The sequence below is a fragment of the Marmota monax genome, unplaced genomic scaffold (genome assembly GCF_021218885.2).
Source record: "Marmota monax isolate L192 unplaced genomic scaffold, Marmota_monax_Labrador192_F-V1.1 WCK01_AAM20220418_F8-fsc00244, whole genome shotgun sequence".
NCBI classification, from domain to species: domain Eukaryota; kingdom Metazoa; phylum Chordata; class Mammalia; order Rodentia; family Sciuridae; genus Marmota; species Marmota monax.
The window spans coordinates 896,822-968,910 of record NW_026692962.1 but is presented as its reverse complement, the minus strand read 5'-3'; the positions used below and the strand labels follow the sequence as shown (position 1 = coordinate 968,910).

The window sequence follows — 72,089 nt, the reverse complement described above, 5'->3', positions numbered from 1 at the left end:
TATACAAAGATAAAAAATGCATCTGGGTGTGGTAGTACATGCTTGTAATTCCAGCAACCCAGTAGGCTGTGTCAGGAGCATCAAAAGTTTGAGAACAGCCTCAGCAACTTAGTGATGCCCTAAGGAACTTAGCGAGTGCCTGTCTTAAAATAAAAATAAAAGGGGCTTGGGAATATGATTGAGTGGTTAAATGTTCCTGGGTTCAATCTCTGATACAAAAAAAAGCAATTTCTGAAATGAAGAATATATCAGAGAGAATACCAAGCATTCTAACTTATGAATAATTAGAATTCAAGGACAGATGTAAACATTTATAAAGGACATAAACATTTTTGAAGAAGTAATAGCTAAAACTGGCACTAATTTGATAAACCTTAGAATTATAGATTCAAGAATCAAAATCATTTGAAGCAGAAGAAAATCGTGATCAAATTGCTGAAAACCAGTGACAAAGAAAAAAATCTTAAATGCTCAGAGGAAAACAGATATTGTATTTAGAGGGATAAAGAGAAGGCTGACAGCCAATTTCTTATCAGAAGCCATGAAAGCAGTACATCTCTTCAAAGTACTAAAACTAGAAAACAAAATAAAACTGTCAACCTACAATTATAACCCAACCAAAATTTTCTTTCAAAAATGCAGGCAAAACACAGACTTTTTCAGATGAGCAAAAGCTGAGAGAATTCACCACAGCAGAACCACATAAAAAGAAATGTAAAAGAAAGTTCTTCTGTCGAGGAAAATGGTATCAGACAAAATGGTATCAGAGGGAAGCAAAGAGAGAGATTCCAGTCTCCAGATACAAATATATATATATACCAAAGCCACACCCTAATTCTCCCCTCCTCCAGCCATACTCTACCACTTCAGTTACCACTCAGTTAACTCTTAACAGGGGATTAATTCACTGACTGGGTTAAGACTCTCACATCTAATCATTTTTCCTCTGAATTGTCAGATTTTAGGGGACACCTCACATCCAAACCATAACAATGCCTAAAGCTAAAATGAATATATTCATTCTTTTAAGTACCAATGGAAGATTGACCAACAAAAAGCATACTCTGGGCCAGGAAACAAGTCTCAATGAATTTTTAAAAAATTAAAACAAATAGACCATTTTTCTGACCTAAATAGCCACTAAACTAAAAATTGATAACAGAAATACCTGGAAAAAAATTTCTACATATTTGGAAATTAAACAAAATGCTCCAAAATAATGAGTTACAGAAAAAAATAATAAATAATTTAAAAATATTTTGAACCAAATAAAAATGAAAGCATTAAAACTTTATTGGCTATAGCTAAAGCTTATAGGGAAATTTATAGTATTTGATGGTAATATTTAAAAAAGAAGGTCTGAGGACATGGCTCAGTGGTAGAGTATTTACCCTAGCATGCATAAGACCCTGGGTTCCATCCCCAGCATTAACAAAAACAACAACAACAACAACAAAATATATATATATATATATATATATATATATATATACACACACACACACACATATATATATACACACACACACATATGTGCACATATATATATATATTTATATGTATATATATGTATATGTACACATATATATACACACAAATAAAATAAAGTATAAATCAATAACTAGGAGATAAACAAGACAAAAATCAATAGAGAAAATTTTCTGAAAAGATCCATCACAGGGCTGGTGTTATGGCTCAGCAGTAGAGTGCTTGCCTAGCACATGCAAGGCTCTGGGTTCGATCCTCAGCACCACATAAAAATAAATAAATAAGATATTAAAAAAAGATTGAGCACATTAATAAATTTTAAATGGACTGATCTGGGGAAAAAACAACTCAACAAGTATCAGTAGAGAAGAAGAAGAAGAAGACGTAATTATAGATCCTACAGACATTTCAGAATTTCTCTATTTCATTATTCCAGTCACTGTTGTTCCAAGACATGTCATTGTTTTGATTTTTCTATTCTCACAGAAATCAGTCAATTATCAGGTCCGATATTTGCAATGTTTTTCTTATTTGTTCAGTGATTTTCCATTATCAAAAATATTTTACCACTTGAATTTTCAAATTTATATAACAATTTAGTAATGTTCTAAGTTCTAAGAGAATTACATTTGTTAGTTATTACTTAAGTCAAGAGCAGTTTTTTGAAAAACAATGCTAATGAAATCTACACATTACCACCTACTAACAAGTCACAAGTACACAGATCTTCATTTATATGTGTGCATATCCAGTCCAAGAAATACCAGTGCAAGGATTCCCATGGTTCCTGTGAAAACAGCTGACAGCCTGAGCAGCTTCTTTCCTGTTAGAAAATGTGAGTGGCTTCCTTTTAGAACAAATGCCTGAAATACTTCCTGCCTATAGAATAAGTCATACAGCATTTTTTCCCTTTCTCTGCTTAATTTTCATTGGAACTTGAAAATGACAGAAATTTTGTTTCCACCTGGTTGCTTTAAAAAGGATAAAATGGTTTGTGGTCTCAACACAGACCTTTGCAGAAATTGGGAGCACAGATGACTGTGTTGATTCCAGGAAGATTATCTGGGTTCAAATCCCAGTGCTGTCACTTTCCAAGTGGGTGTTCTTAGATGATGTAACCTCAGAGTGTCTATTTCTAGATTGTTACATGAAAAATTAAGTACGTTTAATATAAAAGCATGGCATATAGAATCTAGTATATAATTCTTTTTCTTCTTGACTCTGTGTAACCCACCAAATTGTTTTGAACGATCCTTTTTTTTTTGGTACTGGGGATTGAACCCATGCTTACTTAACCACTGAGCCACATCCCCAGTCCTTGTTTGTGTTTTATTTAGAGACAGGGTCTCACTGAGTCGCTTAGGGCCTCACTATGTTGACAAGGCTGGCTTTGAACTAATGATCCTCCTGCCTCAGCCTCCCAAACCGCTGGGATTAAAGGTGTGTACCACTGCGCCCTGCTGAACAATTATTTCTTAATCTGAAAAAAGGGCAAAAATTGATGACCTCTGATGATCTCTGAGGTCTCTTACAACTCTAACTGCCAGTTTTTATGAGCATATAAAATATAAGCCTTACATTATCACAAGAAATCACTTTTGTTCTATTATATTTTTATTTGTTATTTAACAAAGCTCAACAATGTAAAAACAGTTCATTCTCTGAGACAGTATTATTTATTGCATTCTAGTCTTTTTTTTAAAGTTGAGAAAACCTGTAAGATAAATAGCTAGAAAGGAAGGATTCATGTAAAAGTGTATAATCTGAATATATTTAGTCTCCATGAATGCATATTTTATCCATTGATCAAGAGCCACAGAAACAAAGCCATTTCATTATCAGGAAACTTGACTTATTTAAGCTCTGCTCCATCATGAATATTCCACAAAAGATAATCTCAAACTGAATCCATCCACCTAAAAAAGAATATGAAGTTAATGTTAACATTGACAAAGCTTTAAAATAAATATATCATCATAGACATACACGTTTTTCTATGGGCTAGAATCCAAGCACATAAGTATTTTTTTTAAAGAACTTTTTTTTAGAATGCTTAACTATTTTTTCCCCAATTTTTAAAACTGTTTTTATTAGTGTATTATAGTTATACATGATAATAGTGGGGTTCATTTTGACATAATCATCCATATATGGAATAAAATTTGCTTCATTTTCAGTCTCCAAGCTTACTTTTAAAAAGTGTGATATTAGTACTGGGCATGTAGCTCAGTGTTAGATCTTTCTCCTATCATGCAAGAGGCCCTGGGTTCAATCCAGGGCCATAACAATAACAACAACAAAAGTGCAAAATTAAAGATTCCAACTATTCTGATGAAGTTTTCTAGAATGATCTAAAATGATATTTTCTGTAGAAAAATTATACTGATTTTGAATTCCATCATGTTGGAGTCCATTTTAATTGTGACAAATTATTTTAGAATTTGTTTTGAGAGGGAGGAAAAAAAAGAACCTGTTTGAGAAATACATAACTGACATCTACAGTGTAAAAACCAGACCAAACACTAAGGCAGATGCTCTTTTAGAGAATGTGTGATTTATAACAGTCATTTCTTTCTTGAACGGTTATTGAAACTGCAAAATGCAGTCTGTCCTCTTATCTCAGAGGAACAGTTGTCCTATCTCCTTTCCAACTAACCTCCACCCACCATTGTACTTGATAACCTTCCTTCACTCACCGATTTTTGCCTAAAAATATGCTTAAATTTATAACTATATCAATATCTGTGTCTATCTCTATTTCTGAGTTTATCTCTATCCCTAGATAACTTATTACCATTTTTATCTTTCTCAAAGTGGTTTTTGCCTCAAATTATGATCCTATTTTTCTTTCTCTTTTACTAAAAAAATATCCAGGAAAAAAAAGCAATTTCTGCCTTAATATGTCACTCATTCCTTGGTGCCCTGAAGTATAGTTTCCTCCTGCATTACAACTCTGAAGTAACTTTGTAAGGGATGGAAAAGTGCCCCCTTCAAAATTCATGTCTTTCTGGAATCTGCGAAGGTGACCTTATTTGGAATTATATATGGAATTATTAAAGATGCAGTCAAATTAGGATGAAGTCATACTGTATTCCAGCGGGCCCTGCATCCAATGACTGGTATCCAAATAAGAAGAAAAATTTGGACATAGAGAGACACAGACACACAGAAGGAGAGTGGGTATGTGAAGAAGGGGCAGAAATTGGAGTGACATGGTTGTAAGCCACAGAATGACAAGCAAAAGAGACTGCCTGAAACCGCCAGAAACTAGGAGGGGCAAGAAAGGATTCTTCCCAGAGGCTTTAGAGGGAGTGATTCCCCCTAAGCCTTTGACTTCAGGCTTCTGCCCTCCACAACTGCAAGAGAATTAGTTTCTGTTGTTTTTAAGGCACCCCATTTAAGGTAATTTGGTACTAGAAAACTAGTACATTCTTCTCATCACGATATCTAGTCCATTCATGTTCTTATTTTCCTTGTCTTAAGCAAGGCTAAACCTTACTTTTTATAATAAAATTGTTGCTTTGGATTTTCAGACACTATTAACTTCTTCATAAGCTTTTTTTCTTGCATTTTTTCTTTTTTTCAAGCATTCTTTCTCTTGTAGTAACCACTTCTATTTCTGTGATTTCAATCACTGCTTCTATACAGATTGCTCTAAACCCAAATCTTCAAATGTGACCTATCTTTTGAGGTTTGAATCCTCCATTTTCAATCACAGTCATTTTCAAGTTTTGTATTTTATATTTTTTGTAGGCACTTTTCTAATAAGAGCTACATTATTGTGCATTAACTTATTTTGTATTCTCAACAAACCTATAAGGCCATTGCTCTTACTATTCCCCAATTTAAAGATGAGAAAGCTGAATGAGGCATTGAGTTGTTAATCTGCCCAAGTTCTTATGGTTAGGAAATTGTTAATTGGGATACAAACCCACTTTGGTGGATCTTAAGTATCTCTTTGAGAATTTGGTGAAAATTATCATCATTCTTCATAGAAAAATATACAAGAAGTTTCCAATAAAGTTTTAGAGAGTTCATAGATCTGTTAGGAGTCTATTTATTGATGCCAGGTTAAGAACACCTATACTGGAAAGAACTGAATTGCTACAGAAACACTAAAGGAAAATATAGCTGAATTTAATTGTCTAATTTTATAGATCAATTTTATTATCTAGGAAAGTATAATTTCTACTTTCAGCAAATAAGTACATCTTTCTCCTAAAGAAAATGGTGAACTTCATGCTCATGCATCATACAAATGTAATGAATGATTTCAAATGTAGAAGGGAAGACAAATTATTTGTAAGGAATAATTACACAGCAATGCAATAATTATTGCAAGAACAATAATCTTTATGGATTTGGGGAGGATGATATAAAATGCTGGGAGGGAACAAGGAAATGAGGTTAAAAATATTTAAATCAGGTAAAACAAATTCATGCAAGGGATGACTGAGGAGATTCTAACCTAAGATGGTAGAAGTATCAGAAAGGAATTGATTCAAAGGTTACTAACGAGGAAAAAACTGTCCAAGTTTAGAGCTGATTAGATCAAGATGAAAGAGGAAGAATCAAGAATGGCTTGGAGATTCTATATAGGATGATTAGGTGAAGAGATGCAATTGAGATGGGAAATAAGAAGAAAAAGGAGTTGAGGTAGGGCACATTGGATTTAAAATGGTGTGGAGGTATCATTATAGTTAGAAATGTGATTAGGACTTCAGATAAAAGACTGGTAAATATTCTGGAGTCAAAAAAAATATATTCTGGACATAGCTGATAAAATGAAGTGAATTATAAAGAGACAACATGATGAATAAAATGATAAAGGGATTTGTAATCAGAGTTCTCTGGAGGAATCAAACCAATGGGATGTATATTAGTATGTACACATGCATATATAAATGTATATTTTTACAGAGATTTATTTCAGGGAATTGACTTACATGAATGTATGGGCTGGCATCCTGAAACCAGGCCAGTCAGCAGACAGGAACCTCAGAGACTCAGAAGTTGATGCTGCAATCTTGAGAGATGTTTTCTTTTTCTTTAGGAAACTTCTGTTTTGCTCTTACTGCCTTCCAACTGATTACATGAGGTCCATCACATTATTTATTTAGAGCCAAATGACTTCAGATATTTACCATATCTACAAATGTTTTCAAGTAACACTTAGATTAGTGTCTGATTTGTGTCTGATTTTGATACTATGGCCTAGTCAAGTTTCTACCTAAAACTAACCATCAAAGGAGTGAAAACAGAATCCATAATTCAATGGGAAAACAAAGTATGCAAGTATTCAGAGAGGGAGAGAACTTGAAAAATGGTTCACAGAAGCCACAGATGAGTAACAGTGTCACTGTTACGGTGTCACATTACAAAAGAGCCTAAATCTGTTCATGGATTTTGACATCTAAGAATTCTGGTGACCTAGCAAGATCTGTTTCAGTGGAGTTTAGAAAAGAGGTGAAATTGCAGTGGGTTGAAAAATGAAAGGGGATTGAGGAAGTAAAGGCAGGATTGCAATATATTTATAGCAACAATAATTGAAATATTCCAAAAAGTATTTTTCCCTTCCTTCAGCTGGAGCTTCTCCAGTACCAAATTTTTTGGATCTTCTCCAAGGCCAAAACCACTCCCCAAGGGGCTGGCCTGGCAGCAGGTGTAGTCACGGCTGTTTAGATGCCAAGCATTATGGAAATTAGTTTCATGTCACAGATGACAAAATGGGCATTACGATAGTAATATTGGTAATACTTTTAAGGCCTAGGAAAATTTTTAGAAAAGTCTTCAAATTTTTTACAGAAAAAAATGCTAATATATTCATTATTAAATATTACCTAAAATATCAGAATCTTTTCTGATATACAATTATAATATAATATAATATAATCAATACTTTTTGGTGTCAGAAAAGAGGCAAACTGTCCATTACATGCCTAGTTTAACAAACTATATTACAGAAAGATCCATGAGTGGTCATATTTTTAGTTTAGCTGACTAAAGGCAAGCACGCTTAATAGAGTGCATGTAGGACAAATGGGTGTATAGGATTATTTAAACCATGATAACTAAATAGAACTTAAACTGGTTGATTACTGAGGTAGACATTATTTCGTCTTTAGTGAAGTGAAAAAGAAATATCATTGGGAATAAAAATAGCATCTATAGTATATGAATTTCACAATTGGTAGAAATTAATACTTTTCAATGAGATCATAATCTTTATGCACATTTTTTTCTCTTAGCTTTATTGAGGTAAAATTGAAGTGCAATAAAATGCACATATTTGGAGTGTGCAATTTGGTCTGTTTTGACATGTATGTAACCAATACAATCAGTATAAAAAGCATTACCATTGCTTTTTTATAAATTTGAAATAATGTAGACTGTGTTTCCTGTATGATTTACTACATTAGAAATCAATCACCTTAAGATAAATATAGTCCCACCCCCAAATGTCAACTATTTAAAAAGTAAATGGCACATTTATAAATATCTCAGAGATCAAGGAAGAAAGCACAATAAAAGTAAATAAAAAGTGTTTTGAACTAAGTGATAATAAAAGCTTAAAATATCAGGATCTCTGGGATGAAACAGTACTCAGATGAACATTTATAACTTAAAGCACTTCGATCAGAGAGAAGATAAAATAACAAATTATTTTCAAATTATGTAGTAGAAATCAAACAAAAAATAAGAGTAGGAGCAGAAACGTGACATAGAAAAGAAATAATATAGCTAAAATTTTATTTAAAAAAGAAGTCTAATCAAGAAAAAAGAACACAAAAAATAATATCAATGAAAATGGAGCTGTCAAAATAACCCTAGAGATGCTAAAAGTATATTAAGGTAATAAAACATTGTTTGCCAGCATATCTGATAGCTTTTATAACATGGTCTATATGGAAAGATCCATGTGCTGCTGAGAAGAAAGTGTATTCAGTCATTGATGGATAAAATATTCCATATATGTCAGTTAAGTCTAAATTATCAATTGTATTTTTTACTTCAATACCTTCTTTATTTAGTTTTTGTTTGGAAGATCTATTCTAGTGGTAACAGAGGCATGTTAAAGTTACCCAGTATTATTGTGTTGTGGTCTATTTGATTCTTGAAATTCAGAAAGGTTGTTTGATATACATAGATACTCCATTGTTTGGGGCATAAATATTTAACAACTGTTATGTCTTGTTGATGTGTAATTCCCTTAAGCAGCATGAAATGGCCTCCTTTGTCCCTTCTGATTAAGTTTGGCTTCAAGTCCACTTCATCTGATAGGAGGATAGAAACCCCTGCTTGTTTAGGCAGTCCATGTGAGTGATAAGTTTTTTCCCATCCTTTCACCTTCAGTCTGTGGATGTCTTTGCCTATGAGGTGATTCTCTTGAAGGCAGCATATTGTTGGGTCTTTTTCTTAAATCCAATCTGCCAGTGTCCCAGTCTCTGTCTCTTGATTGATGAGTTTAGGCCATTAATGTTCAAGGTTATTAATGAGGTATGACTTGTATTCCCAGTCATTTTGGCTTATTTCTAGTTTTTAATTTTAATTAATTTCTCCTTTGATTGACTACTCCTTTAGTGTAGTTCCTCCCTTTGTTGGTTATCACTTTTTTTTCATTTAATCTTCATGATTAAATGAATATTTTGTTGAGAACATTCTGTAGTGCAGGCTTTCTAGTTGCAAATACTTTTAACTTTTGTTTATCATGGAAGGTTTTTATTTCATTTTCAAATCTAAAGATAAATTTTTCTGGATATAGGATTCTTGTTTGGCATCTATTTTCTTTCAGAGTTTGGTATATGTTATTCCAGGACCTCCAACTTTGAGGGTGTGGGTTGAGAAATCAGCTGAAATCCAAACTGGTTTCTCGCTAATACGAACCTGATATTTTTCTCTCACAGTATTTAAAATTCTGTCCCTATTCTGTATTTCTGTATATTAGGCATTTTCATTATATTGTGACTTAGTGTGGGTCTATTATAATTTTGTATATTTGTGGTCCTGTAAGTCTCTTGTGTTCGATTTTCCATTTCATTCTTCAGGTTTGGGAAATTTTCTGATATTATTTCATTGAAAACAATTTTGCATTATTTTGGTTTGTATCTCCACATCTTTGTCTATTACAATATGTCTTAAGTTTGGTGTTTTCATGTTATCCCATAGTTCTTGGAAGGTCTGTTCATGGTTTCTTAACATCTTCTCTCCATAGTCAACTCTATTTTCAAGAATATATATTTTGTCTTCATTACCCAAGGTTCTGTCTTCCAAATGGTCTAGTCTGTTGGTGATGCTTTCTATTGAATTTTTAATTTGGCTTATTGTGATGCTTTCTATTGAATTTTTAATTTGGCTTATTGTTTCCTTCTAGGAATCCTGCTTGTTCCCCGCCCCCCAATCTCTGTGTCCTTTTTGAAGTGATCTTTCACTTCCTGTATTTTCTTTTTTTTTATTGGTTATTCAAAACATTACAAAGCTCTTGACATATCATATTTCATACATTAGATTCAAGTGGGTTATGAACTCCCATTTTACCCCAAATACAGATTGCAGAATCACATTGGTTACACATCCACATTTTTACATAATGCCATATTAGTGACTGTTGTATTCTTCTACCTTTCCTATCCTCAACTATCCCCCCTCCCCTCCCCTCCCATCTTCTCTCTCTACCCCATCTACTGTAATTCATTCCTCTCCTTGTTTATTTTCCCATTCCCCTCACAACCTCGTATATGTAATTTTGTATAACAATGAGGGTCTCCTTCCATTTCCATGCAATATCCCTTTTCTCTCCCTTTCCCTCCCACCTCATGTCTCTGTTTAATGTTAATCTTTTCTTCCTGCTCTTTCTCCCTGCTCTGTTCTTAGTTGCTCTCATTATATCAAAGAAGACATTTGGCATTTGTTTTTTAGGGATTGGCTAGCTTCACTTAGCATAATCTGCTCTAATGCCATCCATTTCCCTGCAAATTCCATGATTTTGTCATTTTTTAGTGCTGCATAATACTCCATGGTGTATAAATGCCACATTTTTTTTTTATCCATTCATCTATTGAAGGGCATCTGGGTTGGTTCCACAGTCTAGCTATTGTGAATTGTGCTGCTATGAACATCGATGTGGCAGTATCCCTGTAGTATGCTCTTTTAAGGTCTTCGGGGAATAGTCCGAGAAGGGCAATAGCTGGGTCAAATGGTGGTTCCATTCCCAGCTTTCCCAGGAATCTCCATACTGCTTTCCAAATTGGCCGCACCAATTTGCAGTCCCACCAGCAATGTACAAGAGTACCCTTTTCCCCACATCCTCGAAAGCACTTGTTGTTGTTTGACTTCATAATGGCTGCCAATCTTACTGGAGTGAGATTCTGATTTCATTTCTTATGCCGTCTTTTATTTCACAGATCAGTTTAACTGTATACATTCTAAACTCTTTCTCTGACATTTCTTCTATTGTAGTGTTGTTGGATTCTGTTTTGGGAGTATATTGGTTTGTTTTGGGCAATTTGTTTCCTTGCTTTTTCATGTTGTTTGTATATCTACTAATCTAAGAGTATGGATCTGAGGCAGTAGAGTTTCTACCCTGTGGACTTACAGTGTCCCTGAAGTTTTCCAGTACCTCACTTTTAGGAGAAGACAAATAATAACAACAACCAATGCAAACAATATACAGTATTGAAAAAAATCATTCCTACTATGATGTCTACAATGTTAATTATCACAATAAACAGAAGTGTTATGATCAGTTATTGTCTGAAATAAAAATAGCAAGTTTGCAAAAGGGTTTATAATTTCAGGTGGTGGACAGGGAAAGAACAGAAGTGATATAGGATGTGATGATTATGAGGGAGGAGGCAAGAAGAACTAAAAAAAATTAAAGGAAGAGTGAAAGAGTAAGCAATAGAGATTGGCTGTTAGCAGAAGAAAAAAGAGAATCAAGGGTAACAGGTAGGAGGAAAATATATATAAAGTAAAAATATTAAAAATAAAAATAAAAGAACATAAGACAAAAGTAAAATATACTAATGAAACATCCTAGTTCACAAAAAAACTAATCCATGAAAAATAACTGACTTCAAAAGTGCTAGATATGAGGGGAAAAAACATGAAAATGTATAAATGTCCATGTACCATTAAGGTCAGAATTAAACAGAGAAATAGAATTAAAAAAAAAAAAACATCTCCAATGCCCAGTACTTGCTGGGCCACACAGGAAGACTGCAGGGATCTCCCCTGGGTTCCACTCATATAGTGGGGGACACAATTCTTAGTCCCCTACGTTGCCTCCGGACCCCACAATTACTGGTCTCAGGGTCAGTCTAAATAATCTTTCCTGCCTCTGCACTTCTGAGTTCCTGGCCAGATGCATCTCTCCCATCCAGTCCTATAAGGAGTCAGATTAGAGGGGGGAAGGGTAGAGCTGGGTGGGTTTCCCTGACCAGTTGTCCCCTGTGTAAACCTCTCTCCATGTTTGATTTTCCCCTTAAGTGTAAGCACACTCCATGTCATGCAATGTGTTTACTGAGCCTATATTTTAGGCTAAATTCAGGTTTGCCAGGAATCAGCCCCTCTCAGCTGCCAGCCCCAGTGCAGGGGCTGCAAAATGTTTTTTTTTCTTAGTCCTCTGCAAGCTGCCAGGAGAGATGGTCGCTTCTTTCCCTGAACACAGATATTGGGCAGTGTGTCTTTCAGGTTTGCTGGGCTGTGTCCTTGATCTCTAAATGCTCCATACCCAGACACACCTCAGGCCTCCCAAAATGTGGGTTCTTTTAATTCCCTTATCCCTCCACTATGATCATGGAAGGATCGCTCTGGCTGGTGCTTCTGGCCCAGCTGTGGCAGTGGCTGTACTACTGGGAATTTTTTCCTTGGTTTATTACATCCAACCTCCTTAGTCTCTGATCTGCTTTGAATGTCCAGTTTTAAACTCCAGTAAAGTCCCCCCACTTTTTTATATTCACCCACTTGCTGAGAAGCTGCCTATCTGCTTTCTTGGTTTTACTCCATGGAGCAGCCAGGAAAGTGATCTCCTCTATTCTGCCATCTTGAAAACCTCCACTTGTTTTTCCTTAACTAAAAATAAATCTACAAATTATTTGGGCCTTCTATAGTTAAAACTACTCTCCAAAAGACTTTTTCCAGCCTTCAGGAGAAAGACCATTGGATCTCGGAATTAAAAACAAATTTTTTTTAAAAAAATTCCTTTTTTAACACTAGTATTGGGGTAGAGTACCTTCATTTAGTTCACAAATCATAATACATAGGGGTTTATTTTTGATGAGTACTATTATTCAATAAATATTTTTGTGGAATCAACATTCAAATGCAATGGTGAATGAATAAGTGCCCTATTATTATTTCTTATTAAAAATGAAAGACTAAATAATACAAAATTATTTGAAAAAAGGAAGAGAAATATTTTTTGAAGACAATAGTAAAAATCACTATCAGAAGTACAATCAAGGTCATTGTAATGTCATGTGTAACTAATTAAAACAAGTTTTTTAAAAAAGAAAATATAATAAAAAAAAGAAGTACAGTCAAGGGTAAAGCAAGTACCTCTGTAATAAATAGCAAGAGAACACCTTAACAAGTGGAAAGATAGAGAGAATGTAGAAAGAGCTTCCTTTTTTTCCCCACAGTTTTTATTAAGGCATTATAGTTGTACATGATGAAATGTTATTATATATTCATATATGCACACAATATAACAAGGGGCTTCTAAATTATAACTGAAATTGTTTAAAGATTTCACCACCAGAGAGGACAAGACTTGGCCTCCAAAGGAGTATATGCAATTTGTTTGTGCATTGGCAGGCAGAATCAACTATTCTTCCCCTATTCCCACCGTCAGCAGCAGCAGAAGGCTCTGAACTTACCCTTACCTCAAACTCTTGTCCATTATCCATTTGTTCATGTCAAACAGCTTAAAAGAAAGTTTTGAGTGTGTATATGTATAAAAAAAATACACACACACATGTACTTTTAGGCAAGCAGAACTGATCATTTATTTTAGTCTTTTTCTACCTGTAGTCAACCAAAATTTACTGAGAATCATGTGCAAAATACCATGTTAAACATGGTGAAAAGAGGACAAAGTTGTAGTTACAAGAAAGAAATCATAAAATACAATCTTCCTTAAGATTATTATTAATTGAATTTGACCAGGCAGTTCTTCACTACCAATCTTTGTCTGCTTGGTTTTGCAAATAAAAAACAAGATAATAATCAAGTCCTCTGACATTCAAGGATTCACATCTAACTCTACATTGGTCATACCTCACAGGTAGATAGGATAAAACAGTGGTTAAAAGCTTTGAGTAGTCCAATGGTAGGGTGCTTGCTCAGCATGTGTGGGGTTCTAAGTTTGATCCCCAGTATGGCAAAAAAATAATTAAATAAAAATTTAGACTCAAGTGGAGTCTCAGGTTCAGATCTCAGACCTAAGCTTTCTGAGTTTTATTTTTCTTATTAAGAAGCTAAACACATATAATCTCCTAAGGATGCCAATTAGATAAGAAAACTTATTTGAAGCATCTAGTATGCATCTAGGATCTGGAAGACAATAAGTAAAAGGCAGTGATCATTATTATTAGAACATCTCGTCTAAACCTCTCATTTACTAGATAACATGGAGACTCAAAAAGAATGTTTAAGGCTAGTGAGCAAACAAGTTAGCTTGAACACTTTAACTGGGAGAACCAGGCTTCACTCTAAGAACTAAGCATTTCCAGAAACTGTGCTAATTCAATTTTCATATATTTCACAATAGTCTAAGCTTTAAAAAATTAATCAGTTAACCTCTTTTACTAAAATAACAATAGTCCACAATTTTCTCTACTTCATTTCCAACACCTACACATCTATCAGTATTGTCTCAGAAACAATAACTATGCCAATTCTTTCATTTGCTTTTCACTGGAACAAAGGTTTTTGTTGTTGTTGTTTTATTTTGTTTGTTTTAAAGCTAACCTTAATAGTAAAATATTCTTGTTTCAGTATACCTTCAATTGTCTTTGAGTGGACTTTCCCTTTTGTCCTTATTTCTCTGTTTTTATTTTTGCTACTCCTTACCACACTATAGAGACACAGCTCTTTTTCCTGCTTTCAAAGAATATATTGTGCTGACTTACCTTCACTCTTCCCTGTCTCTCACCTCTGTTTCTTAGCATTTATTGATGGAACTGTAGCTGAACTGATCAATGGAGCAGCCGCTGATTTTCATGGTACCGAAAGGAAACAGATCAAGTTCAGAGATTACTTGGGGCCTGTGGCTGGCAGTGAAAGAAGGGGCAGCCAAGAAGTCAAGGCTCTTGGGCCCCACTGGAGTGATCAATCCATCAGATCCTACAGGATTCCAGTCTATAAATCTTAAGCTGCTTTTGAATCCACTCCTCATTGATATCTGAAAGAAGGTACTGTGGAAAGAGCTTAAATTTTGAAAAAAAAAAAAAAACCCTTGGTACTACTTTACTTGCTTTGTGTCTTTAAGTCTCCTTCTCCTTCTCCTTCAATAATAACAATTTTATTTGCGATGTGTGCTGAAAAATCAAACCAAATTAAGTCAACAGCTTAAATAAATTAAATGGAATAGTATATACATGCCTCACACATGTCAGGCAAGTGCTCTACCACTGTGCCACAACCCCAGACCTAAGTTACGTAGTATCCTTTTTAAAACTCAGTATTCTATCTGTAAAATGCAACTTAAAACTATTTACCAGGATTCAGGTTAACTGAAATAATGAACATAAAATTCAAACAAATTAAAAAATAAAATAAAACTATATTGTAACAGGCTCTTAGAAAGTTTTTTTCCTATGATCCTGCTTTTGACTTGACAGTTCTGTATTCTTTTCATTTAATGATGAACATTTAATTTCTGATGAAGGTATACTGGAGAGAACATGAATGATATGTTTAGATAAGTTGATTTTCATTAATAAAAGAAATTATTCTAGATCATATCACATAATGTCATTTTGAAATAAACTGCAATATATGTAATAATGAGGTATTAATAACTAAAAGTTAAGAGATTTGTTCTGAGTTAATCTTATGCATGCTTTGTTTATATGCTTTGGTATACTGAGTTTTTGTTTAGTAAATTCATACAGTAAAATTCACAAACTTTAATTGTAGAATTGGAGAGGTTTTGACAGTATATACACCCTGGAACCAGAAACCATTCAAGACTATTACCCCAGAAAGTTCCTGACAGCACTTTTCCAGTCAAGCCTCATGCCCTGTAGATTTGCCTGTTTTAAAATTTCACATAAAAGTGATCAAACAGTATTTATTCCTTTGTGTCTTACTTCTTTTGATCAATGTTTGTGATATCTACCATCTTTCGATGTGCGTCAATTCATGTTTAAAATGCTTATAGTATACTATTCCATTCAGTTAATGCTGTTGACCTAATCTTAAGTGTCACCCCAACTTCTAATGTGTATATGAATTCCAAATTCTTTTAAGTTCTTTGTTAATGATCATGTGTAAAATAGACAAATGAACAAAAATTGTGAATATGATTTCAGTTTCCATGTTTCATTTTAGATGGTCTAAGGCTATTGTATAATAAACAATGTCCTAGGCCTTTGTCTCTCTCTGATTCCTGAGAGGTAGCCCCTAAATCCTTGAAATTTCCTCATGAAAGGAATGTCTTTATTATTTATGGTGGGCTAAAAATAGTTCATTATTTTTAATAACTTATTTTCATTGACACATACTAATTATACATATTAATGGAGTTCAGGAAGGTATTTTCATACATGCATACAGTGTGCACTGATCAAATCCAACCTTCCTTTTTCCAACCCTGTTCCCAGCACACCCTTCCCAATCTCTAATAACCATTGTTCTACTTTCAGATCAACTTTTTTAAAGCTTCCACATATGAGAACATGCAATACTTGTCTGTGTCTGTCTTATTTCACTTACAATGATGTTCTCCAGTTCCACACATTTTGCTATAAATGAAAGAATTTTATTCTTCTTTATGGCTAAATAATATTCCATTGTGCATATATACCATGTTTTCTTCATCCTTTCAAATGTTGATGGACACGTAGGCTGATTCCATATCTTACCTATTGTGCATAGTGCTGCAATAAACATGGGCATACAGGTATCTCTTTGGTATGCTGATTTCATTTTCTTTAAATATATATCCAGAAGTGGGATAGCTGGGTCATATGATAGATGTATTTTTAGAGTTTTGAGAAACCCCTATAGTGACTCATTTACATTCCCATTAACTGTAGATGAGTACCTTTTTCTCCTAATCCTCACAAGCACTCACAAGCATGTTGTTATTATTCTTCTTATTATTAATAATAACCATTCTAACTGGGGTAAGATGGTATCTCATAATTTTGATTAGTTTTTCCCTAATGGCTAATAATAATGAGCATTTTTTCCACATATTTGTTGGCTATTTATATTTCTTTTTTTTTTTGAAGGATCTATGTAGATAATTTGCCTATTTTTAAACTGTAAATTACTTGTTTTGTTATTGAAGATTTTTTTCTCTCATTCTTTTTATTGGTGTATTATAGTTGTACATAATGATGGGATTTGTTGTTACATATTTATACATGCACACAATATAACAATGTAATTTGGCTAACTCATTCCCAGCATTTCCCCTCTCCTTTTCTTCCTCCCATCCCCTGGGTCCTTGCCTCTATTCTGCTGATCTCCCTTAGATTTTCATGAAATCACTCCATATTACTTTTCCTTTTTCTTCTCTACTTTTCATATATGAGAAAAAACATATGACCCTTGACCTTCTGAGTTTGGCTTATTTTGCTTAACACAATGATCTATAGTTCCATCCATTTTCTTTATGGCTGAGTAAAACTCTATTTTATATATGTACCACATTTTCTTTATCCATTCATTCACTAATGGACACCTAGGTTCATTCCATAGTCTGACTGTTCTGAATTGTTATACTATAAACGTGGGTGTGCATGTATCACTCTAGTATGATGACTTTAATTCTTTAGGTTAAATACCAGGGAGTGGTATACCTGGGTTATATGGTGGTTCCATGCCTAGTCTTTTGAGACGCCATACTGATTTCCATAGTGGTTGTATTAATTTAAAATCCCACCAACAGTGTAAAAGTGGTCCTTTTTCTCCATATTCTCTCCAGCATTTACCTATATATGTGTATATATGTGTATGTGTGTGTGTATACATATCACACACACACACACACACACAATCTGTAACTTCCTCCTTTCCAGTAGTATGCCCTTTCTTTCTTTCTCTTTCCTAATTGCTCTGGCTAAAGCTCCTAGTACTACATTGAATAAAGACAGTGAAAGTGGACAACCTTAACTTGTTCCAAAGAATTCAGAGGAAATGTTTTCAGTTTTTCTCCATTCAGTATGATGTTAGCTATGGGTTTGCTACATATAGTTTTTGTTATTTTGGGGTATGATCCTTCCATACTTACTTTGTTCAGGCCTTTTATCATAAAAAGATGTCAAATTTTATCAAATGATTTTTATTTTTCTCAATCTATTGAAATGATGACTTTTTAAATTCTTCATTCTGTTGATGTGATGTATATTGAAACATCCTTGTAGCTAGGCATGAAATTGATTTGATGGTGGTGAAAGATCTTTTTTTTTTTTTTAGAGAGAGAGAGATCATTTTTTTAATATTTATTTTTTTAGAGAGAGATCATTTTTAAAATATTTATTTATTTAGTTAGTTTTCAGTGGACACAACATCTTTATTTTATTTTTATGTGGTGCTGAGGATCGAACCCAGCACCCTGAGCATGCCAGGTGAGTGCGTTACCACTTGAGCCACATTCCCAGCCCAGTGAATGATCTTTTTTGATGTGCTGTTGAATTAAATTTGCTAGTATTTTGTTGAAATCTTTTTCCTAATGTTCCTAATACTGGATATTGGCCAGTATTTTCGTTATTGTTGTGTCCTTGTCTGGTTTTGGCAACAGAGTATAGAATGAGTTTGAAATGATTCCATTTCAATTCTTTGGACTATTTTGAAAGAACTGGCCTTAGCTCTTCTTTAAAAGTTTGGTAAAATTTAACAGTGTTGTCATCTGGTTCTGAGCTTTTCCTAAAGATAGTTTTAACACAGTGTCTCAAGTTAGAGGTTAGATAGGTCAGAAAGACCAACCATGTTGGGACTTTAAGCCATGTGGTAATAGCCTGACTGACAGGGAGGAGAGGATATATAGAGATTGAGTTCAACTGTATGGCCAATGATCCAATCCTATATACATAATAAAACCCCATAAAAACTCTGGACACCAAAGACCAGGTGACCTCCCTTGGTTAATGAATGCACATATCAATGTTTTCAGGAGTGTACCATGTTCTTTCTTTATGAGGGGAGAACATGTAATCCTCACTTTAAGTGCCCAGATTTGTTGGTTGGTTCTGATTTGTACCCTTTTTTTTCTATAATGAAACTACTATAATTATAGTGCTCTCTTGAATTCTGGGAGTTATTCTAGTCAATTATTGAAACAGAGGGGATCATGGGGACTCCCCAAATGTGTTTCTAGCTAATCAGAAGAAAGTGTATCTCTGGAAAATCCTAAGCTTTGCAGCTAATATTTGAAATGGGGGCAATACTTCAAACTGTGCCCCTAAACTATGACATTTGTCCAACTCTGGGAAGTGTCAGAATTACATCACAAAGTCTTTAACACATTTATTGTAACTGGTGGTCACATGTATCTCGAGCTACTTCCATATATCTCTAAGTTCATATATGAATTGTGATCATTTTTGTTTATTTAGTTTTTTTAATGTGGTGATGGGATAGAACCCAGTGCCTCATGCGTCCTATAGTTTATAGATAAGAGCAAGCACTCTTATCACTGAGCCACAACCCCAGCCCTGAATTGTGATAATTTTTAAAGGACAGACCTACTTTGCATCATATAATGAGGTGGGGGAAGCAATATAATTGTATATAGAGTATTTCTGAAGGAAATCAAATATCAAGTATCATTTTCATTTAACAAAGTTTATTAAGTATATTCCAGAGGCATAGGCTATTTGTTGAGATACAAAGATAAAACACAATTCTTGTCAGGGAGATTACATACAGTACAGCAAGACTCAACACAAATCATTACCAGCACCACTTAATAAAGATATTGTGTCCATCTACAACTAAACATATTTTAAAAAATTAATCAGTGCCATAAAAAAATGACAGAGGAAGCATGACAATGTTAGATGAGTGAACAGGAAAATAAAGCAAAGACATGGCAATCACACATCAGGACTGAAATATGAGAACAGAGCAGGGGATAGTGAGAAGGAAAGGTAAGATGGGGAAAGAGGGTAGCATGCAAGGTGGAGAGTGGAGTGCCTCCTAAGATCTGATCTAAAGTTGGCCAGTACACAAGAGAAACAAGAACTGTGGTTAGACAGAAATACTGGGGCCACATTATAAAATGGCATTGTTGTGGTTTAGATATGAGGTGTCCTCCAAACCTTCTATGTGAAACAAGACAAGAACATTCAGAGGTGAAATGATTGGGTTGAGAGACTTAACTCATTAGTGAATTAATATGCTGATGGGATTTTTTAATATTTATTTTTTAGTTTTAGGTAGATACAATATCTTTATTTTACATTTATGTGGTGCTAAGGATGGAACCCAGTGCCTTGTGCATACTAGGTGAATACTCTACCACTGAGCCACAACCCCAGCCCCTACTGATGGGGATTAACTGAGTGGTAACTGAAGGCAGGTAGGCAGGTGGCTGAAGGAGGTGGGCACTGGGGGTGCTTTTGTTGTTGTATATTGTATATCTGGCAAGTGGAGTCCATCTTTCTCTCTCTGCTTCCTAATGTGATGATGTCTTGAGCCACTTTCTTAAAACAGACATACACATTGTGTCATACACTTACATATATTTCATCTCTAAAGTAATTGAAAAGCAATGAAAGATTTCAAATGCAGGAATAAGATAACCAAAGATGCTTCAGAAAATAAACATTTGGGAGAAGTGAGGAAGAGATTAAATATCTAGAGACTAGGATCAGCCTTAGTGATGAGGCATTTGTGGAGGAAAACAATAAGGCCTTAGAATTAGGACAGAAAGAAGAATCAAAGTAAAACTGGATTAGATCTCATTAAATTTGAAAGGATAACTAGGGAGGCATTACTGGTTTTGATTGCACTTCTCTTTACTGAACTCATAAGGAAAAAAAAAGCAGACACAACAGGAGAAGGAGTTCATTTTTGCACACATTGAGATGTTATGGCACATCCAGGTATAACAGACACTCAGATGAGCATATAGAGTGGAGGCTCAGGAAAGAAATCCCAAGTTAAAACACAAACCACAACTGGATTGATGGACTGAGTCAAATGCTAGAGAGAGATCTAGTAGTAGAATATCTCCTTCTTGAAAACGTGAAGATCATTAGAGATCACTGCAAGAACAGTTTCTTTGTACTATGAATGGAAATCAGATAAAATGAATTAAGAAAACAATAGGAATAAAGAATTTGAGATGATTGCTGAAGCCATTTTCAAAATGCTTCTGTGAAGAGAAGGAAAAGACTTGGGAAATGGCTAGAAGAAGACAATGATTAGAGGAAGATTCTCCTATTTCTTAGATGGTGGCAGAGGTGCTGAAGGAAGAAAGCTAGTGGGGATGGAGAAGCTGTAATTATGGGAGAGGATAATAGATGAAGGAAGGTCTCTGGGAAAGCAAAAGTAATTCAGAAAAGGAGTACAGGGATATGTGTTTAAAAAGATGAGGAATATTGGGTAACGGAAAACAAAACAATGATGAGAGAAGACACCACAGAGAGAATAATTATAGTTACAACTTCAATATAAACTAGTTATAGTGACAGTGAATTCACTAACAATGGACATCCCATTAAGCTTGCTAAAAATTGATATAAACAAGCAATAATTTTGTACATTATAAAGGGATATTATGCACAAATTTCAAGATGAAAGAGTAAGCAATTTCCACAGCATGTTTCCTTTTCCATTAATTATTAAAATTGGCTACCGTGAAGGTATACTTACAATACTTTAAATTAGCAATCACTATTTATTTGTCTGCAATTTAAATTTATTCCTCTGCAAATTACAAGTTACCACATGATAGACCTTCAAGGATGCTTGCAACCTAGAAAATTAAATTCAGAATACTAAGTATCTACTCTATCTCGTTCATTCAAAAGAATTATTATTTTTATTATTATTATTATTATTATTATTATCACTGTGTCCTAGATATTGTGAAAGTTGCAGAAATGAAGAAAACACTGCCTCTACCTCCCAAGTATACAAACTCCATTGGTAAACCTTCAAACAGTTATTACAGGAGGGTTTATTTGCTGAGATGTAGGAAGGGAACATAGAAAAGGAACCATTTATGTCTGAGAGTGTAAGAAATGTTTCCTGGAGCACAGAGCATTTAAGCTGATTCTTGAAAATAAATAGGAATCCACCTGGCAGATGGTTTTGGCATGAAACACTTGACTTCGGGAGAGTGAGTTCAGCTCTCTGTGGCTGGAGTAAAAGGTGCACAACAGGAGAATGGAGAAATGATATTCAAAACCTAAAAAAAAGTGTCTGTATACTATTCTAATGAATTTGAAGTTTTTATATGCTATCACAGGAAAAAAATGAAAAAGTCCAGAAAACAGGATTCACAAAAGGAATTTATAGATGAGGTTCAAAAGAATTTCATTAAACAGAACAAGTTTAAGGATATTACATAATCTCTTTAATGATTTTTTTTTGTTTTTAAAAATATTTTCAGTTATATATAGACATAATGCTTTATTTTGTTTATTTAGTTTTATGTGGTACTGGGGATAGAACCCAGGGCAGCACACATGCGAGGCAAGTTCTCTACCATTGAGCTACAACCTCAGCCCCTTAATGAAATTTTTTATTTAAAAAAAATTGGTGGGAAGATACCAGGGATTGTACTCAGGGGCACTAAACCCTTGAGCCACATCCCCAGCCCTATTTTGTACTTTTTATTTAGAGACAGTGTCTCACCGAGTTGCTTAGAGCCTCGCCATTGCTAAGGTCGGCTTTGAACTGGTGGTCCTCCTGCCTTAGCCTCCCAAGCTGCTGGGATTACAGATGTGCACCATGGTGCCCAGCATGAAATTTCTTTTTAGACAAAATTTATTTTTAGATAAAAAACACTTTATAAAAGATTGATTAGGACTATACTTGAGATAGAGAAACAAATTAGGAGGCTTCATAGTGTAGATAAGAAGTAACTGAGGCCAGAATTAAAGCATGAGTACCGGGTATAGAGAGTACTAGAGAGATTCAGGAGATATTTAGGAGCCAAAACTGATAAGACATAGCAGTTGATAGGCAGAGGGGTCAGAGAACTCTCCACGGTGACTCCTCTTATGATTAATCTAGGTGGAAAAGCCAGTGTTATATCAGTGCCACTGTAGTTCCAGCCAACAAATTTGAAGCAAAACTTTTGTATTAAATGGAATATAGTAAACGGAATCTCTATTAGTAGTAGTAAAATTTCAGTTATTCAGCATAACTAAAAAGTAATAAATCAGAACTTAATTATAAACATCAAAATTTATGACAGATTTCAATAAAGGGATAAACTGAGGAGAACTGACAGCTAGTCATACATATCTACACATAATGTGATAAGGCTAAATTTTTCTGGGCCCTCAGGAACAGCAATTAGACTACAGCTTAAATAGTACCTTTAATAAATACCAAAAAAATGAAAAAGTCCAGAAAACAGGATTCACAAAAGGAACTTTTAGATGAGGTTCAAAAAAATTTCATTAACTAGTATGCTGTGTGGGAGACAGATATTTATTATGATGCCTTCCTTATGTCTTATGTTATACTCATATACCTGTTTGGATTTATGTTCATTAAGTAATCTCCAAACTGGTATCTGAAAGAAGAAATGTATTACTTGGAATACATATTACTTCTCTCTAAAATCTAACAGAAGTGGACAAAATGGTATTACAGAAACAGGTAAACATAACTAGTTCATTGCTAAGGTATTCTGAGTAACCTAAAATATCCAGTTAACACGTTTGTTAGAATGAAGACCACCTGCAATGCTGTCCCATCTGCAACAATTTGTGCACCTGACAATATTCAACCAATACAATCCAAGCAAACCATGACATAAATAAACATGTTATCTGGTGATCAGTATTTAAAACCATCAAGCATCCAGAAAGAACTCCCGCATTCTACCTTGATATTATAAAGAGGTTAAAATTAGACCACGCTCTTAAAGCAATATTCAGTTTAATTAATCTTCCCCATACCACTTCCCTTATTGCTTGTCTCTCTCTCAGCATTTATTACTGGATAAGTTGTGTTATCCTTGTGGAGCATAGCTATTAATGATATCTTCCTGTTATGGTTTAAATATGAATTTCTCCAAAACATATGTAAGACAATGCAAAAATATTCAAAGGTGAAATGATCAGGTTTTGAGAGCTTTAACCTAAACAGGGGATTGACCCATGAATATGGATAACTAGATGATAACTGTAGGCAGGTAGGGTATGAGTGGAAGAGGTCAGTCACAGGGGTATGAATTTGGGGTTTATATTTTGTCCCTGGTGAGCAAGGCCTCTCCCTGCTCCCTTGTTGGCATGTCCTTAACTGCTTTCCTCTGCCATATCCTTCCTTCTACCATGATGTTTTGCCTCATCTCTGGACCTCTCTAAAACTGTGAACCAAAATAAACTGTTCTTCCTCTACATTGTTCTTGTTAAGTCTTTTGGCCATAGCAATGAGAAAGCTAATGAAAACAGAAATTGGTATCAAGAAGTCATTTCTATGACTAACCTGACCATGTGGTCCAAAAGCCTCTGTAACTGATTTGCAGGGGGAAGAATTTTGAAAAGAGATGAAAGTTGGAAAGGCTTTAGACTGTTGTAAGTAGACTTAATGGGCAATTCTGAAAGGAGCGCCAAAGACCAGAATGCTGATAGGACTGTGGACAGTGAAATTTGGGCTCATGAAGTATCAGGGGAGGAGACTGTATTGGAAATTGAACTAGAGACCACTTATATTACATTTGGCAAAGAATTTGTCTGCATTTTCCCCATGTCTTGAGACTTTAAATTTTGTGACAGTGAATTTAAAGGTGATGGATTAATCAATTGGTGGAAGAAATTTCCAGGGAACACAGCATTAAGGCAGTGGCATGGATACTGGTAGCAGTTTTTAGCCAAGTTTACTGTCATAACCAGGAGTAGAAAGCAGAGCAGAAAGATTTGAAAAACTTTCAATTTGTCCAGAAAAGTGTGACTAATATTGGGGCCAAAAAAGATATGGCCACTGAAGAGATGCTAAATACTTTACAAAGAGACAATACAAAATATGGCTTGAAGGCATAAGGAATTGGCAAGACATACCATCTCAGGCTCAAGAATGTAAAAGTTCCTTGTAGAAGAGAACATGGGGGTACTCTACTTGCACAAGGAGGCCCAGCAAGTGGTTTCACTATGCTTAGCTGCCCAGGCACTCGGAGCTGCTGTAGCCATGGTCTTAGGAAGCTTGGCTCCTGCTCAAGATGGTGTCAGACTTGGATGTCAGTCGTGTGGTGCTGGTTCTGAAGGAATGCAGGATGCTGGAGTTATGGGGGTCATGGAGGCTTCCAAGGAGATTTCAAAAGAAGATCTGGGAGGCCAGGCAAAGTGTAGCAGGGTCAGAATCCCTGTAGGCTGCCTCTGAGACAGGAGGCAGAGGAGGACAGAATTGTCCTGAGAAAGAAATAAAGTTGCAAATGGAGACCCCACGATGAAAAGATGCCAGTAAAATGGGATACCCGCTGAGGAAAGCTGCAGGAATCAAGTAGAAACAAGCCAAGAGAGATCATGCGGGCTGCAACCAGCAAGGCCATCAGGCAGAGCTACACAAGCCCTTTGAAGGAACATCAAATGCTAGACATAAAGCTATAGGACTTGCTTGCCCAGCTGGATTTTGTCTTGCTTTGGTCCCATCCCTTCTTTTTATTCCCCTATTTTTCTGAATAAAAAGATTTACTCTGGGCCTTGATATATTGGATATATGCAACTCAGTTTTTATCTTTATAGTGGGGAACATCTAAGAGTTTGCCTACAGTCTCAGAGGAAACGTTGAATCTGGGTTAGAATTTTGGGCAAAGATGGAATTGTTAGGGCTGTATGGATTCTTGAAAATAGACTAAATGCATTAATGCTTTGGGAGATGGGCATGAGTTTTTAGGGCCTGGGATGGAATGTTATGGTTTAGATATGAGGTGCCCCCCAGAAGTTCATGTGTGGGACAATGCAAGAATGTTCAGAGATGAAATGATTAGATCATGAGAGTTTCAACCTAATTAGTGGGTTACTCCACTGGTATGTATTATCTGGGTTGTAACTGTAGGCAGGTAGATGTGACTAGAAGAGGTAGGTCTCAAGAGGTATGCCTTAAGGGTTTATGTTTTCTCCCTGGTGAGCAGAACTCTTTCTCTGCTTCCTTGTTTCCATGTCTTTCTGCCTTACCTTAGGCTGGATGCTACTGAGTCAGCTGACTAAAACCTTAAAAGCTGTGAGCCGAAATAAACTTTTCCTCTCTATGTTATTCTGATCACATCTTTTAGTCATACAAACAAGAAAGCTGATGAAAATATTTCCTCACTTGAATATAATCTCTAGATGGTAGATGGTGACTCATGCTTCTCTTTATCCTGAGTACATAGCACATAGCCTTTAGCATAACACTTAATAAACATCTGTTGGATTGAACAAGGTACAATTGAAGCCAGTTAGGCATCATAGAGCTTCAAATAAGTTGTGTAAAGTATTAAGTTGAATCTTTGCATGTGTTGAAACACATGCATGTGAAAGAATCTGTCAAAAATGTGATTCATCAAACATAAGTAACTAGCATTCAGAATCACTTCAGGAAGGGAGTGTAAAAGTATTTCAAATGTTTTACTGCAATAATAATCTCAACTCTAATTGCCTATTTATTTCTGTGTCTAATTGGTTGCAAGGGAAGAATGACCCCATAGTCCATTTCAATTTTCTTGCAAATTTGACCAAGAAATGCATATCTGTACTCTTCAAAGGTTAAAATACCCCTAGAAAAGCTAACAGAGACCTTTTTAAGAAATATTTCTTTATGATTTTAAATATTATTGAACTGAAGGCAGAGTACTGTTATTTTGGATTAACATAAACTTGTAAAAGTTAAGAAGCATGTTGCAGTTTAGATCACCATCAGGTTTTGACCAAGCCCTGCCTTTTCTTTCTCATTTATTTATGTTCATGATTATCATTCTAATATGGATTTTAAATGTCTACCAAAGGCTCATATGCTAAATGGTTTGTTGCCAGCCTGTGGCACCATTGGGAGGTGGGAAGAAGTGGGCCCTAGTGGAAGTAAGTTAGGTCCTTGTGGGTGTACCCTGGAAGGGGATATAGGGACCCACATCTTCCTTCTTTGCTTCCTTGCCACCATGAGGTGGAGCAACATCCTCTGCCACATGTTTCTACTCTGATGTATTTTCCAAAGGATTGTGGTCAAGTGATCATGAACTAAAATTGCTAAAATTGTGAGCCAAAATAAGCTTTTCCTTTTTATAACCACAGCAACAGTAAGTTGACAAACAGTCATCTCCATTGATTTCTTCAATCAACATATCTCAACTTACTTTGCCATTGAGTATATAAATCATTACAATGGCATATCAAATCACTTTCCTGTTCCTAGTTTCTGCCCTGTTGGTTCATTAGCATATCTTTACTTGCCTGTTCTTGTAGTACTTTCAGCAAAATATTTTACAAATATTCTTTTAGTATCTAATATCAGTTGAGCACTATATAGATGTTACAGAGAATATAAAGATAAAACATTGCCTATGCCCTTAAAATATAGTCTAACTAGAAAAATAACATGTAAGAACACTAACATTTTAAAATAAATCAATGAAATATTAAAGGAAATCAAAAGATAAAAGAAAGAAAAAAATTATTGCTAGGTGAAGTGGGAAAACACTATGAATGAAGGGCTTCTGAACTAAAATTAAAGGATAGGATTCCCATGGAGAAGGAGTATTAGAAGTATAGGCAACAATATTAAGTAAAGGGCGACAATGGAAGTTGAGACAAGTCAGGAAGCAAGAAAACAAAGCAGATGAGATCACATGATTGAAGAAACTAAAAGCTGTAAATTACTGGGGCAAGAATCTCACAATAGACTGCCCAAAGAAGACCATCAAACAGGGGATAGCAGGTGATCAATTATAGTTCAAGAAATAGGCAACCGGTCACTAGGCTGCCTCTGTTGAATGGGCTGTACACAGTCTATGTAAATGGTACCTACTGAAGTTATTTCAATAACCTGTTCAGAAGGGCTCAGTGACCTTGACAGTTTCAGAAAAATGAGTGTCTACCTTCAAGGAGGTCTAGCTATGCAGAAGAGAACTCACGCAGAGCTAAGGGTTACAGAGATACAGGGGTAGGTGTTACCTCTCTGAAGGTGTTGCCTCTTAAAGGCAAATCAGCTGTAAAGTTCAGTTTCTTGAAATAACAGGGCAGAGATAGAGATACAGGCCGTGATGACTATGTTCAAGGCAAGGAACTCTATTACTGAGAACACTGGCAGGGCCAGATAGAAGCACAGGGAAGAGGAAAGGGAATAATGTCTGAGTGCTACAAATATCAGAATCAATGTCATCCTGAGTAATTTTTACATAAACACTTTCCTCATGGCTTCTCTGCTTACGAGAAGGAATGGCCTGGTGTGGTGGAATACACTTGTTATCCCAGTGACTGGAAAGGCTGAGGCAGGAGGATTGCAAGTTTCAGACTAGATTCACTAGTTTAGTGAGATCCTCAGCAACTTAATGAGACCCAAAAGAAAAAAAAAAAGTGTTAGCAATGTGGCTCAGTGATAAAGCACCAGTGGCCCTAGAGACCTACACTGTCAATGCCCCAAACACCCCCAATCTACTAATAGGGTTTAATGGTCATACAACAAAATAATTAGGAACTAAAAGATGTTGTCACATTGTTAGTTATAACATTTTAGTTACATTATAATTTTTAAATATTTGAGTTTTAGCTTGAAAATACAGACTTTTTGAGCACCAAATATTCCAATTGCAAATTCACTTTTTTAAGGTGTGCATTTGGAGAGGTGGTCCTGAAATGCAATTTCACCCAAGAACACATACAAATTATTTAACACTAACTGGCCAAAGAGTATGTTTGGTAATAATACTAGCTAATATTGACTATGTACTATATTGCAGGTCTTTTAATATACACTTATATTATCACATTTATTCCTCCTGAAGCTTGTAAAAGTAGTATACTACTTAATATATTACAAGTAGTAATTTATAAAGATATCTTACACTTATTGAATACTTACTGCTTCAGTTTGAATATATGTGTCCCCCAAGGGTTTGTGTGTTCAAAGCTTGTTCCTCAGTGTGGTCATGAGGGGATGGTGGAACTTTTAAGAGGAAGAAAGGAGTTAGGTTATTGGGGATACTGCCCTTGCAAAGAATTAAGGTAGTTCTCATGAGTTGTTAGAAAAGAGTAAGCCTGACCCCAGAATCCCTCCCTGGTGTCCTGTCAGGCTATGTGATCTCTTCCTCTCTCACCATGATGCTGTCTGCCATGTTACAACCTAGTGAAGTGGCTCCTGACCCCAGAATCCCTCCCTGGTGTCCTGACAGGCTATGTGATCTCTTCCTCTCTCACTATGATGATGTCTGCCATGTTACAACCTAGTGAAGTGGCTCCTCACCAGAGCACAGCAGATGCTGGCACTGTGCTCTTGGATCTCCAGAATTGTTAACTAAGTAAACTTCTTTTCTTTATACATCACCAAGCCTCACCTATTTTGTCATAGCAATGAAAAATGGATTCATATACTTCTGAAGAACAAAACTGCTCAAAGTATTATGAGATAATGACAGTCCTATGAGATAAATACCCTTATTTTCCTGCATTTTACAGGTGACACAATTAAGTGTTTAAGAACTTTCCTAAGGTCACATTGCTTGTAAGTGAAGCCAGAATTCATATAGTCTGAGTTGAAAGCCTGGGCTCTTAACCACTGCTTTTTGCTGCTTTTGCAACTGAAATGCATGTTTACTCCAGGCACACATATATCAAAAACACTACTGATGAAATTCTATCAGGTATTATTTAATGAATACCAGAAGAGAAGCAATAGCCACAAGCAAAGATATGATTAAAATACATTTCATATGAGTCTGAATTCCAATAAGCTTTTATTTTTAGAATTTAATGAGCTCTGATATAAGATGTTAAAAACTGTTATGCTATTTCATTCTGACAAAAGGAAATACTACTACAAAACAAACAAAAATTCAAATAAAGTAAAATAAAGTAAGGATATAAGATTACAGTAAATCATATCTTATGTGTGTCTTGGAGTTAAAAATGCAAACCAAAATCCATTTTAAAAAATTAAGATTTTTATGAAATTCTATAACTTGATATACAGAGGTTGAAAAATTTCAAGATCTATGATGAAAACAAAATCACTCTAAGTATCATAAGAGACCATATTATTAAATCTGACGAATAACTCAAGGTCCTTTCAGTTTACTAATATAAAATAACAATAACAATGTGCATGATTTGTTTAAAAGTACTTATATTTTATTTATACTAATTTTGAAGCCCAAGAAATTTCTTATTGCTCACTACTTCATATCAAAATCTATTGACAGAAAAGATAGGAAAATGAAAACAGGAGTAAGAGATGACATAGTGGGATTTAGAATCACAGAACAAAGTAAATAATTACAAAAACCCCACCTAGGCTGATTCCTGATTTAGTGTTCTTTCTATTTGAATCTACTTCTTCTACAGAAGGAAGACTAAATCCTAAAATGTGACTTAGAAACAACCTGTCAAAAAAAAAAGACAGAAAGAAAAACACATTTAGCTAACAGTTTTCATTTCCTGATAGCAAAAATAGTCCAATTCACCTATTACTGGCAGCAAGACAAGTATGTGAATATGAGGCATCCTGACTAGAAGCATTCTCTCTGGACATAACTATATTCATTTAGCACACATGTTCATTGGGGACACAGTAAGGCTCTTTTAAAGAGACTGCCTTATTTGCAAATATATTTACTCATCCTAAGTATAGACTCTGAACTTAAATAACAGTGGGGTGTGGAAAATACATACTTTTCCTTCAAATATAAATTAATTTACTTAGAAGTGGAATCAATTATTACTGACTAAAACATTTTCATTCAGTACAAAGTATTTTATTAGTATTAAAGAATAAAATTAATGAATAACTCAAGAACAAAATGATTACATATGAGGCAGTCAATATTCCCAGCCATCAGGGAGCTGCAAATTACCACCTCAATGAGACACCCCTACATACCCAATAAAACAACAAAAAAAGGACTTGTAATACCAAGGGTTGATAAGAATATGAACAACTAGAATTCACATCCACTGCTGTTGGGAAAGGAGACTGTACAAACACTTGGAAAACAATTTGGCAAGATCTATTAGAGTAAAAACACATATAATCTAAAAGTCAGTAATCCCACTTCCTAGATATATAACCCAACAGAAACTGGGGCTTATGTACAACAAAATACAGATACAAAAATGTTCACAGCAGGTTTATTCATGTTAACCGTATAGTGGAATCCTTAATGAAATGGAGAAAAAAAATGAACCACTGCTATACAAAACAACATGGATGAATCTCAGAAATACAAAGAAGCCAGATGTAAAAGACAACATTATCCTATGATACAATGTTTAAGAACAGGCAAAACTAATTTATGTTGTCAGAAGTCAAACAATGGTCAACTGTGGGGAGGGGTGGGGCAAAAGGGAGTTTTGGGGTGCTGGAAATGTTCCATACTTTGATTTGAGTGACAGGTACATGATTTACATGTGTAAAATTTACATATGTAAAGATTCATCAAATTGTACTTAAGGGTTTGTGGAGTTTATTATGTATAAGCTGTATCTCATTTTCTTTTTTTAAAAAATGTTTTTAGTTGTGGATGGACACAACACCTTTATTTTATTTTTATGTGGTGCTGAGGATCGAACCCAGTACCTTCCACATGCAAGGCAAGTACTCTACCACTGAGCTACAACCCCAGCCCTGTATCCCATTTTCAAGGTTTTCTTTTGCTGAAGTGATTCATTTTTTTTTTCACAGTTCAGAAAGTCTTTAATGGATAGTTCTTCAAAAACCAATGATTTTAACACATGTTCAAAGTCTTGAAATGCACTATACCTGGCAGAAATTAATCACATGTAATTCTTCGGGCTGTATACAATATTTTTAAAAGTTGAAATACAAATAGCAGTCAATTAAAATATACAAATATATGTATATACACATATATACACACACACAGCATTTAATGGTATAATCTAATAATACCAGATACATAATAAATGTTTAGTATATGTTGGAAAAGTAAGAGGTACTGGGATGAAGGGTGAAGAGGTACTTTTTGTAATACCTGTTCTGTTTACCTAATGATTATTGCTACAGTGATAATGATACAGGTCAACAGTGGTAACCTTAAAATGAATAATAATTATTAGCATACTTATTATGCACTAGATCTTATGATAGGAGTTTAACTTACCCAGGAATCCTTGATACAGGAAATATTATCCCCATTTAACAGATTACAATATGGAGGCACAAATATTTTTTTCATAGTTTGAACAAGAAACCATGTTAAATGGTAAGAATTGAAATTCAAATTCAAAGCCTACAGTATTCAAAAAAGTGAGTAAGAATGACTGTGAGAGAAAGGATTTCTTTTTTTTAAAATTTTTTATTGTTGGTTGTTCAAAACATTACATATTTCTTGATATATCATATTTCACACTAGTGATTCATTTTTTGATGAGATTCATCCATGTTGTTTGTATAGCAGTGATTCGTTCTTGTTCAGTACTGTATAATATAAACTTACTGTGATAATCTTTTTCATTTTTCTTGTAAATTTAAAAGATTTTTTTAAATTTAATCTTTAGGTCCCAAATGAACTTTTTTTTTTTTTTTGCTCACTGGTAGATTTTTTTTTTTTTTTTACCCATTTTCTACTTTAAATTGTAACAAACTGCCAGGTAATATTTCTTTGGTGCCAACCAAGTCTGTTGTGCAAAACATAATGACCGAATGATAGAACTAAGGCAGTTTTTCTCAGAAAGAGTTCCTCAGAACATAATGATTTTTACTTAAGATAGTTTTCCTTTGTGAATCAAGAAAATGTTATAAGTAGAAGATTGGTCTATAATTCCTGAACAAAGTAAATGATTTCATGGAATTTATGCTGAATCTGAAGAAGATGGATAAGGCTGACTCATAATTGAATGGGACACTGTAGATTACTATAAACTTAATTTCAAACTCTTTTATCCATATCTATTAATGTTTATTAAGCCTCAACGCATTGTTTGGCACTGCGTTAAGCCCTTTATCTATAATTTTTTTTTAAATTTATACTCATCATAATTCTGTGAAGGATGATACTACTATCTCTACTTCACAGAAGCAGCAACTGAGGTTGAGAAAGGGAATGCACCAGGAAAGACCTAGACCATACCAATGTCTGAATGGCAACAAAATCTGAGTTCTCAACAATTATGCAATCCTCCTTCTGCCAAGTTCCTCCTGCCAAGAAACTAATTTATAATTAATAACCACATACATATGTACACTGATTTGTTCAACATGCATTTATTGAGCATATGGGCCAAACACTGTTCTAGGTGTTTGTTCATATTAGTAAATAAAATGGAGAAGAAAAAAATTTTCCTGTCTTTGTGGAGTTTATATTCTAATAGAAATGCTGGTTGTAATTTTATATAGGATAGGACTCCTTGAGGAGATAAACCTTAGGCAAAGATTTCAGAAACTAGACAAAGAAAGCCACAGAAGGCTGTAGTGGTTGAGAGCAGGGAGAAGAGTAGGAGGTGGGGTTAGAGAAGTTGGGTGTTCTTACAGAGTCTATTTTGAGTGAAAGGGAAGCCACCCACTGTCCTTTTCCCACAAGATATTGACTATCTAAAATGTTTCCCTAAATAAAACTTAGAAGGACACCATATAGCTTTTTAAGCAAAGAGAAAGTAAAATTATGTATCCCTGACCCAACTTATTCAGTAATAGACTTGGAAGGAACTGTTAAGGATAAAATGGCTTAAAGAAAAAAACGGTTTACACATATAGGCACGTAAAGGAACATCTTGGGGAGCTACAAAAACAGGGCTTTTCTTGACTTTATTTCATCTGGTTACTCTCAATTTAATAAGCTAGAGTTAATAAAAATAATAAAATTTCCCATAGAAATTATCTCTAGATTGTTTTTTTTATCATTTGTGTACTTCATATCACATAATGTAAAATGTGATAAGTAAATAAGATCACTGAGTAAACAAAGTAACTTTTTTTTCCTAGATAAATTAATGTATAATAAAGGTAACTTCAAAACTTTTTCAACCTTGGTAAATACAGTTTCTTCTCCTAATGCAACACTGCCTTTAACTATCACTTATTTGTGAATTGTTAGAAAATAATGACTATCAATCAATTCAAGGTCTCTAGACTTTACGAATATTAATCAAGATTCCCTCTAACAAAGACAACCTCTGGGAACATGTAGGTTAAAAGGCCAGCTTCAGAGTAAAATAATATTCTCTATTCACAATAAGGTCAGATGGAGTTTAGTCAGTCCCCCTGATGGCTTCTTTTCAATAGACAAACAACAAGCTCAAATAGGAAAATTGAAGGATGACTTCATTTAGATAAGGTAATTATAATTCGTTCAAAAGATAATGCAGCATTTCAACTATGTTATTACTTTAAACTGAAAGTAGTTTATGATGTGCTTATGACAATGGAATGGAAAAGTCATCAATATTACTATCTTATGATTCTGTGTCTCTTTCACGTTGTATAACTGACTATCGCCTGAAGGTCTCAGACATAAAGAAGAAATTCTTATAGTAAGGGTATTGAAAATGAGTTACTGGAAAAGGTTATAAAAACACTTTAAATATCTTTCAAACCCTAGCACCACCAACAAAACAAAATAAAACCTTTCAGAAAATGCACAAATGTTCACCCTCAGGAATGATTTAGTATTGTCTTACCTGAAAGTAGGAATATGAAGCAGAAACTCTTCAGACCTCATTCATCTTCAGTATTCTTTCAATTCAAAACGTTTTTTAATTCATCCATTTTTTTTGGTCCTAAATTTGCCATTCTCTACAACCATCCTCTCCATCTCTCTTCTGCTATCCATGAAACTTTAAATTTGCTATCAGAAAATCTGTATTCTGACTGCTTTCATTTGTTACAATGTATGTTTAAAACTAATTGGAAATTGTTTTAAATTAAAAATTTTAAAGCCAAGCCTAAACTGGTCAAAAAATGATAAAATTTAATCAGCTACATGCCTAGGTATGTTTTGTAAATCTGTTACCTAGAAAGAAGTTTATCCTTCAAGTAAAATACAATAATATACATATTGTTTGCAACACGCTTAGAAATTCATAAAAAATAATAAGGTTGGTTGATGTCTAGGAGGATGGATTAATGTACGATAAATACAGTAAACTGTTAACAACTATAGAACCTAGGAGGTATCTATGTCATGTTTATTGTAAAGCAGTTTCAACTTTCCTATGTTTGAAAGTTTTTCTAATATTGTTGGGGAAAGTGTTAATCATATTTGAAATATATTTTAAATGGCAAAGGAGAAACATCCAAATCTATAGAATAGTTCTGCACAAAATAAGAGACAAAACTTTGCTGCTTATATTTGTTGAGCTGAGGAGAAACAAGATTGCCAAAAACCCTTTATTTTATCTATTTACCTCCAGAAAGATACACAAAATTTACACCCCTATTGAGGAACGAAGTCTGGTAGAAAGGTAGGTTTGTTGAGAACTCTATAGCCAAAGAAAGTTTTTTGGCTGAATTTTGAAGCATAAAAATAGAAATTTCTTTTGTCTCTAAATAAACAATGTCTCAAATCCTTGCCTATACAGAATAACTCCATTTTCAGTATAGATTTATTTCATAAAAGGCAATAAAGCATTCCTTTATTTGGATTATTCTTTTTGGTAATGTCCTTTCACAGTAAATCTACTTGAGAATATTCAGAGAAAATGTGAAGACAAACACACATAGAAATGACCAGCACACTGGAAATAATCTATTCAGTAATGGACACATGAGTTTATGTAGTGTCAAAAGCTTTTCACTTCCAAAGTGGCAGAGGCAAGGCATGTTTATATGCGATATTCTAGTGATGACATTTTGGTAGTTATTTAGAACCTATCAACCCCTATTTTCCTAAGATAGAAAATAAATCATAACTCAAAGAAGTTGCTCAGCTACTAGTGGAAACACAATGATCTACTTATAAACAAACATTTATTGAAAACTTTCTACATGCCAGGTAAGAGAATATGAACGTAGACTGACTTCATGACAGTGCTGGTTTAGGAAAGAAGAAATACAGATGAACAGTTACAAAAAGACTTAAATTAACTGATATATGTAAAGTATAAAGAGGGGACATATAACTCAGCTTAGCGGGTTGTAGACCTCTGAGAAGACTTTCTGAATTTAGTATTAAAAGGATGAATAGTGGTTACCTACTCAGGAGAGAATAGGAGACACTATTCCACACACAGGAAGTAGCATAGAAGCAAAAATAATAGATTGTGGGCACTGAACTATAGACAGTTCAGTACTGCTGGAGAACAAACTTCTCTCTCCATAGAGAGATGAAGTTAGAGAGAGAGAGGCAGTAACCACACCATTGATGATCCAGGGGGGTGTTAAGGCACCTGAACATTCTCTTGGCCTCCCAAGGATTTTTAGAAAGGGAATGACATTTTTACATTGTACCTTTACTAGAACTCCCTGGCCTCCCAGAGAAGGCTGAATGCAAAGGAGACATGATGCCCAGCTAGAGGAATGACAGAATGAAGACCTGAACCAATACAGAGAAAGTAGATATGGTTTCTGTTGAGACACACAAAAGTAACAGATTTGGTGACTTCCAAGTATCTAGGTTGGGTGATTGTATGGAGCACAATCCTGCCTCTCCCCTCCCACCAACATAGATAATACCAACAGAAAATCTAAAACAGAAGGGAAGATAATGAACTGCACTTTGGATGTGTTGAATTTGATACACCTCTGGGTTATCTAGGTGAAAATTTCCTGCAAAAAGTTATATACTTGTAGAAGGGAAGAGGCCTGGATGGGAGTTTGAAATTTGAGTTGGCAAAATATTAGGAATAACCTAGAATTACATAAGTAGACTGTCAATTTTGGGGGTTTGTTTTTTGTTGTTGTTGTTTTTTCATTCTTATAGGTGTGTAGTAGTATCTCAGTGTGATTTAAATTTTTATCCTTATGTCTGATGTTTACCTTCTTTTACAATGATTTTTTTCTATTCACATATCTTTCTTGGCTTCAATCTTTTTCTTGGCTTTCAATCTTTTCCCCATGTTTTTAAGTTAAGCTATATTTTTAATATTATGAGAGTTCTTTACACAGTCCGTTATCAGATCTATGCTCTGCAAATATCTTTTCTCAGTGTGTAGCTTCATGGCATCTTTTGAAGTACATTTTCAGTTTTTATTTTGTTTTCTTTTCTGCATCGTGCTTTTGATGTCATACTTAAGTCTTTACCCACCTGAGCGTGGTAGCGTGTGCCAGTAAGACCAGTGAAATACTGGCAACTCAGGAGGCTAAGGCAGAAGGATTACAAATTCAAGGCCAGCTTCAGGAGCGAGACCTTCTCTCAAAAATCTCAAAATAAAAAGGAAACGAACTGGAGATGTCGCTCAGAGGTAAAGGCCCCCTTGGGTTCAACACCCAGTACCCCCCCCCCCCATTTTTTTTTTTTGTTGTAATGTAATATGGTGTGAGAAATAAGTTAATGTAATGAAAGCAGACAGAATTAGGAAGAGTGTATATAGCATGAGAAGTATAAAGGGTGGGTCGAACTCAATACAAAAAGACACAGGGCCCTTTCGAAGAAACACCAGGAAAATTCCTAACAACCAATAAATACTGTCTACCAAAATAAGCAATGAAAACTGTTGTTTTTAACTTAAGATGGCTAGTGAATTTAGGGACAACATTTTTATTCACAGCAAACCGATACCAGAACTTTATTTAATCAACCTCTTTGTAAGAATTCCCCCTGTGCAAGCACTTGAGATGAGCTCTGAAATCCCTAAGAACTCTTAAAGGTCATTTCTCATTTCAGAAGAGTCCGGGATTCCCGACACATTAGATGACTAAGCCAGATCCTTGGGGGATTCCGGCCTAAGTTCTTGGGGACAGACCCAAGGAGTCACTGCCCCTCTGGGAAATCAAAACTACACTCACCGCCGGGTTTGCCACTCTGACACCGCGCCTGCAGGCAGCGGCTTCAACCACCGACCGAGAGGGCGGGGATTAAAATACGAGCACTGGGGTAAACCCGGGGCAACTGAGGGGAGTCCCTCTAGTCCGCCAGCCCGCGGGAGGAAGGCGAAGCAGAGGCGCAGGGCGGGGACCCGCAGCCCAACTCGGGTCGAGCTCCTCGTGTGCAAAGATCCTCCGCACTTACCCCGGACCAGAAAGGGGATGTTTAAGTCACTGATTCGGGGCAGCGTGTGTACGCGGGTTTTTTTTTTTCCCCAGCAGGCTGGGGGCGTTCGACCGACTGCCCCCGCCCAGTGACCTTTAGCCTTCCCACCGCGACAGCCCGCGAATCTCCAGCAGTGGAGTCGGGGTCGGGTGCCCGGCGACCGCGAGCTGGCTCTCCCACGCCTCCCGGCTAGTCGTAAAGTGCGGCAAAAGGCGCCTGCGTTTTGCGGCGCCGTAGGTGGGGCCGGCAGCGTGGGACCTGGCTCGGCGCAGCTCTACCGCGTCGGAGCTGCTTCACCGGAAAGGCCTGCTGCAATTAGGACTTGGTGGAGCACAGGGGACCAGCTAGCATTCTCTCATCGGGTAATTGGACCCAACTGGTGAGATTGTTTAAAACACGGCTCCAGTCCTTACTTGTGACTCGAGAGTCTCAAACCTCATTCGTGCCTTGTCGCTCCTGGGGAGCTACTCTGTTGTTCTGTTGCCATCACTAGACTTCAGGTTTCCTCAGGGTAGCTGACATTGCTTTTCTTGTTCGTCCTGCAGTCACCCAGTTCGAAATGCTTTACCTGATCGGCTTGGGTCTGGGAGATGCCAAGGACATCACAGTGAAGGGCCTGGAAGTTGTAAGACGCTGCAGTCGAGTGTATCTGGAAGCCTACACCTCAGTCCTGACTGTAGGGAAGGAATCCCTGGTAGGTAATTTAGGCTTCCGTCTCAGGAAAAGAAAACTACCTTGACGTCTGACTTTGACAAACTAGGCTGAATAGAATATCTGCTGCTTGTTTAAAACATATCTCCTATTCATTAAGGAGCTGAGAAGTACAAGAAAGAAAGAAAATCATACACCAACCAAGTGACTTGAAAAATCAAAACAGTGGTTTCTCTACTATAAAAGTCTCATATTGTGGTTTTCTCCAGCAAATAAAGGAACATTATTTTACACTCCCGGGGGAATAGTTATCAAAATCCCTTATTTCATGAGATAGCCAAGAAATCCTTTCTGAGTTGAGTGTTAATGAGGTGCTGACACCTTAATGAGTTGGTTATATATTCAGAAAGCAAGCTGAAAGCCTATTCCTTTGAAGTGTTTCCACAGGGAATGTTGATCGCCTGTCTGTAACATCCAAAGAGATCTTACCTCAAGTAGACATTTCCCAGTAAATCTTATACATGTATATATTAAGTGATCCTGGGACTAAATAACCAGAGAATTTGTTAGTGTAGTTATACATGTACCTGGTTTTCTTTAAGGGCTCAGTGAATTTTAGAGGAAGTCAGTTTCAGGTTCATTGTCAAACTCCAAGTAGGGTATGAGTTAAGCTCAGAAGACTAATGGATGTGTTATGGAGTAGATTTTTAGAATTGTCTTTGTCATGTTGTCCAAACAAAAAAGTGACTAAAAGAATTTCAAGTCTCTTTCTCTTAGATTCATACCCCAGAGAATTCTGAAGTTCTCAGAGTTACTTTAAAATCTTGAAGGAATTAGGGCGTGTTCCTTGAAATAAGCATGAATTTAAAAAATTTTCTAATGACCAGCTTTGATTTGTTGGCCCCATTTTTTTACTCTTAGGATGGAATCAAAATATCTAACCTCAGGATGATGGTAATATGTCACTGTAATCAGTGATCAAGAAAAATTAGAATGAACTTAAAACCACCTAACAGAAAAATAACAAATCAGCAGTTTTATAAAGAAGGTATCAATCAGTATGGCATGGAAGAAAGTTCGGACCTAGGTTTTCTTTGCTCTGTTATGTGTCAGTGAACAAGACCTTTAACTTTAGTTTTCTAATATGTAAAATGGGTCAAAAACATCTTTCTTATAGGTTCTTAGCACAGTGCCTGGTACAGAAGTATTTAGAAATGGTAATTGTCACTGGACATGTTTCTAAATCTCTGAACACTATTTTCTTCATTTGTCAAATGGAGTTAATCAATTGGAAGGTTATGTAGGGTTTTATTGAAATGTATGTGAAAGTATTTTGTACATTTTAAGTACTAGCTAAATGTCAATTTTGGTTACTCTAATTTTTTAAAGTATTTTTTTCCCCAAAAAACATCGTTATTGTAGAGTCAAGATCTGGCCCTAGCCTTATCTATTAGTAAATTATATATGCACTGTTGAGATGCAAGAATATTAGTTCTCCCACAATAAAAAGTACTAACATTTATAGAACAATTGCTTTGCACTGTTTTAAATGCTTTACATTTAGAATAGGATTATTATTCGCTAGTTACTATTAACATTTTACAGGCACAGAGAGGCTAAGAAACTTGCTCAATGTGTGAGTGGTAGAGACAGGTTATTAACCAAAGCAGTCCTAAGTTGAGATTCGCCACTCTAGATCTTTATACTGTACTGTGTCTCTGCAGTCTTACAGACAGATAAAAACTACACTAGGTATAACTTTAGAAAATATCTAAAAGAGAGGGTAGGATTCAACCAAAGTGGCTTGTCTTTAATCCCACCATGTCACAAAATTTCTTCTGGTATGTGCTCCATATTCTTCTCCAGGTCCTCAGTTCACATTCTTCCCTGAGTACCTTGCCTATACACAACTTCATCTACCATAAGTGACTCATTTCTAGACTAAAGTAAGTTATAAATAAATTCATACCTTTATATTACCCAGTAAAATCTCAGAGCCACTTTTATGTTAACTACTTTTTTTCCTTTTTCTTCTTCCCTTCATTTCTATCTTTTCTCTTTAAAACAAATTGATTTTTTAGAGATTTGTATGTACTTAACATACCTATACATACAATCTGGTCTCAGCTATAGATAACTATTACACAGTGAGAAAAAATATGGAAAATTTTATCTATTTTCTACAATGAAATGTTTTCTTTTATCATACTCTAACATAATATTTGTAAAAAGGAACCACCACATCATTGCTAAAGAAATCTGAATTTATGTGCTCTTAAATTGAAAATCATTCTCAAATTACCAAAAAGGTAGTATTATTTATATGTTCTCTGGTCAAAAGATAATTGATCTAGATATAGTAAGTTTAAGAAATAATTTAGATAACAATTCATAATAGCAATGGGAAGAAGAAGCTATAAAATCATATGTTTGGAAAGAACTGAGATGAGCTTATCTAAATCATTACTCTTTCCTTTGACCTACTAAAAGTAAAAGTGGTCCCAAATATAAAATATTTATTAGTTATTAATTACTATGAGAATACATGTGAGAAAGATTACTTCAGTGTGTAATGTCAGGAAATACTAGATGGATTATATGGGATTTGAGCTGCGTTTTAAAGTAGTATATATACACCAACCTTTTAAAATTTTTGTTTGTTTGTTTGTTTTTACATTATAATCCAAGTGCAAAACGATAATATCTGTTCATCCTTGTGGATAAATGGAGAAAATTGCTCACAGCCAGAGGAAGCTAACTTGGACCCCCAGCTACCTTGTAAAGTAGAGATCATTATTCTCTGTCTATCCCCCATTTGTGGCATGTGTGAAGTTCTACAACCAAAGTTCTGCCTTTGAGCAATCACTTACATGTCTTTGCTCCGTTTCTTACTTATAAAATTGAGATTAAAATAGTGCTGATCTCACATTGAGGTCAAGATTAAATGAATTCATATGCATAAGGTTTTTAGAACAGTGCCTGATCACAGAGTAATCCCAATGTAAATGTTTTAGTACAGATAATGTTAACATAGAATAAGATTTGATAAAGGAAAGAGCATTCTACCATGAAGGAAAATCATTGTGAGCTTAGAGGAGGAAAGCACAAACATTTGCTATATTTGTCATTGGACTTCATTGAAATGGCTTTCATTTTTTCCCAGTGTATCTGTTCCCTTTCTTTGTAACTTAAATAACCCGGATACCACCTCTTCCTTGTTGCCTTGTTTTCTTGTCCAGCTGCTGTGATTGAGATCAGGAAGACAGGAAAGAGGAGAAAAGGGACTTCACACTTAAAAAATGAGGCCATTAGCTATGAGCTTTTTTAACTTTTCATCTGCCCTTACCACAAATTTGACTCTATCTTCCTTCCACTCTTAGAAAATGACTTGTGGGATGAGGCTCTTGTTCCAAGACCTAACTCCATCTAGATATGGTTTAAAAACCATTTCCTTTAAAATCTTATCATTATTCTTTATGTCAACCTATTACCATGTAGTTCTCATGTTTTACCTATGTTTCTCATTCTGAAATCATATTCAAGCTTTGATCATTTTGAAAGTCTCTTCTTTGAAACCTGTTTTCCCCATAGTTATTATTCTCTTTTTCTTTTATTAAGTATACCTTCATGGTCCCTAGTTCCACTTGTGTCTCACACTCCTGAAGACTTATTCTCTTTTCTTAGAAGTATTTTCAACAATTCTTTCAGAGTTGAGAACTCTAGAGAATAGTTTTGAATTCTTTCTTCTATTACTTCTTTTGATGTAGTTGACCACTACTGCTAGAAGCTGGCTTTTAAGACATGACTTTCTCTTAATTGTATTCTTGCATTTCCATTTTCTCTGTCTCTTTGTAAACCCATTTCTCTGTTTTTAAACAGTATTTTAAAAACACTTTGTCCTCTCATTTGTTTCTGAATACTACTTTTAGCCTCTATTCTGATTATTTTTTGAATAGCTGGTCCATTAAATGGTTTACAATTCAAAATGTACTAAAAGATATTATAAAACATAAAGATATTTCTATTCCATTTCCCCTTCTTGGAGGCAGTCACTACTAATTTTTGTGTACCTCCTCGAAATACCTGAAAACAATTTAAACTTACCCTGTTCTGTTCAAAAACTGCCAACTTATAGCAAGAGTGAATTTTAACTATTACGTTCATTTTCATGAATGATTAGGGCTGAGACTACAAAAACTGGCTAATAAGTCATTGGATGATATATAATCCAAATTTAAAATTATTTGTTAAATAGCACTGCCTGTTTTTCTTATTTTCCTTCTCTCACCCCTGACCAGACTGGATGCTTTTATTAGTGTCTATGTGCTAGTTAACTCTCCATTAGACAGCATGCATCTTAAGAGCAATAGCAATGTATGTCTCATTCACCACCGTCTCCCAATATCAAGCCTAGAATTTGGTATGGAGGATGTGCATAAGAAATATTTCTGTAGTGAGTGTATGAATGATTAAATATGTGGGTAAATTTGAAAATAATTTAACATCAGCCTCTTACTACATTTGCTATCTTTTTTAAATATTATTTTTTTGAGAGGATCAGCCATTTGTATATATAAACATTGTTGTCTCATTAGACCATGAACTGTTTATTAGGTTAGAATAAAGTACAAAATAGAATTATTACTAGCATGGGGTTTCTTGGTCTTTAAGAAATGTTAGAAGTTCAGCCAGATATGGTATATGCCTATAATCCCAACAACCCAGAAGGCTGAGGCGGGAGGATCACAAGTTCAAGGCTAGCTTCTGCAACTTAGCAGGACCCTGTCTCAAAATAAAAAATAAAAGGGGCTGGTGTAGCTCAGTGGTGGAGCCTCCCCCTTGGATTCAATCCCCAGTAATGGGCGGCGGGAGAACGGGTTCAGAAAAGGCCATTGTTTTCTTCAATTCGTAGTAATCGTGTGTGTATTCTCTTAAATATGTAAGTGTTCTGCAACCATTAAGCTTTCTGGCTCATAAAGTCAAAGTAAAGAATATAAAAATTAATGATTAAGAAAAAAATACTTGGTAAAAGTGAAATGAAAGCATTTTTTATCTATAAGAAGATTGTTATTGTGAATTTCTAGAACATTTCCAACTTTCCCACTACAGCACTCTGAATAACTTTTAATAACTAAAATTTGTCAACATATAAGAAATAGTATTATTTATCTGTGTATCCACCTTTACTTCATTGGAATTGCATGTTACTCCATAGGAAATCAGTTATAAGATTCTGATCTTGCAAAAAAACTTTTAACTACTATGTTATAATCACCAGCTTATTAACTTACTCCTTGGTTTGTTTCTCTAGTGCCCCAAAGCCATTTGTATGGAAACTTCCTGTATGTTTTTCCTGAAACTCTGCCTTTCTAGCAGAAGCAAGGGAATACAATTTTAAATCTGAATTTCTTGCATTTATGTAGGAATATTTACTAGTTTTATAAATAGTCAAATCATCATTTTCTGTTATTTCTTTTATGTTGCCTTTTATTTTAGTCAGAGTGTCAGATTGTCCCATAAAAAATTTAATAAAACCAGAACTACCATGTATATTATTATTAATATATTTATTCTGTATTATCATGGTTTTGAAGTAGTAATCATGCATATGTATTCTCTATTCATCCTATAATGTTCTGCCTGGTCTATTACAGCCAAATATAGAGGTAAATTTAAAATGCAAAAGGCCTCAGATGTTAGAGGTCTGCTTCCTCCTGGGATATTAAGATAGCCTCAAAGACAGTTTAATTGCAACATAGTATAGTGTGCCAGCTCATTGATGAGTTGTATCCAATGATCTGTGTTTGGATAGTTTCCAAGATTCACACCAGCCCCAAATACAACAATTGTTTTTATTGTTGTTGTTTTATGTGTGGGGGGTGGTGGTGGAGAATGGTCACCTGCTTTCCTTCATTTTTAAATTGGGCTTAAATCTATAGGAAGACTTTTATGGAAGAAAATTGATTCTTGCTGATAGAGAAGAAGTGGAACAAGAAGCAGATAATATTTTAAAGGATGCTGATGTCAGTGATGTTGCATTCCTTGTGGTTGGTGATCCATTTGGGTAAGTTTAAGCAGACGTTTTGAGTTACTTGTTAATCAGTAATAATTATTCTATTACATTTAAAACTTACCTGCCAGATAAAAGTCTGTTGTTTATCTAAGCTCTATCTAAAATTTATAGTTTAAAATTTCATTATCTTTTGAGATTAATGAGGGAAATCCACTTTGTAAAAAGATACCCATCATAAGTATCACAACATTATAAAAATGTCAACTATAAAATTTGTATCTTTGATTTTCTTCTTTAGAAGATGATGTAGGCTATCAAAGCCTTAACTAGTGTATCATTATTAAATATGTTATTATATTCTCCAGAGTCATGTCTGCCATTTGCTGCAGATAATTACAATCATCTTTGGCTTCCTTTGTTTTAGGCTTTTTTTTCTTTTTAAATTATGTAATATTTGATTATACTACTGTCATTTACGTGTCTTGAATTTATAATTTTTCAAGCTTCTGATTTCAATTTCTTATATCCATTGGGAGCCTTGTTCTTCCTCATTACCAAGAAGATGTGCTTTTACTTGTCTAGTCAAGCATCATCAATCTCTGATGTCAAGCCAAATACAATAGTTTTTGTCTCCAGCTGGTGACCCAAGATTTATGTCACAGATTTAAGGAACATAAGGACAATTAAATCACTGTGAGCCCACCATCAAGAATGTTTCTTACAACAATGGAGTTACATGTGTATGTGTCTGCCAAAAAGAAAGTAATTTATATCAGTGTGATGGGCTATACTCTGCAGCGTTATTAAACTTAATTGGAATAACTTTGGATAATCACACATTTTAAAATATTTAAATAGTTTGTTTTAACCTCTGACATTGTTTTCTTAAACTTAAGGCTTTCTCAAAATTAATAGTACCTATCTTCTTTTTTTTTTTTAACCATAGGATGGGAAAATGAAAAATCCCATAGAGAAAAATAGCTTCTAATTCTTACAGAATTTTTTCACTAAACATTGACTCCTTCTGCATAAAACCTGAGTTTCTGTACGCAAATCTCTCACTAAACTTCCCAACTTGACTACAATTCTTACAGTCACCTAGTTGAGCAAACTCAGTAGCTTTTGACTTTATTGGCATCCAATCACTGACAATGTCCATTGCACAGTAAAAACACTACTAGAAGTGAGCTTTGCAGACTGATGCCAGACCACAGATTGTGTGTTCTAGTCCATAATGAGATAAGACTAGAAATTGGGAGAAAGCATTTAGAAATTTTTGTAGCTATCTAAAAAGCAAATTTTATGTCTACTGAATTAATAAAAAATGAGGGCTCATATTTGGTATCACTCCATTTCATGTTTTGTTTTTATAATAGTTTATTTTTATTGCATTTTACAAAACTGTTGTTCCATAATAATTTGGAATCTAAAACAAATTAGCCTTTCACCATAGAGAATTTGAGAAGCATTGCTGTTGAATTGTGTTTTACCAAGTTTTTCTTATTCTTTCATTCCTTTTTACTCTGGCTGCCGCTCTTATACCTAATCTAGCCTCATGCACCTTACACCTTTTGGCTGGTCTGTGTATAAACTCCTTACCCATACTGTAGTAAAATCCATATTTGTAAAAACCATAATTTGGAAACTCACCAGGTCTCTTATAAATAAGAAGTTTATTAGCTCTATCATTAGCCAGATATTAAAAACACTGCCCAACTTACCCTTCCGTCTATATCCTACCATTCTTTTTGAAGCCCACATTTATGTTAACCAGTTTGCTTTTTCCCAGTTATCATGCTTTGTCACCTTCATACCTTTGTTCAAGGTCCTTCATCTTGAGTGACTTGTGAACCACCTGTGACTATCAGAAACCTACTTATCTTTCGAAGCTCAGCTTTCCATGCTATAGTCCCTTATTATTCCAACATGAAGTTATATCTCTACTGATGGCATATATCATTCATACTCATTTCATATAGTACCTCACACTTTTTTTATAACCTCTGCATTTACTCTTCTTTTATATTTGTAGGCTGTCCTTCATATTTTTATCTCATTAGCTTCCTTCACAATACTAGATATAGAGTTGGCATTAATTAAATATTAATTGAATAATTTTGGTATATTTTGCTTAAGGTCAACAGAGAAAAACCAGAAATATCTTGAACTGACATTTATCCAGTTAACAAATGACTTTTGTACACCAATCTTATGAACTCCAACATGCTGGATGATAAGACATGAATTTATATCTCAGTGGGGGAAGTGACAATAATCAGAGAAAAATAAATTTTGGCAGGCCCATGAAGGGAGAAAAAAGAAATAATAGACTTATTTATATAAGGTTATATGGAAAAGACAGTATCTGAAGAATGAAAAGGTATAGAAGGAAAGAATATCCTAAGCAGAGGAAACAGTAAAATTGTACTTATGGGATTGAAAGGCTAAGGTGGCTATAGCATAGTGAGTGAGGGGAAAAAAAGGAATATGTGAAAGTGTCACAGATATAGGCAGCAGCCAGATCATGGTAGGCTTTGAAGGGACCAGGAATTTTACTTAGATTTTTAGCAGGGACAGTCTGTTTGACATTATTGAAAGAACACTAAATGTTTAGGTGAAATGGATTTCAGGGAGGCAGGACATATTTAAAAGGAAGAATGTCAGGATGGTCTGATAGATGGGGAAAAGAAAAGAAGTAAATGTGACTTTGAGGATTCCAGCTTTATACTTTAGTAGTTGATGGCGCCAGTTCTTGAAATAATGAAAAGTGGTAGACAATAGGATTGGGGCAGATAATAATTGGTTCTAGAAACATCTTAAATTTGAAATGTCAGATAGACTGTTAGATTATCTGCTGCTGGAGCTCAGGAGAGGAGTCATCCTGGGAATATGGCTTTTGAAGTTATTCATATGTAGATGGTATTTAAAGCCAGAGGAATAGATAGAATCATTTTAGAAGAGAAGGGAAGAACAAAGGACCAAGATTCAAGCCCTAGGAAGCTTGTACATTTCATGGTCTAGCTATAGCTAGAGGGGAAGGAAAAATAAGAAAATATGTTGTCACAAAAGCCAAGAAAAGACTTTCAAAATAGAAAGACTGGTGAACTTTGATATACTGCTGAGAGTTTGTATATAAGATGAGGAGAGAAAATTGTGTGTGAAGTTAGAGGCATGATGTTTGGAGTTCAAAAGTGCTAACTTTATGGGGGAGTTGGTACTTGAGCTAGCTTTGGATAGGGTTCACAGGTAGAGCTTAAAGGCCTGGTGGAGGAAAGTGGAAGGGGGATTCCATGTAAATGAACAGACTTGAATTAATCATTAATTTAGAGATTGAGTTTCACTATGTTGCCCGGGCTGGTCTCAAATTCTTGGGCTCAGATGATCCTCCTTAGCCTCTTGACTAATTGGGACTGCAGTCATGTGTCACCACATCCAGAATATGTTATTAAATGAAGCCTTGAAGAATCACAGTTTCAATGGATTAAATGGAGATATCAGGAAAGAAATGTGTAATGCAACAAGGCACTGGAATTCTTTTTTATATATGATTTTAAAAAAGTCCCTTGTTTAAACACTTCCTATTTACTTGAATAAAACATGAAAATGAAGATTGTTCAGGATGTTTAATCTTAAATTCTTTTTTAAAATATTTTAAAAATTGTGAGAGAACACACAGCAAAATTTACCATTTTAACCATTTTTTAAAGTATGCAGTTCAGTGGCATTAAGTACATTTACATTGTTATGCAAGCATTGTCACTATCACTATCCATCTCCATAATCTTTTGAAGAAGATAATTAGAAGTCATAATTAAGCAGGTTGATGGAGTTCTCATCTGTACCCTTTTATCCAGATTATTGAAAGGAATATGGAAATTAATCATATAAAGAATGTAAATGACTCTAAAGAAGTACATCAATAAATCTGACTTAATCATGTGAGAGATGATAGTCTCAAGCATTATGTCCTAATGGAGTTGTTGCATGGGGTCTTTATTAAACAAACTCTATCTAATAATGGATTTTTTTTTTGTTATTCTATTTTATATTTTAATATATCTGTAAATTTATACACCTTTATTTACTTTTCTCCTGTGTGCCCTAATGTAGGCCATTTGATTATTTCCATTTTATGTAATGCACATGAACAATGTTTAGCGCCTAATAATTTTCTAGTGATTTTCAGCACTATCAGGAGTCCATTTTTTTTCCTCCAGTAAAGTTGTTATATAAATTGATATGTACAGTCCCTTAGTTCTCTCCTACTTTTCCACATTTTAGATTGTTTCCTTTATGGTAGATTCTCCCAAATAGGTTTCAAGATCAAAAAAATAAAAAGATGTGGACTTGGACATTTTCTAGCACATAAAACACACACTATCAAATTATCTGTCAGAAGGATCAATACCAGATTATGGAGCTTCCAGTAGTTCATGAGAACATAGTTTTTACAATGTTATTTGAAGTTCTAGTATATTTTTGGACCAACAGCACCCATATGTCAAATATGGTGATACTTTATTTGCAAACATATTATTATAAATAAAATTTAAAACATACTCAGTCTTATATATTCAAACTGGTTACTTTTATGTACCATTGATTTTTTTAAATTTTGAGACAGGTCTTGCTAAGTTGCTGAGGCTAGCTTCAAACTTGTGATCTGTCTGCCTCAGCCTCCACAGTTGCTGGGATTACAGGAGTGTACCACTCTGCACAGCCGGGTCTAGTCATTTCAAATGAACTTGTGACAGATATAATTGTAAACCAGTTTTTCATCTACTTAAATAACTCACCAATAACACATCTAAAATTAAAAAAACGTAATCATTCAGTTCTCTTTAATATAAGTAAAAAGATTCTGATCAAGGTGATACTAAAAATATTATTTGCAACTGGCGTTTTTTTTTAAAGCTACTGTTAATCAGATTGATGCTTTTTTTTAATGCTTGTTTTTATTTTATCCATGTGATTGAAAACAGGCTTCCCTGGTGGGTATGTGTTAATCAGTATCTGTCTGCCTCATGGGGGATAAGCCCTTGATCTTCCTGCTTGATATGCATTGACCAGTTGAAAGGTTCTGCTAGTTTATAAGTAGTTTCTCAAACATGCTAATGTTGCTTTCCCCAGTAGGGCCTGGAATTTTTATCAAGAGGGAACAAAGCCTTTAGTAGTACTATTCTAAACTGATGGGGTACATTTCACAATATTCATATTTGTATTTGTGTATATCTTTCTGTACCCCCACCTACCTAATTTTAGTCATGAGATTTATCTCAGGAAAGGAAAGGCAACAGGCAGAATATTCATACATACATACATACGTATACGTGAAAACCAATTATAAATAGTAGCCAGACTGAAAACAGTTATATATAAAATGACTGCTAGACTGATGTAAACCCCAAACAGAATTCTGTCAGACAGAACTGTAATATAAAACTGAGAGACTGACAAGCTATGCAAATCATATATTCTACCTCATGTTTTAAAATGCAGAAACAAACCCTTCAAAATAGAGTAGAAACAAAGAATTGGATCTAGTTGTGCTACAGTTTAAAACTCTGAAACTGTAATTTTAAGAATTTAAAGGATTTCACTTATGTAAAAACTAAAAAATTGATCTCAAAGAAGTAAGAGAGTAGAATAGTGGTTTACAGAGCCTGGCAAGGGTATGTAGTGGAGGAGTGGAGAAAGGATGTTTAATAGGTACCAGGATGCAATTGCATAGGAGGAATTGCTTCTTATATTTTATAGCATAGTTAGATTCAGTTACTTGAGTATTTCAAAATAGCTGGTTGAGAAAACTTTGAGTATTCCCAACACAAAGAAATGATAAAGCACACCCAACTACTATGTATAATTATAAAATTCGACTTAAAAAATAATGAGCCGTTCACAGTGGCACACACCTGTAATCCTAGTGGCTTTGGAGACTGAGGCAGGAGGATCATGAGTTCAAAGCCAGCTTCAACAAAAACGAGGCACTGAGCAACTCAGTGAGACCCTGTCTCTAAATAAAATATAAAATAGGGATGGGGATGTGGTTCAGTGGTCGAGTGCCCCTGAGTTCAATCCCTGGTACCTCCAAAATAAATAAATAGATAGATAGATAGATAGATAGATAGATAGATACATAGATATAGCAGTTGGGTATGGTGGTGCAGGCTAAGGTTGGAAGATCACAAGTTTGAGGCCAGCCCAGGTAACTTAGTGTGTCTCACAATAAAAAAATAAAAAGGGCTAGTGTAGCTCAGTGGTAGAATACCCTGGTTTCAATCCCCAGAGCAAATGAATAGATGAATGGATGAAAGAATAAAATGTCTGAGGTAATAGATGTGCCAATTACTTTGATCTTTACGTGTAATATTGAAATGTCTCATTGTATTCCATAAACATGTAAAACTAAAAATTAAAAGATTTTAAAGGGGCCATAGGATCAAAGAGTTTAAGAATTTACTATAAAAGAGTTAAATTCTGCAATGGACAAATAAACTTCCATTTTTTTCAGTAGCTGCTTGTGTTATACTTGTAGTTCAGCCTTGTGAAGGATGTGTATAAGCTTATATTTTGTTGCTAAAAAGCCCAGATAAGATGTGGGGATGTAGCTCAGTGGTAGAGTTCTTATTACTTAGCATGCCTAAAACCCTGGGATGGATCCCCACCCAAAAAAAAAAAAAAAAAAAAAGAAACAAAAATCAGATAAGACATATGCAGACAACTAGTAGAATTTAAAGAAAAGTTTACTGATTGATCAGTTAGAACTAATGAAATAGAATACTTCTACTGTTTTAAAAGTAAGTAGCATTAACTTTAATACAAATCCACTGATTTCTCACTACAGAGCTACGACACATAGTGATCTTATTCTGAGAGCAGCAAAGTTGGGAATCCCTTATCGTGTTATACATAATGCCTCCATCATGAATGCTGTAGGCTGCTGTGGTTTACAGGTAATGCTGTCAAGGCAGTTTTAAAATGGAATTAACTGAAAATGTTTTATTTTTCTGAAAATTGCAAGTAGATTTTAGTTGTTCATGAATTATAAGATATACTACTATTTGATAGCATACTATTTAATATATATTAAGTTTTTTTTATAGCAAATTTTCCTATAACTTACGTTTTCTCTCTTTTCTTGGAATAGCCATCTAGATTTAGCTAGAGACTAATTTTGATTTTATATCCAACTTGTATGTATATTAAAAGGAAAACATAAGCTAATTATGTTGCTTAAGTTATCCTAGAGCCTTTTTATATTCATTCAAATGAGTTAATCATCATTGCCGAGACCCATATTTATCTATTATTTCTGCAGCATCAAGAGCATTGTTTTACTGGGTGAGCTGGTGCATATCTGTAATCCTAGCTACTTGGGAGGCTAAAGTGAGAATTGTAAATTCAAGACCAGCCGGAGCAACTTTGTGAGACCCTATCATAAAATAAAAAAGGGCTGGGATATAGCTCAGTGGTGGTGCACTTACAAGAACCTGAATTGAATCCCTAGTACCACAAAAAGAAAAAAATAGTAGTATGATGCTGTATTTCTTAAAAGAATCCATAAAAGGTAAAAGCCAATCATGTTAGGCTTTTAAGCCAGCTTTGCAATTATTGATGTGTAAAGTTAGTTATTTTTGACTCCAACAATCTTCGTTTTGAGCAGCTAAAAGAGTGCTCCACAACTATTTTCTAAGATTTTTTTCTAAGCTGCTGACATGAGTTTTCCAATTTTGGTGTTTGTGTTCTGATGTTCACATATGCATAATCCTCAAGTTTTCCAATTTTGATGTTTGTGTTCTGATGCTCACATATGCATAATCCTCAGCAACTATGACTTCTACATGACAAACAGTGGTTTTAAGACTTCAGTGATTGTTAAGACACGTTCCAATTTCAGATAATATTACAATAGAAAAATGTGCATCTTAGACTCTGTGATATAATATATTCCCTAGTGTGTCTTCTTGAAATGCATAATTTAAAGATAGATATTTACAAGGAGATACATTAGCATCAGACCCTAGTGCTATGTTTGTATCTGTAGAGGACACTGTATTTCCTAGAACAATAGTTCAGTTTAGTTGACTTAATTAATTGTGCAGAACCAGAGAAAAGTATACATGGTTCATCACTTACTCTTAGTTATTATGTTTAAATCGGCACAGAATTTTGCTGTCTTTTGTCTAAAGTGCATACTTCAGAAACCCTCATCAATTCAAGTCTTTTTTTACAGTTTAAGATCTTGGAACATTGCTGGGTTGCAGCAAGGTGAATGCTCTTCATAGAAATATAAAATGTTAGTGCTATAATGAATGCTAGGGTTGGAGAACATGACTCCAAAAAGATATTCCCAAGTTTATTCAGGTAGGTAGTAGCAGAGGTTTAAAACTCTTTGATTCTTAATCCAGTATTCTTCCATTTAGACAATGCTATCTTTTAAGAGTTGATAATTGATTAAAAAAAAAAGAGTTGATAATTCCTGGAAGAATGGAAAAAACAGGGAAATAAATTTCTATGTGATAAAGACGTGTAAACCTTAAGCTAGTGAAACATTTTTAAAACATTGATTTTAATTAGGAAGGTAACTAGCCCTTTCATGTTCTGCTCTAAATTATCATAGCATTTTATTTAAATTTTTTTCTCCTTTTCTTAAGCATTTAAAAAAAATTAAACCAAACAAAAATATTGACCTTTTCTTCTGATCTCCTACACTGGTAGAGAAGCCGTTGTTCTCATGTCTAGAATGGATGAAGGCATTTGAGAGAATTTACTGTGAGAATTGGAAGTTTCCATATAAGTCCCTAAGTTTATATCCATGTTTACAATATTAGTTTTTAAAAATATTTGGCTTCCTCATAGTTGTGTTTAGGATTTCTCTAAGCAGCCACAAATCATTTTCTCCTCATCTTGGTTTTATTATCTAATCTGGATGTGAAATGATTTACTTGTATGAAAAACAGGAAGTGCCTTTCTAGATTCTGTCTGTGGACTGGTGAAATTTCTGCGACAATATACATTTTGTACCACTCAAATCATTAATGTCCTAGAAAAAAAAAAGGCAGTTATTGATTCTTCTTTTTTTTTTTAATGTAAAATGCCTTATAAGATCACTTAAGTTGTCCCTCCGTGTCTTGGTTCCAAGATCCCTGTAAATACTAGATTTGTGAATGTTCAAGTCCCTTATATGAAATGGTGTAGTATTCACATGTGTAGCTACACACATCCTCCTGTTATTTTAAATCATCTCTAGATTACTTATAATACCTGGTACGATGTAAGTCTGTATTAATAGCTGGCAGGCTGCATTATTTAGGGAATAATGACAAGAAAAATACAGAAGTAGTTTTCCCCCAAATATTTTTGATCTGTAGTTAGTTGATATCCTGCAATATGCAAGAACTTTGGCAAAGTTCCCTTCCTTACCATAGCTGACCTTTTTCTCTTTACTATTTACACTAGTATTTATAGAAAAATTATAGCCTTAATGAGTGGTTCTCACACTTTAGTATTCCTCAGAGTCACCTAGAGGTCTAGTAAGGCAGATTACTGAGTCTTATCCTTAGACTTTCTGATACAGTAAATCTGGGATGGGATATAAGAAGTTACATTTCTAACAGACGCTGAGGTGATACTGAAGTTACTGATACAGCTACTACACTGAAAACCAATAACCTAGATGAATAAAAAATTTAGAAAGGGAAAGAATTGTATTATATTTCTTGTAGCATGGCAGGATTGGAAAAATAAATTACAGTATCTAGAAATACCCTTGCCAAATGTAGAAATGTTACAGGTTACCTTGTCATGCTCTCTTGCTTAAGATTTTAAAAGGGAAGTAGATACTACTTTCAAAATGCATTCTGTCATCTCTGTGAAAGAGCTTTCCCATGATTTCAAAAACAGACATCTAGTTTGTTAAACATAGGTACCACTTTGTGTGCTGTGCTAGACCTGAACAATTCATGCTTTCCATCATCTTTGCCTCAGGTTCAAGAGTAGTAGTATGAAATTCCTAACCTAAGAATGGGAACAGACTTTTAAGTTATCAGTTTATCGATCCTTTTTGAGCTATTCTATTGATTTGTTGTTTTCTAAAGGAATAGTATGGAGAGTTTAGAATCAAATCATTTTTCATTACATTTGCAGTTTATTATTCAACAAAAGATTCTTGTTTATCAGTATTTATGATGATTGGTATTGGCATAACTAACACTTTTGTATATGCATACAATCATATATATATATATATATATATATATATATATATATGTAGTTTTATATACTATATTACAGACGTGCTATAAAAATAAAATTCCTCTATAATCTCAGTGACTTGGGAGGGTGAGGATTACAAGTTTGAGGCCAGCCTCAGCAATTTAGTGAGACCCTCAATTTAGCAAGATGCTGTCTCAAAATTTTAAAAAGTACTGGGGATGTAACTCAGCAGTAAAGTATCCTTGGGGGTCTTTGAGTTCAATTTCTAGTACCATAAATAGGTAATTTAAAAATTCCTTACCACAAATCCCATATTCCTAATGAAAGTTTTTCTTATAAAATGTAAACTATATGAGAGGCTTCCAAGTTAGACATCTTTAAGATAAATAACGATTCATTCATTCAACAGTTAATTTACTTATAATTTGCTTATTAAGGTAAACTTGACCTATACAGACTCTGTATTTAAGGAGTTTATGTTTTGGTGGAAAGAAGAGGCAATAGCCAATAAAAAATGGTTGTAATTTTCTCATCATTATGAAGTGCTCCCACTTTCTCTTGTGGTTGCATGAGTGACCTTGAGTATTGCCATATGTGCTTTTGTTTATGTAATCTGCTTTGAAAAAAATATATATCACTTTCAAAAACTAGCAACTCATTTCCTTCTTTTCATACCACAACACTCATTGTGATAATCAGCATTGTTGACCTTGTAGTTCTTGCTGTTTGTTTTCAAAAGCATGAGTTGGTTTCATTGTTTCCCAAGGGCTAATGTAGGAATGATGACAGTTAGTACAAAAACACTTAAGTGGGTACTAAGTCTATAGAGCTCCACATGGTTATCTAACTTTAGAACTCATCTAGCTGTTTATTTTCCTTTAGTCATATAAGAACTTCCTTTGACTACCTGCTAAATCACTGGTATATTAAAAGTTTTTTTTCTTTTCCTTTTAATTTCTACTTACTACTGTTTCTAATCATTTTAATAGCACCTTACCAATTCTTTTTCAGTTCATAGTTTTATCTTTAAACTGGTTCCAGTGTGCCATTCTTCTAAAAAAAAAAATTCTGGTAAATACTTTGTTTTTACTTTCTTCTTTCTTTCTTTCTTTTGGGGGAATAGGATTGATCCCAGGAACACTTTGCCATTAAACTACTTTCCCAGCCCTTTTTATTTTTTAATTTGAGACAGGGTGACTTTGACCGTATGCTTCTCCTGTCTCAGCCTCCTGAGTTGCTGGGATTACAGGAATGTCCCACCACCCTGGCCAGATGTTGAATTACTTATGCTTTTGCCATATTATTGGACTCTTTGATTTCTCATATTTACACCTTTCATTGCACTTTATCATAGTGGCATGCATACAATCAGTATGCAGCAAATATTTCATTAGTTGAATTGTTTGTTTATCTCTCCACCCAAGTCAGAGCTTGTCTTTGGAATTATGTGTTTTAAATGTGATTTTTTAAATTTATTCTTAAATGAGTTCTGTCATCTTTATGTGAGAATATAAATTTTATAGCTCCTCTGTTTATGAAGTCAGGCTCAACCATTAAGTCTGTTTCTATATGTTGGCCAGGTTCATAATCTTAGTGTCAGCAAAAATCAGTATTAAGCAAAATTCATTTGAGATAAAAGCAACAACAACAGCACAACTCTCAAATCTGTATTCTGTGTAGAAGAGAAAACTAGCCACTTTTTATTATGTGGTTTTGTGGTGCATGTTTTGACAATTCTGCTGGTTTGGCTTTCCCTCACCCTTCCTAGATTTAACTGATTTGATTTAAGACACACATGTGTAGCCTCGTAGATTTAACAGATTTTTAAACAAAGAATAATAGAAAATATTTTTATTTGTAATACAAAATAACAAAAGCATTAAAACCTAATGATAAAATAAAGTGTTACAAAGATTTACATTTCTGAAAGGAAGAAATTATTAGTGGCCATAAGATGAGTTGGGAGACTGTTAGGGTCCCTTAGGTAAGTGGTGTTTGGGCTCAAAGCAACTTGATAGGGAATGAATTGAGTGGTCAGTTTCTGTATGAATTATATAGCTGTAATGGATAGGAATTGGCACTTTGCAGAATGTCAGCAATTAGAGATACAGATTAGAGGCCAGTCAAGGATATTAGTTATTTCTAGGCAACTGCTTTATGCTGTTCTGCTGCCTAGTTCATATTATATCATTCTTCCCCCATGCTCAAATTCTCGACTCTGTCTTTTGAAGTCCAGCTCATACCCAGTCTTTTCAGAAGTTACTTTCAAGTGCTGTCTAATGGGGAAAATAATGAACTCAAATTATCCTTATGCCTCATATTTGATATTTATTATTTACTGCCCATTATTTTTTTTCTTGTGCGTCTTCTCTAACTAGATTGTGCCTTATGCATAATACGTAGATGATCTTGAGTTGAGGGTTTTTGTAGTACTTGTTTTTTTCTTTAATAGATAAAATAATCCAATATCAAATTAGATAAACTGCATTCTCTAAATTACTCCAGGTTTAAATGTAAAGGGCCCATGTCTATTAACTGTTTCTTAGAAAGTAACCGATTTTATAGTCTTTAAATTTAGATTTGCAATAATAATATTTTGGAGAAAATGATCACAGCACAAAGGTTTATAAAGCAACTCAGTATTTAGGCTTCTGCAACTTCAATTCTCCTCTCTTTGTGGTTTTGCTCCAGTTTCTTTTTTATAGTTTACTGGTAAACCCTCTGGTTGTGAAACATAAAGAACTGGTCCTTCTGTTCTTTGAGGTACTGACATCTAAATGGTGAAACTGTTTGCATAATGTTCCAGGATTCATTGAAGAAGTTTGCTCCACAGCCACAGAAGTAGTTATAGTTTATAAATCAGGGTCCTGGAAAGTAGTACTTCTGTGAGGTTGTCTTTAATCCTCCAAGTCAGACAATTCAAAGACACTTTTACACAAAACGCTTCAGTTAGTGTTTCTATGTGACTAGCATCTCAATTCTCTTTTAAAGGACTTTTTACTTTCTTTTTGAATGAAATATTTAGTTATTTGTTTCCATGACTGTATTTCTATGTCTCTTAAAACATATGGCCCATTTAAAGCATTTATATAGAATTTTCTTCAACTTTGTTTTCCCTTGAAGTTTCGCATGAACTAATGTTTCAAAGTTTGATCAGAGAGGTGAAAAATCTTTTTTTTTAAAGAATGTATACAGTTGAATATATCAGAATTAAGTCATTTGTATCAGAATTATAGTCTCAAATATATAGTAATATCATAAGCCCACTCCAACAAGGAATGGAGCTAGGTTATATCAGGGCATTGTGTTTTAGAACATCTTCATATCATAAATATTATCATTATTGCATCATTAAATCTGTGTCATTTACTGAGTCTTTACAGTGTGAGACACTATATACTTTCTGTTATTTAACCTATAAGATCTCAGTTATTAATTTTATAGTTATTTATACTCATTTTATAGGAAGTTTCCTCCCAAGGGTCAGGGAGACTATTTGACTTGTCAGCCAATACATGTACTAGATGACCTATATTAAATATTGGATAAATTTGCCTCTCGTCAGACAATAACAGTCAAACTTGAACAGGTGTAGGGCCATTCCTGTGATCTTGGTGCAGGATGAGTTTATCCCAGAAATCCCACATTGGAACTCAAAATACATTTTTCACAGAAAAATTTTGTTATATGTGATGAAAAGATTCATGACTCTGAATACTTAAGTATAATGTGTGTCTCTGCACACTACCATGTAAACAGAACGGCTACTGAATACCATGACTTCTCTGAGAGAATACCTTGTTTAGACAGTTTTCAAATGGACTTGAGGAATAAAGCCCCTATTTGATAGGTAAGTTGGAGGCTGTAGCCTATAAGCAACATGATGAACCTTCCCTATAGAACTTGAAGTCATGTTATAAATGTTGGTTATAGATTTTGAGACCTCAAAATATAAAGCCTGAGAAATTTTGAGCTTCTCTAAGGAAATATGGATGAAGAACTCTAAATACCCACTCCTTCTCTGACTTTCTTCCTATCTGCTTCCCCATTAGCTCTTGAAGCAGCCTCTGAAACTAATCTGAGAAGCCTAGGTTGCTGGAAGCAGTGGATGACTAACCCCTGCTTTAGGCCAGTTTCTTCATTTCCAGATGAAGAACACAAAGCTTACAGAAGCTAAGTGACTTCCTGAAGTCACAGAGCTATTTCAGGCACACAGTTAATTTCTGACAGGACTAGATGTGATGATCAGTGTTCAGTACTTTCTTGCTGTTATGAATGCCTTCAAGCATTGCTTAAATTGAAGAACTAAATCTTCACATAACAAGTTTAGTGTTATTTTTACCATACATCAAGTCTTTGAAAATAAACTTCCTTTTCACAGTGCCCAGATAAGAACTAATATTAGTATATCACTCCACTGTTTGAGTAACACTTTTTATATATTATTTGATCCTTCCAACCCTAAGAGTAGGAGGGACAGTGTTTTATCACTCTTCCTACTTTAGAGATACAGACTTACATCATACAAGGTACACAGCCAGAATTTAAAAATAGATTTTCTTAGCATAAGATTTGGAATTTGACTCAACTTAAGTGAACTGGTCCAGCAAGACTGGGTCACAGAAACAAACTGCTTGATTGTAGTGATGGTGAATTAGAGTGGGTCACTTGGGTGGAAAGGGTGAGATTTGAGAAAAGGCTTTGATCATTAAACTTTATAGTGAGGGAAAGTTTGCTAAGCTAAAGATGTATAAGCTTAAACAATGACTGGAGTTTGTATGCAATTTGTGAATTTTATTGAGATAATATGATAGGAAGGAGCATTCTTTCACACCCAAGTTTGAATATTTCTTTTTAGTTATTAATTAGCTGTGTGATCTTAGATGAGTCAGTTGATCTTTCTGAGTCTTGGTGGTCTCATCTATAAAATGAGAATAATAATATTAACCTCATAAAACTTCTTTTGAAAAAGTCTTATTTTCCTCTGTAGGCTCTTCATATTTCAATATTTTCAGTGATTACATATTTAAATTTGAATAGGTTAAATGTTCGTATACTGACTGTAGGACTGCTAGGGACATCAGAAAGAGACCAGCTACTGTGCACCAGAGAACTTCTCTTGCTTTTTATTGTGACAGATTGATCTCTGACCCTATCAAGTCTGGGTCTCATTTTACTTATTTTTTATTTTTGTGCTACTGGGGATCCAGAGCCTTGGGCTTGCTAGGCAAGCACACTACCAGCTCTGGTTTTCACTTTTTATTTTAGTTATAAAGGGATTAAATTTTCTATGAATTAGTAGTGAATTGTTTCATCATTAATTAATGTTTTTATTTTTTCTAGTTATATAAATTTGGCGAGACAGTTTCTATTGTTTTTTGGACAGACACTTGGAGACCAGAAAGCTTTTTTGACAAAGTCAAAAAGAACAGACAGAATGGCATGCACACATTATGCTTACTAGGTAAGAGTTTGGAGTTTCCTTAAAGTTATAATATGGTGTTGGTGGGATTAGAAATTAGCATTGTCACTCTGGAAAGCAGTATGGAGACCCCCCACTCCCAATTAGGAATGGAAGCACCATATGACCCAGCTATCCCATTCTTTGATATATATCAAAAAGATCTTAAAGCAGCTTACTGTAGCCATACACCCACTCAGTGTTTATAGCAGGATAGTTCACAATAGCCAGGCTGTGTAACCAACCTAGGGGCCCATGAACAGATGAATGGATAAAGAAAACGTGGTGTATATACACAATGGAGTTTTACTCAGCCATAAAGAAGAATGAAATTATGGCATTTGCTGATAAATGGATGGAACTGGAGATTCTTCCTAAGTGAAATAAACCAGACCCAGAAAGTCAAGGGTTCAAATGTTTTCTCTTATACATGGAAGTAGGACTAAAATAAGGGGAAGAAAGAGAAAGTCTGGGGAGAAGGGGGGTTCCATGAAAATAGAAATCAGTGGAATAAAGGAAGGGGCTTGAGGGGAGGGAGGAGGGAAGGTGGAATAAATAGGACAAAACTTTCCTATTTACATATATGAATATGCCACAGTGAATTTCATCTTTATGTGTATCCATAATACACTAATTTAAAAAACTATACAAAAACGTCACAGTATGGAGTTGTTAGATTGATCTAATTTAGATTTTGTGTTATGGTGAAAACTGTTCTGTGGTTAGTTAACTATAAGTTAGAAGGACACAGTTTAGCAATTTTATGTGTATGTGTCACTTCTTGTACTCTCAGGGAAACACTGTCTTCTCCATATACCACATGGCTATTCCTGCATATATACAATAGTTCATGCTGTTACCTCTTATGACCTGTGGATCCTCTCCAATTTTCCCGTATCTTACCTATTTGTCCGTCGAGGTCTTCTTTTTGTTAACTTATTGCAAGTCAGCAGACTTATATTCATTCTTACCATTAAATATCCTGCATCTTTCTACAGTGTTTCTTGAAGTTTATAGTATTGACGCTTTCAGAATTACACAATGATAAATCCAGAAGAGACTCTGAAACCTGTTTTACAGATCAAGTTAAAACCTGGTAACAGCAAATAATTTTCCCCAATGCCATGCAGCTAATTTGTGGCAAAACTGGTAAAATCCAGATAGTCTACTATTTATTGTTCTCTTCACTGAACCATCCTGTCCAAATCCTATTTCCTGTTTGGTATAGAAAGAGCTAGGATTGCTTTCTCTGTATAGCAACATCATGGAAGCAATAGGACATGGGCTATGTTCCTCAATAGAGGTCCTGAAAATGTACTGACTCAGATTTGTTAGTCCCTATTCTAATAGCATGTGTTACAGAAACACTAGTACTAAAGCTTTATTCTCTAGCTGATGAGCAGAGCACACTAACTGACATATTTGACCCCTGAAATGATACTTAGTTAGAATCAGAAGATAAAATCCTAGTGCTTCTACTTACTATTCCACTTACTGGCTAGAGAATATCATGGAACATTCCTTAACTTTTGTCTTCATATTTATTGAATAGAAGAAATCCCTATTGCCTTATGGGATTGTTTGAAGCATTACTTCTCAAACTATTTCTGATAAAGGACAAGGGTTTGTTTGTTTTGTTTTTGTGTATGTATTTTGTGTGTGTGTGTGTGTTTTAAATATTTTACTTCCTATTCTTTTATTTCAGTGTTAGATAAGTGTTTGTAAACAGTTACTCTTCGTTTGTTGCTTTGTCAATTACTGGTAACAGAATGCTCACATAATGGCATCAGTCCTAAGAACACACTTTTAATTATACTGTTTTGTTGATACTGTGAAATCACCCAGGTGTATGTGTTCAGGGCAGAGGCTGAACCCATGATTTTATCCTCTATAATAATACAGATATGCAAAACATTGAAAAGATTTTCATTTGCAAAAACTTTTCATTTATTGGCATAACATGTCCATTTTATAACATTATTCAATAATATATACTTTTGTACAACATAATCACTATCAAATTCAATAAATATGTCTTAATAGAAAAGATTATAACTCTCTTTCAATAATGGGTGGTATTTCCTGTGGGGTACAAATTAGAAATTAATGTCCAGAGCAGGAGTTAGCAAACTGGTGCCTATGTGTCAGCTCTAGCCTGCTGCCTTTTTTTGTGAAAAAAGTTTTATTGGAACATGGTCACACACATTCATTTCTGTTCATTGTCTGGCTACTTTTGTGCAACAGTGGCATTGAGGAGTACTTGTAGCAGAGACTTGATGATGTTCAGAACCTAAAATAATTGTATTCCAGACTTTTGCAGAAATCTGCCAGCTCCTGACCTGGAGTGAAATTTTATCTAATCCCATGTGCTGCACCCTGTATCTTCTCAGTGACTCTCTTTCCATCTGAATTATTTTATTAACTTGGGTTGATTTCTTTCCTGCTTCATAAGAACAGGGATTTTGCTTGTTTAGTATTCTCTTTAAATGCCTCAAATTCTGGCACAGTGCAGCTGTTCAGTAAATATTTATGGAAGTTAATTGGTTAAAGTTTTTTTTTAGTTTATTTTCTCAGACTTTGTCTTATTACCCATTAACACAGAAAATGTTTAACTCTTTCTAGTGCATTTAGTTCTAGCCAGATTACATTCCCTTTATTCTATTCACTTTGACACCTAATTAATTCTAGATTTTGTTTGGGCCATAAGTATTTATCTGGCTTATGTCTCTGTCCCACAATTAGCTGTTTGATATATTTTCTAATTTTAGTTTATTGCCAGTTGGATTTAGTGCTTTTATTAGTAATTAATTAGCTGTATAGTTTTGTCCTTGATTCCCATGAGAAGATGCTGGTCTTTACTTTTTCCTAAGCCTTACTATCAAGAACACTGTAATACACTTATTAGTTTGGTGTGGCCCGCACCAAAATTAGATATATCCATCAGTGGGTTGAAACTCAGAGTAGACTGACAGGGGAGGACAGTCTCCAGCTATTAAAAGGAATTTTATTAAAAGAAGAAATACAAGTATATAAGTGTATTTAATTGAGGAATAAAAATGAGGATTCATTGGTGCTCAGATACTAGAGTGGATATGTGCTTTACAATAACGATCTTATTGTCAAATGTCATTTCTAAAGCTTAAGACTGAGAGTTTTTAAAACAGGGAGAAAAGTATCTAAAAGTTAGGCTACTTTCTATTCTTCCCATAAGTCCATTAAAGATGAGGGAAAGGAGAGTCAGCAAGATACATCTTTTGGAAAACTTTGAAAAGGCAGGTAGAAAATGAGCTTATAAGGATATTTATATTACTGTGCTATAAACAATGTTCTCTGTTTAAAAACATAAGAAAAAATGTAAAAAAGAAGAAAATCACAGGGTATTTATTGAGCGCTACTTCCATGCTCAATGTGGAATCAGGTTCTTTTGGAATACTAGGGAAGTATTAAACATGAGTTCTACTCTCAGAGTTTTGAAATCTAGCTTGGAACTAATGTGTTATGCACATGAAAGTTTAAAAAGCAATTAAGTTCTATTGTATGGCGAGACAGGAAGGACAAACAAGAACTTTGGCCCTTGAATTCTCTTTCTAAGAGGTGTCTCTTTTCTTAGCTTTCCTGGGAAAAGACAAACAAGGTTAAACAATATATCTTCCTTGCTTCATTAACAAAAGCAGGAACAGGGTATGAAGTATAGGATGTCATGATTCCAAATCCTCAAACCATAGATCTCATCATTTAATCATCTGGCATTCTCATCATTTAAATTAGTATGTATTTATTGAATGCCTCCTGTCAGCCAATAAACCATGAAAATAAATCATCGTAGGAAACCACAGAGAATTTAAAATTTCCTTGTCCAACACCCATACATATGATGTAACCAGATAGTGTTAATTGTATAGATAGTTCCAAGACCAAAGATAGAGAAATTCTGAAGATTAAAAAAAAAAAAAAAAAAAAGAATTACAATGTATATTGTTTAAAGTGTGGGCAGTAGGAGAGCCACCTAAGTAAGTTTATCCAGTAAACATTTATGAAGTATCACCTGGGTGCTTCACATTAAGCACTGTCACTAAATCCTGGCACTAAGATGAGTAAGAGAATCTCTTACATTCTAACAAGTAGAAGAAAAGAGGAAAATTTATGACTTGTGGGATGACAAAGAAAAAAATAGTATACCTGATTGGCTAAAGACTAATTTGCTGATACAATCTTATGTTCAACTAAAAAGCATTTGCCTGTAAAAATTCTCCTCAACTCTCTTTATTATAAAAATCAGATTCTATAGAGCATATCATTAAAATATTTTTTAAAAATTGAAAATATGAATGATCTTATTGTCAAATGACATTTCTGAAGCTTAAGGTGAATAAATTAATAAATGTGTTATACTTTTCAAAAGCTTATAAATGTCACTGAAAAGTAATCTTAAAGTCAACTTATACCATTAATTGTATTAGAGGGCATGTTTTCAATAACATTCCCATATGTGCCAGGCAAGTGGAAGTATTAAATAATGATATTTTAAATGTGAAAAATATTTCACCACTGGTTTCAAGAACATTTAAATCTTACATATAGAGATTAATCATTCCTGTAATTTTTAAGCAAATTTGTTAGTATTATTTATAAGAAAAACTTTTATATTCACTTAAGAAAGTTGTAGAAGTCTATCAAAGCTTCCTCAGTTGCACTATATTTATTTTTACAAAAACAAACTTTGGCTGAACCATTTGTTTTGGCATGTAAAACAGGAAGCAGCTGTTGCTCTTGCTGGTGTGTGCAGAGTTCCTGTGAGGATGTAAAAGATTCTGCTTTTTCACCTTTTACCAAATAATTCATCTAAACCATCAGTGATTAAAAGTGTAAACGATCAAATATTTGTGATGTGTGGACTGTCAAGCTTCGTGAGAGCCAGCGTGATGTCTGAGCAGGTTCCTGGATGCCCCAGTACTGGGACAGTCTCTAACACACAGTGCTCCGAAGCCATTAAAAGTACGAGTACTTGGTATTAAAGTATTTCTTCATAATTATGACATATCTTGTCATTCATAAGAACGTAGAAGTTTCTTTGAAAAATGTGAGAAGAATCTTTTTTCTCTTTAAGTTGCATCCATTAATTCTTGTGCCTGACAAATCGGTCAGAATAGGAATATGACAAGACTTTTCAGTTGAGTCTATATAGTTACCAGCAAGTAAAAATGAAAACAAAGATTTTGATTAGCTGTTAGGTAGTGTACATGCCAACACTTTTCTACTTCTTTCCTTTGTCTTCTTTTCCAGTAGGAAATTGGATCCCTGCAGGAGGGTCTGAGTGCCAAGCTCATGTTTGTTTTCTAACTAGTGGCCTTTACACAACCACAAGCTGTTCTCTGATTTCCTTAAGAAAATGACTGGACATAGTGACTTTACACTCTCACATGAACATTTTGGAAACATTTGGGAAGAATGTTTCCACAAAATTTAGGTGACTCTTAATCAAAGTTTACAGTAAGGTTTTGGATAAAGTATACTTAATTAAAATTAAAAGAATTATTTTTCATTTCCAACAGACATCAAAGTAAAGGAGCAGTCTTTGGAAAATCTAATCAAGTAAGTTCTTATTCTGAGAATGCTTACATATATTTTAATGCTTTCAACTAGTCAATAAGTTCTACTTAAATGATATGAGTTCTAAAGATTACTGAAAATCAGCTTTTAAATAACAGCTAAACATTACTTTTATGAAATGGTAAGCAGTGTGATAGAGTGGAAATTGCAGTAGGTTTCATAGATTCACTCTGAGAACAGTGGTGAGCATCTAATAGTAAATCAGCATTTGGGGGATGAATTAACACACTGGGAATCAAAAAACATGAGTTTGAGTTCCAAGTTTTCCTGAGTATTGTGCTCTTGGGCAGTACATGTTCGTCTCTGAGACCTTATTTCCTCATTTGTATATTAATAGCGAATATTCTTGTTTGCTTAGAGATGGTAGCCAATATAGTAGACACTACCCACACAAGACTCATGAGCACTTAAAATGTGGCTAGTATGACCGAGGAACTGAATTTTTCATTTAATTAATTTAAAATGGATATTCCATTTTTTGGAAAACTTGTAAGTTGTTTGGAACAACTTCATTATATAAATCTATATGACCATAAATTTTATGAAATTTAAATACAGATCAAGTATTTCCAAAGAAAATTAACATCCAAGATGTTCTGTATGTATATGCCAGATTTCAGAAACTCAGTATGAATAGTCTTTTTAATAATTTATATGTGAATAAATATTAAAATATATTTTGGAGATATTGAGTTGAATTAAATATATTATTAAAATTAACCTTGCCATTTTTTTTTCATGCCAGAGATTGAACCCAGGGGCACTTAACCACTGAGCCACATCCCCAGCCCCTTTTTATATTTTATTTAAAGAAAAGGTCTTGCTGAGTTGCTGAGACTAGCTTTGAACTTGTAATCCTGAGGCTGCTGGGATTACAGGTGTGCACCACCACGACCAGCTTAACTTTGCCTTTTTAAACTTTTGTTATTGTTGCTACTGGAAAATTCAAGATTATGTTGTGGCTTGTATTGTATTTCTACTGAATAGCACTGACTTTGAATTGTTTTGTGAGCTAGTAGAATAATCAAAACAATTTCGGGTTCTTGGGCAAGAATCAAGCAGAGACTAGTAGTGTAGGGATTTCTTCTCCCAGAGAAAGAGAAGGACTAGAAATGTTGTCCCTGATGAGAAAGGTGATCAGCATTATGAAAGCCCCCCGGGGCCATTGGTCCCTACAGTCAAATAGTGTTAGTGGACAGGACTATTTACATCTGTGGACAGATAGACATGGACCTTTCTAGTGGACAGCTTGTATCAGGAGGGACAACAGTAGAAACTAAACAAGCTCTTACAAACATGGATGAAACTGTGAAAGCTGTAGGCTGTGACTTCACTAATGTGTTCAGAGCAACTGTTTGATTGGCTGATATGACTTTAGTACTATCAATAAATCTATAAGTATTTTAAGAGTAATTTTCCCGCTAGAGCTGCTTACCACGTTACTGCTTTAATGGAATACACATTGAGATGGAAGCAGTAGCTGTCCAAGGACTTCTCACAACAGCAACTCTATAAATGTGCAGTGTTATTCTCATCATGTCTTTAAATTAACATCTTTTTTTTTTAAAGAGAGAGGGAGAGAGAGAGAGAGAGAGAGAGAGAGAGAGAGAATTTTTTTTTAATATTTATTTTTTAGTTATCGGCAGACACAACATCTTTGTTTGTATGTGGTGCTGAGGATTGAACCTGGGCCCCCCGCATGCCAGGCGAGCGCGCTACCACTTGAGCCACATCCCCAGCCCTAACATCTTGATTTTTACAATTGATGTTGGAAAATGTACATGTGACTAAAATATCTGAAATTACCATGGAAATACCATATGATAGAGGGATTTGACATGAATTGAATATTAGATAATGAATCCAGTTACTGATGCTATAAATTACACTTACGTGCACTCATTGCTGAATATGGGAGAAGAGATGATCATTATATAGTCATTTAAGTAAATAAAAGTACAGGGGAATTAACATGTAGGAAAAATAAGTTATTGTTCCTGAAAAATAATAAAAAGCAAACCTAATTCAGTTAAATTCTATTAATTTATTGGGTGAAATATTTAGTTCTCATGTTAGACATGTGATTCTGCCTTTACCTGAGTAAAGTAAATTTTCAATCTTGAATGGTAGAAGTAAAAGAGAAGAAAGTGGGCCAAATTTTTATAGATTTTTATATATTTTATATATTTTTTTATAATGTTAATAAAATAGACAACCAGATTTCCCTTTAAAAAGTCATAAAACACTAACATCTAACTTTTTGATTACTATGATTATTAGGTAAACCTGGTAGGCTTTTGAGACATACAAAAGGAGACATATATCCAAGATTTTCAGATCTTTACTCCTTTTGTTTTCTTAGGGGAGAATCGAAAAAAGAAATACGTAGTTTAAACATGTTAATAAAAAGATGCCTAGCATGTGCCAGGCTCTAGAATCAATTCCCAGCATGACAAACAGTAATAATAAAAAATTAAAAGTCTATAGAACCTGATTAAGCTACAAAATAGGCCACATTGACAACTTTTTAAAAATTATTTTTGTCTGAGGCATCACTTTAAATGAAGAACACATTGATTTAGACATTGATTCCTGTGATCATTTCAGTGAGATCAGAGGACAGTTGAAATAGAGCAATGTAAAACAGCTTAACAAAACTTGAACACCACTGTGTACTTAAAAGTCGTTATCAAGTAGCCAGGTGAGGTGGCACATACCTGTAATCCCAGGACTTAAAGGCTGAGGAAGGAGCGTTGCAAGTTGAAGACCAGCCTCAGCAACTTAGTGAGACCTTGTCTCAAAAAGAAAAAAAGGGCTGGGCATGTAGCTCAATGGTGGAGCACCTCTGGCTTTTATCCCCAGTACTGCCAAAAGAAGGGGGGAAAAAAAAAAAAACCCAGTGAGTATCAAGTGAAAACTCCAGACAGAATGTAGGCTATACGATTTAAGTAATTGCATTAGTAACGTATTGTGTAATTTCATGACTAAGAACAATGACTTCTAATTTTGTGCATATAGGGGCAGGAAGATTTATGAACCTCCTCGGTATATGCATGTAAACCAAGCAGCCCAGCAACTTCTGGAAATTGTTCAAAATCAAAGATTACGAGGAGAAGAACCAGGTATTCAAGACCCTGTATGGGCCTTCGTATTATTATTTCTCTGGTGCTCATTGAAATAGGTCTATAATTTAATGCCTGACACAGATGTACATACATATATATTCCTCCACTGAAGCAAGAGTAAATGTTTTTGCATTATACTATATTTCTTGTCCTTTTTTCCTAACCTCAACTGAATATCGCAGACTTTTAAGTTTTAATGAAAGAAAAATAAGTGAGCTCTTATAGTAAAATCAGCATAATTCCAGAAAGTGAGGATTTTTCACCAGCTAATCAGATTTGATATAATTATGTTAATGTATAAATAATTTGATAAAATAGAGAACTTTGATTTTGGCTCTAATAAATGGTGAGATCAGTCCTGTAAAAGTATTTTTATTTGACTTATACTCCTTCTGAACATTGAGACCAGAAATTTTTTTTTTCAGGGTAAAAAGAAAGAAAATTTATCTTTATATTCCTAATATCTTGATATAGTGGTAGTATAGAATAAAATGTGTATTGTCAGTAAATCTTTATTAAGGATATTGTCATATACTGTCTTTAAATACTTGTCCTCTGATAGAAAAGATAATATTAAGAAATTCTTGAGTAACATTGCATATTTTATTCTCATTAGTAATCTTGCTAAATTCATGAAACATAGTTTGCAAGAATGTTCTGCATTCATAACTTCATGCCAAGTTCTTTGCATGTCTACTTTTCCTGGTATAAATCATTTCCCCATTTTGATCACTGTTCAATCAGGACTATTTTCCCAACTAAACAATGAAACCAGTAACAGGTCAGCCCTTCAACTGTAGCATCATAGTAAATGATACTAAAATTCGCTCAAGTTGGTTATTCTGAACTTAAAGCATAAATAATACCAAAATGCCTATTACTTGTAAAGGACTCTGTAGTTTACTAAGTACTCTTATATCCATTGTCTTAGCCTTCACAACTACCATTTAAAAGTGGTGGTATTAAATTTTTGAAAATGAGAAAACTGAAGTTTGCATAGCTAATGAGGTGGCCAACCAGAAACACAAAGCTATATATTTTTCTTATAATCCCATTGTTTTTCTGGTATATCTTGATTAATATTAATCTATCTCAAGAATTTATTGAAAGTATAAGTATGTCACAAACATGTTTACTTAGAATCTGTTTTAAGATAAATGTTATGAAATTGTAAGGAAAATAGATACATCTGTTTATTAAATCCTTAAAATGTAAGCTTATGTAATCCCTTGGAATTCTCAATAAAATAATTGATCTATAGTGAATAGCTAAGGTGATTTAAAGATAATGGGGGCTTCTTTAAATGTACTTGTTGTATTAATATTTTTGCATATTGAACAGGATGATGTATTTACTGAATTAAATGTCAGTATTTTTTTTTTTTTTAAATAGCAATCACAGAGGAGACACTCTGTGTTGGCTTAGCCAGGGTTGGAGCTGAAGACCAAAAAATAGTAGCAGGCACTTTACAACAGATGTGTACTGTGGACTTGGGAGAACCATTGCATTCCTTGGTTATCACAGGAGGCAGTTTGCATCCACTTGAGATGGAGATGCTAAGTCTGTTTTCCATACCAGAAAATACCTCAGAATCCCAAAGCATCGATGGACTCTGAACATGGACATTTTCTACTCTGGCACATTAATTTCAGTTAGATATGGATATACACATCTTTGTATAACAAATTAAGCAGGTCTTTTGTTTTAACTAGTAAATATGAAACAAATAAGCAAGAAGAAAAAAACCAACAATGCTTGATTTCCTGTGGCAGTAAGTTTTTCCCCATGTTATCATCAGTTGTTGCTATTTTTTCAGCTTTTCAAGATGTACACACATGGAGCAAGTTAAGCTGGAAAACTTGTAAATTGACATCCATAGAATCATTTTAAAAGCGGATTTTGTTTTTGAGAGCAGTAATATAAGGTAGTTGGTGCAGAGTATAACTTAGAGGTAGGTGGAAGGTGAATCACTTGAATCCTAGTTTTAAAGGGTAAGAAATGTAGGAGTGGAAAGTAAAGCAAATAAAAGAACTGGTAACAAACACTTCGCATATTGATTTTCTTTTTTTCATAAAAAAGTCAGCTGTCCTGACTGTAAGATGAGTTAATCCTGACAGCGCCTGGTATCGGGACTTATAAACAACGGTGGAAGGAATAGCTGTCCACCCAGCAACCTACTCAGAGCTCAACTGAGCACATGGTATACAATGACTGCTTTCTGAACAGGGTGTCTTGGTTAGTTGACATCTTAATTATGTGACTCGTTCTGTATTTTGGAAGTTATATAATTGTTGAATTATAAATGTTCAGCCAACCATGTACAGTTGCTGTTTGATTTTAAATAGACTCTTTCACACCCAAGCAGACAGATGGAAAACTTGCTGACTACAAAATAAAATTTTTAAGAATTCAGATTTGAAGACAACAAGAGATTGGTCAAAATCCATCATAGCACTTAATTTAGTAAAGATGCCTTCATATTTATGCAGGTAGTCACATTCTTCTTACTGGTTCTAGATAACTCTCATTTATTGTACTTCACGACCATAAAGTTTTATACTTTGGTCAGTTCAGAATAGAAATAGCTTTGTTACATGCTAGTTCACTTAGTCTAGTTTTGAGTATTTCCATGGCCTAATCAATTTGATCTCTTTGCTTAGTAGGTTCATTGAAAGTTGAACAAAAATTCCCCAGTTTCATGATCTTATCGATTAGCAAGAAATTATTTTTACTTATTGGGGATAAAAGATTTTTATGTATGTGATACATCCCATTTTTCTGTCTGTGGACATAAAAGGGGAGAGAGCTGAGGACCTGTAAGTACCAGTTCTATATTATTTTCTC

The 72,089-nt window shown here is 34.5% G+C and overlaps 1 protein-coding gene and 1 pseudogene across 2 annotated transcripts; both read left to right on the top strand.

Moving 5' to 3' along the window:
* The first annotated feature begins 38,293 nt into the window (after positions 1-38,293).
* Positions 38,294-71,287, top strand: Dph5 (diphthamide biosynthesis 5). Of its 2 annotated transcripts, none has more exons than XM_046452333.2 (8): positions 38,294-38,549; positions 38,716-38,864; positions 44,761-44,885; positions 51,679-51,787; positions 60,393-60,513; positions 66,063-66,102; positions 69,139-69,242; positions 70,638-71,287. In XM_046452333.2, exons 2-8 carry the CDS (start codon positions 38,730-38,732, stop codon positions 70,859-70,861), a joined length of 858 nt encoding a protein of 285 aa, XP_046308289.1. In that variant the 5' UTR covers positions 38,294-38,549; positions 38,716-38,729; the 3' UTR covers positions 70,862-71,287. The 2 variants fall into 2 exon arrangements, with proteins under 2 accessions (XP_046308289.1, XP_046308288.1); XM_046452332.2 differs by having other exon boundaries at positions 38,327-38,532.
* LOC131424464 (2-iminobutanoate/2-iminopropanoate deaminase-like) lies at positions 66,109-69,128 on the top strand (annotated as a pseudogene).
* Positions 71,288-72,089: the final 802 nt, after the last annotated feature.

Bases quoted from the DNA above. Each gene is read 5' to 3' on its own strand.
- Dph5 (XM_046452333.2), top strand. From the start codon at position 38,730: ATGCTTTACCTGATCGGCTTGGGTCTGGGAGATGCCAAGGACATCACA. The intron at 44,886-51,678 runs GTAAGTTTAAGC...TTCTCACTACAG, and splicing joins GTGGTTGGTGATCCATTTGG to AGCTACGACACATAGTGATC. The intron at 69,243-70,637 runs GTATTCAAGACC...TTTTTTAAATAG, and splicing joins ATTACGAGGAGAAGAACCAG to CAATCACAGAGGAGACACTC.